Source organism: Dipodomys ordii, unplaced genomic scaffold (assembly GCF_000151885.1).
Source record: "Dipodomys ordii isolate 6190 unplaced genomic scaffold, Dord_2.0 Scaffold17, whole genome shotgun sequence".
Lineage (NCBI taxonomy): Eukaryota > Metazoa > Chordata > Mammalia > Rodentia > Heteromyidae > Dipodomys > Dipodomys ordii.
Window position 1 is genome coordinate 1,467,361 of NW_012267233.1, and position 72,089 is coordinate 1,539,449.

At 33.4% G+C, this 72,089-nt stretch overlaps 1 pseudogene; it reads left to right on the forward strand.

The window, feature by feature from the left end:
- Positions 1–35,019: 35,019 nt before the first annotated feature.
- On the forward strand, positions 35,020–39,446 carry LOC105982699 (annotated as a pseudogene).
- Positions 39,447–72,089: the final 32,643 nt, after the last annotated feature.

A 72,089-nucleotide genomic window follows, 5' to 3' on the forward strand; every position in this document is an offset into this window, starting at 1 on the left:
ACTTGTAATTGTTCTATCACTCTTTTACTTATCATTACTAAATGAAACCCAAATCCTCTTCCCTGTGGTACTGGGACATGACTTCATACAGTGATGGCCTATTTCAAGTGTTAAAGTATTTGCATTTCCTTTCTTGTATCTCTATTGTGTTGATTTTATAGACTAAATACAAAAGCTCCAAAGGATTATTTTCTTTAATTCAATTTTGAAGTTTTAATTTTTGGCTTTTATAGCTTGAAATAGGTGAGATCATCTTTACTAAAACCAATACTCAATTTCTATTTTTTGAAATAGATGTCAAAAGTCTCTTTTTATTTAAGTTATTACTAAATGCAGTGGTGAACAAATTGGTTTTTATCTAGGAAACTCTTATTTCATCACCCAAAATATAAACAGAACTGCAGACAAACAGGCACAAACAGTGTAATCCTGAAGCCAATGGTCCCACTGTGAAGCACTCTTGCTTTTTTGGACATGTATGATTAAACTGGTTGGGTTTATTGCTGTCTGCTTTATTCTCCATCAAATGCTCCTTACTACTCAGTACAGGATGTAATGCAAACCTAAAAGTGCTAATTCTACAGTGGAGTGGAGTGAATTAGAAAAGGTAGGGGTTTCCCAAAGAAAAAAGAAATTAAACACAAGTTGGCAGAAAATTACAATGAGCTTCATTTGTGAGAGTCTGTCAGGAAGCTCGTCAAAGGTGGAGAACTTCTAGAAGGAATGAGCAGCCAGTAAATGGCTTCTCTAAAAATGGGAAGAGGACAACAAATGTTAAAGAATGGAGGAATCTGAGAGAAACAAATATTTGTATATTTTCATTCAACAGCATTATGAGAAGATTGTGTCTAAGAGATCCAAAGTGTATCATTAATTATATGGCAATCTTTTTATGATACTGAAAACTTACCTTATCTCTACATAGACTATAAACCGTGAAATACATTTCCAGTAATGGAAGACTCTATCAAAGATAAAATATTTCCCAGGAACCAAGGAGAGGTCAATAATTGTCATCTATTGCGGTCATATATCTTCTTTAGGTAAGAGAAGATTAAAGGATTTAGACAGTTGGTTGTCTAGTGTTTATTATCTAAAATACAATTTAATAGTTGTGTTCCATTACTTGAACATCAAACAAGAGACTGGGTATATCCTAAATGGAAATTAATGCAAGCTCAATAGCCATTATGACTGGATGTTTTTGAAATTCTTATACAAAATGTAGTCAGCATACTCATAACACATATGATTATATGTACAAAAGACAATAGTAAGACTGAGATTTTTGTAGATTAATACATTATTAATAATAAATCTAGCCTAAAAATAGAGAGGAGATCTCAGAAAATAAATAAAGACATGTAGTTTAACACATGCATATTTCTATATTAATACATACATAAGCTAACTCATACAAGATTTAAGATGATTCCTATAGCCTTCAGCTTGATGGATCTGGCTCAGATGCTCATACAGAGATATGAAATAGACACACATATACACTCATACTCACACACACACACACACACACACACACACACACAACAGTATAGGAGGGTGTAAATTCAATTGAAAATTAAAGTATACTTCCTTTTAGTTTCATTTCCTGAAAATAAATCTGTAGATTTTAGCTCATGTAAGGGAAGATTAGAATAATAAAGGAACAATACATCAATTTCATGCATTTGTGTAAAAATTTAGCCATGTTGTGATGCAAATTTGGACTATGTTGTGAGGAAGTATTTAGGAGTATAGAAAAATAAATAACCTTCTAATTTTAACTAAGGTGTTTTTAATCTAAAAATTGACAAAACCCAGAAAGGAATTCGTTGTCTTTGTCACCGAATGATAGTAAATAACGTGAAGCACAAAAGTTTCAGGGTCTTAGAGCTTTTGTTGAGCTTCAGAATTCCATGTAACTAATTTTCGTATAGATGAGAAATAAGGACACAAGTGGTCTTTTCTTTCTCGCTATTGTTTCTAGTGTATTTATAAGGTGATTTTTTTGTTGCTTTGTATGTCCCTCCCCCATGGTATAACCCCTGTTTTCACTGTATTTGATGGTGGTATAATTTGTGGAGGGAAAGGGAAAAAACAAATTGTTTAAATAGGGATACAGGTGGACCCATTGCAACAATGAGTTGTACAAAACACTATGTCGAAAAATGAACTTTACAATTTAGGCTGGGAGGAATGTAGTTGTGGAGGTGGGAGGGCAGGGATGGTAGGGGAAAAACAAAGGAGGAGGCAACAATGCTTGATAAGAAATGTACTCATTACCTTGCTCATGTAATTGTAACCCCTCTGTATGGTATTTTCACAATAAAAAATTATTAAAAATAAAAGATTCAAAGCTCTCCCATCATGACCCCAGATAATTGAGTGTCTGGATCACTGGAAGTTGATGTCCTTCAAGGTAAAAATGAAACAAAATTAAGCAATTACATATGCACTGTTAAAGTCACAATTGTCCATCAAAGTAAGCTTTCAGTTGATCATGAAACTAGACAATGCTGAGAAGCTTCCCAAAATCCTCTGCAGTGTTATGTATAGTAGATACTGTTTATTTGTCATCATTACAGAAGGTTTTACTAAACATTGTTAATTTAAAAAATCCTAAGGCTTATTAGTCAATTTGTCCTTCCTTGAGTGACTGTCTTCTTTTAAACAAGTGTTATTAATTCTATTCCCACCTTATTAATTCCTGAACTCATTGTGTATTTTAAGGGATCCATCTTATTTTATGTAAGTGATGAATACAAGAACACAGTTAAGTGGTAAACGGAAATCTTAATCCCTCTCAACCATCTGGCTTCAGCATCTCTATTTCTTTTTTTATATGTTTTTTATTGAGAAAATACTGTACAGAGGGGTTCCAGTTACATGAATAAGGTCATGAGTACATTTCCTATGTAGCATTGTTACCTCCTCTTTTGTGTTTCCCTTACCATTCCTTCCCTCCCACCTCCCCAACTTCTCCCCCCCACCCCATCCCTGGAAATTGTAAGGTTTGTTTTCAACATAGTGTCTTGTACATGTCATTGTTACAATGGGTCAACCTGTATCCTTGTTTCAGCATTTTGTTATTTCCCTTCCCCTCCCCAAATTAGAAAAAATGTATATACAAGATGCAGAGCATGGAAATCAAATACAGTGAAAACAGGGGTTATACCATGGGGGGAGAACATACAAACGAAACAACACAATCACAAAGTACATTACAAATATGTTAAAACAATAGCAATAAAGAAAAAACACTTGTGTCCCTATCTCGGATTCATTTTGCTTAGCATCATCTTATATGGTCATAGGTACTTAGCTTTTGAGTGACTTATTTCTGGCAAAATCATTGCAATATTTCAAATGAGTTCCTCTAATTATTAAATTATCATTCCTGAGAACACAAGAGATGATTTTATGAAATGTTACCTATATTTCTCTAAGAACACATTCTCTCCTAAAATTTGCTAATAAATTTATTAAGACTTGCCAGAGAAGCCTCAATAAAGCTCTCAGAGTTTTATAAAAAGTAATAACTTAATGCATGCATAAGCTGACTATATAATTTCCAGCTAGAGAGTCTTTTATGTGAGAACTCCTTATCTCTTTTGGCACGTGTACCTACCTTTCAAATATCCATTTGTCATTAAAAGTTAGAGAACCTAAAGTTTTCTTACATTATTAACCATGTTTAGTTGGAGATATTTACTGAAGACCATTTCATTACCTCTACAACACACCAAAAATATGAAATACCCGGACACATAACTTCTATCTCTACATATATCTTCTTCTCTACACATAACTGACAAGGTCAGGTGTATTTGAGGGTTTCAGTCAGTTATTTAGATTTTGTAACATTTTTAGAGTTAAGTCAAGTATCAAAATCATTCTGATGTATTTCTATTTTGATGATAAGGTATGAGCCACCATCCAAAAAGGAGTCTAGCTTTTCAAAGGAAATTTAACAAATGTATCTGATATGGGTAATTTGTGAAGAGAAGTGAATGAATTACTGCTTGTGCTTCTTCAATTAATGAAAAAAGACTACCGGGAATCAAAGTATTACAACAATGAATTAAACTGCATCAAGAAGAAAAGTAATGGGATTTGTTAGGTAATACATCTAACTTCAACAAAAGGTGCATATTACAATTAAGATATTGTACCTATTTCTCAGTTAAGGTGGATTTGATGAACCTTATGCTATTACCTCAAGAGAAAACTATAGCATACTAGTAGCATAACTCCATGCAATGAAAAATTTAAGGGCTTTTCTTGAACTCTCACGCTTCTTCATGTGTTGAAAAGATTTATGCCAAAGTGGTAGGTATGGATAAGCTAATTTTATGCCATGAAGAACTGTGATAACCATTAGGCTTCCTGAGAATAGATTAGGACATTAATCATAGAGCATTAAAGTAGTTTCAGAACAGATGAGAACCTATTGCTGTAGTAGCCCAGGAAAACTTGAGATTCTCTAACTACTTACTGATTACATTCCTGGAAAGTTTTGACATCAGTTTGTGGTATGTCTTGACTAAGGGGTCTAACTTCTCTGGTTATATCCAGAAGAACCATCCTGTATTGTGATAGAAATCATTATCTTTTATTGGCAAAGTTAGACTCTTGGCTAGTGATGTAGGAGGAAGAGGGATCAATATTAAATTCTGTGCTTCTATAAAATATTACAAAAGGTCATCCAGATATTAGGTAAGAATATAATTTCAGGAAAAATTAAGGTCCTTCAGAACTTACTAAAGATTTGTGAATAATAAAAAATTGCTTTTATAAGCTTCAGGGGTAATTATAGCTCAAGTATAATGCTGATTTTCCTAGGTAAAGGCAAACAAGCAATTATTTTGATTTAAAGGGATACAGAAGAAAGGAGAAGACAGATTTACAAAAGACAGATTTCACAAAAGTGAAAAATTTTATTGTCTAGCTCTTTAGGAAAAATAACGTTTCCTGATCTCTGACCAAGGATAATTGGAAGAAGATTTTGCTAAGTTACATTTATTAATGGCTTTTTAAAGTACAGTAAAGTTTTATATGGCTATTGTACTCACACAATTTCAAATAGAAAGGAGAGAGATAAATGTAATTCTAGTCTTTATAATTACTAGGAAGTTTTCAGCAAAACTCAAGGATGGTTCTGAAGACAGACAATCTTCTATAAAGGTTTGAATTTAAGAATTCACAGAGACATCAGGACAAGGGATGAACTAATGCAACAATGATAGCTATCAGCAGGAGAAAATAAGGGAGGAGGTAACAGTTTTTAATAAGAAATGTACTCATTACCTTGCTTATGTAACTATAAGCCCCTGTTAATCACCTTTACAATATAAAATGGGACAAGTTTAGAAACCTAAACTGAGTTTATCTTCCTGTAGAAAGACAAAATAGACAAATAATAGGGTTATTTTTATGACAATTCTTCTATCTCTAGGTACATAGATTTATTGACTTAGGGAACTTTAAAATACATTTGGAAAGCATTTAATAAATCTGTGAATGCACTGAGATTACTCTCTTAAACACTCATCATGAAGTGACTACTGCTAGTATAGTTTTCTTCTTTGTTGATTTATGGTATTACTTAAAATACATATATTTTTAATGGAGGATTTATTAGACTCTGGTAGTCAAACAGATAACAACCATCATATACTCATAATTTCAATAGTTCCACGTTAAGGTAGACTCAGTTTGCTTCATTATAATAAATCACAAATAGCCAATTAATAAAAACTAAAGAGTATTGAAAGCTCTTTATATTCCTGTCACTACAATAAATCTCTATATACATATCAAATATAATTATCAAGCATCTGATCCCTGTAACTAACGAATAAACTGAGGGCAAAAAAAGATAAAATATTTCCCAAATAAAGTAATAGGGTCTAGCCCCACTTCCATGGGTCTCAGAGTGATCAACCCAAGGAACTCATCTCCACAATCTGCACTGAGTTAGCATTGCTTCTATTGTTTCACAGACAATCTAAGGTTCACAAATCTTATTCAGGCAGAGACACATGGGAAAGTTCAAAATAAATCTAAAAGTGCCAGTGAACAAATGTCAATAAATAAAGGCAGGGTTTGTTTGATAAGTAATACGGGCAAGAAAGCAAATGACAAGGAAACCAATTCCCTTGATGGCAGTCATTGTGAATGGATGAGATTCCAATATCGTTACAACATAAAGTAACAAATTTGGACAAGAATGTCAGGGAAGCAAGGTAATTATACTGTTGGTGGGAATGTAGACTATTGCAACCACCATGGCAATCAGTGTGGAGCTTTTCAAGAAACTGAGAATATAACTGAAGTAAGGAGGCCAGGTCTGGCCGGTGCCATATTGGCCACATGGTGGATGGTAGGATCTGGCATCTTGTCTTCATGATGGGGGAATGAACGCCCCCCCCCCCCCATCACCTGCCTTCCAGGTAATGAGCATGCCCAGAAGCAGGCAGAAGCAGGACGCAGAAGCAGGCACTTGGCTGATAGGTTGCTGAATCTGTCAGTCTAGAGCTTGGGAGTGGGAATTTTCCTGAGGATCTGTCCCTGGTGCAGACCTATTTAGGTCCTGACCAGCTTAGCCCCCGAGACTCCATGCCACGTGTGTCTCTGTGATCATGTCCTGTGTCCTGTGTCCTTTGTCCTGGCTTGTCTCCAGTCATCATGGCGTCCCAATCCAGCTTTCCATTGGAGCTGAATTGACTTGTTGGTGTTATTCTTGTTATTTCTTTCCTCTTTAGCATGTTCTCTGGCTGTGTTATGTGCATTTGTGTGCTGCAGGCCTTTGTAACAACAGGCGGCCTACAGCCTGTTAACTGTATAATAAAGACTCCAATATTGTATATTTTAAAGTGTGGCTTTTGGGTTGATTTACCTTGTAACATAACTACTTAGGATACAGCTAGATACAGCTATGTAACACTTGGGTTGTGTATCCATTAAAAAATAAACTAAGTGTATATCGAGATATATGCACACGCAGGTTTACTGTGAGACACAGTCACTATAGTCAAGTGTTGGAATCTGCCTGGGTACCCATCGGTAAATGAGCGGGTAAATGAATTCTGGCAAAAGAAATGAAGTAAGGAATAAAACATTATTTACTCATCAAGAAGAATGAACTAGTGTGTTTCCCATGATAATGGATTAAAATGGAAATTATTATTTTAGGAGAACTCAGCCAGACTCAGAAAGTCGTGAAAGTGTATGAGGTACCACCAGAATTATTAATGGGTGCAACAGGGGAGAGCAAGGTGGTAAGGTGATATAATAGGGGAGTAAATAGAACAAAATATTTGATGAAAATGTCATCATAAAGGCCACTTTTTTTTTTTTACAAAAAGCATGTGCTAATAAGAAATTAATTACATTATGTATTTGTAACAGTGAGTTTTCTCTTGAATCAATTTTACTATGTTGAGGGGGAAGGGAGTTTGACTCCATGCTCTATCCTTGCTAGGCAAGTGCTGTGTCACTTGAGTCACAGCTCCAGTCAAGTGCTCCCACTTTTTTTTAAGCACTCCAGCAGGAAACAATCTTATTATCCTTCATATTGTAGCTAGATTGACATGCCCCATTATTGGTTCAGAGCTCTTGCAAGAACTTCTTGCCTGGGATGGCTCAAACTGAAATCCTCTCCATTTCTGCCTCTTAAGTAGCTAGCAACCCCTGGATGGCATCTTGCTGTTTGTCTTAGAAATTATTAACTGAAACATAACACTGATTAGAAAGTCGTACCGAATACACAATTGTATCTGAGTGACAGGGATGTGGACTAGATTTGAGAGTAATCTCATTAATTCACGTGTTTCATTAACTTCACCTCTAAGCTATATGTGGGACACGGAATAGCTACAGCAGTGTTTCCGTTTTCACTGAGCACCTTAGAAATAGTTGTCTGGACATTTTCACTTGATTATGTTCTGAGATATTAGATGGAAGATGTAAATCAGATTCTGATAATGTTAAATGCTTTGGATTCAAGGATGCATTTAGGATTGAATTATTTATTATACCAAAGTTATCATTACTCCTTTTTGATACCCAATAATACTGTATTTATATGGGTAGTTCATATTCTGTGTTTAATTTTATCCAACAAGAAATGTATGACCTAGATTTGGGATATTTTCTTGTGCCTAGAAAGCTTATAATTAGAGGATTAGTGTTGTGTGCCCAGGCATGAGAGATGAAAATAAGAAACTAGAAGTCAGTCCTGATGGAAGATGGTGATAGATGTGGTCTAGAGAGAATAGAATTGCTTATAAAAGTTTGTAAAAGGAAAGAAGTTACAAACCTATCTATGATGCGTTTAAAACACATGGTAAGACAAACTTAAACTGAAATATGCCTTCTCAGTAAAAGCATTTATATAATTCCAACTTGTCTGATTGCTTATATTGAAATACTGGATTTAGAAATTAGACATTTAGGTGCTGGGAAGGTGGCTCAGTGGTAGAGCGCTTGCCTTGCATGCCTGAGGCCCTGGGTTCCATTCCTCAGCACCACATAAGCAAAAAGAAAAAAGCCAGAAGTGGTGCTGTGGCTCAAGTGGTAGAACGCTAGACTTGAGCTGAAGAGCTTAGGGACAGTGCCCAGGCCCAGAGTTCAGGCCCCACGACCAGATCCCCTCCCCCAAAAAAGAAATTAGACATTTATAATTCTATCCAAATTTTAGTTAATCACTTGGGTAAGCTAAAATAGTACTGTGCCTAATAATTCAGAAAAAATAGGTTTATAAAGAAGACCAGACAATAATTCTAATAGTAGGTCCAGAAGCAATAAAGGATAGACATTAAGGAGACTAATTTTATAGTACCATTTGTCAATATTTAAACAATAACTGATATACATTCTCTACAATCTTGAGGAACAGTCACAGTCCATAAAGCCATAGTTTTTCTTGCATCAATTCATAAAAATACTTGCAGGATTTGTGAGGATTCATAAAGACAACAAATCAAAATTATAAGAAAGGAAAATAAATGCAGTAGATGGTATCATTTTCAGTTAGCCATATTTATACGTATACTATTAGTTTTTCTTTTGTTAATTTAGTAGTAGCCATGAAAACTAGCTGTATATCCTATCTGATAAATAATTCCATACTCCCATTATTTCATTCAACATACAAAACAACAATGGTCTCCTAACAAGCATATTTGAACAAACTGGAATACTTGGCCTGAATATATTCTACATTCTCATTCTATTCTTCTATTCATTCACTTATTTATATGCCTAAAGCCCACTATTTGTATTTAAAAATAAATACATAGGTACTCCACACACCATATCATGGTTGCTTTTAAACAAAGGTGATTTGGAAGAGTTAATGTGATTGGCTTCAGTTTTATTTTGCTCAAATCCTCAATAAAGATTTCTAAATGTAGTGAACATTTATTCCCCTTTAAAAACTGTTCTGAGTCTTCTGTCCCAAATTTGTAATTACAAATAAGAAAGCCGTGAAATCAAATGAAAAATGGAGTGAAACATTACACAAAGGGAAGAAAATATGGAACATGTATAATTACTAGATATGGAGATTATAAATCACGGTAGTAGAATTTACACATGAATGGACTTTAAATTGAGACTTGAAACAATCCATATCAGAAGCATCCTAGGTTACTGTTAAATAGCAGATATTTAGGGTCATCTTTAGCTTTTCAAATGATAATACATTGTGTATGAATAAAAGTTTATATTTAAAAAATCATATGGTTCCTAGACATGAATTCTAAAATACTAATTTTAACACAAGAAAAAAGATCTGACTTTGTTTTCATTTTATAAGTGTGAAAAAATGAACTTAGAAACATTATTTCAATGATATTTATTTGATTATTTTGATTTTCAGTTTTAAATTTCCATCTACTATATTTTATGTGTCTTTGCAGACTGTCCACATATTTCATGGCATTGATTATTGGAACATTTGGTCACTTACCATACTATTTTCTATGAATTGTCATGCAAGTTGAGATCTATATGTTTATGTGTTTGCCATGTTGACCTGACACTTTGGAAATTTTTAACATTACTTCCTGAGACTTAAGAGTGCCAGCATAGATACCAACAATGATATTGATTTTTTTTAATTTATCATGCAATTAACCTAGCTATATTCAGGTGTTATGTTACAACAGCCTTCCATGGTCTCCATTTCTGCTCTTATTTCCATTTTCAAATTTTGTGAAACTCTTGGGGAAACTATTATTTGAAAGTAGCTATTAAAACTATGAAAAACAGCAATTACTAACTTGTATTACATGTGAACATATTAGAAGACTGTAGCAATCAAGATACATACAAATTTTAGTGGTCTAGAAACAGGAATAGAGTTAGCCAAAAATTGTTCAAGAAATTATGGCTTTTCTTTTGTTGGTCATGGGGCTTGAACTCTGGGCCTGGGTGCTGTCCTTCAGCTCAAGGCAAATGGTCTACCACTTGAGCCACAGTGTCACTGCCAATGTTTTTTGGTATTTAATTGGAGATAAGAATCTCATGGACTTTCTTTCCCTGTCTGGCTTTTGAACTGTCCCCTCAGATCTCAGCTTCCTGACTAACTAGGATTATATGTGTGAGCTACTGGAGTCCGGCTGAAATTATTATTTTTTTATGGAGTTTATATCCCATGATAAAAGTAAATTAAGTGCAAAAAATACAACCTGGCTTGAAATGATGCAAAAAAATTGATAATCTACAATATGATCAAAGAACTCATAGGCAATTCACTATTAAAAGATATTATTAAATATTTCTAAATGTTGGTAAAACTTACAATTTTATTAAATGTCAAATTACTAAATATTAATTTTTAATACAATAAACAAAAGGCAAATAGATGCTGTAGTTTTTTTTCCAAATGCCAAGACAGATTGTGATGATAAAAAAGGAAAAAAAATTAAGATTACATAGAATATTTTGTTCTCTCCTTAGGAAAATCAACAAATGTGTAGTGATAATAATTGGAATTAAGTGCACATTCCATCCAATGCATGAGGACTTATCAATTTCCAATTTTAATAGTTTTTACTTTCTTAGTTTAAAAACTTGATGTACACAAATAATTTCTCAATACAAATCTACACAATTTCTAAGCAAACACTGTGCTTCAAATGTTTTTTTCTTTCCTGCTATTGTTTCTAACATATTTATAAGATGGGGTGTGGGGAGTGGGAGATCGAAGGGATGGGAAGGGGAAACAAAAGAGGAGGAGGCAACAATGCTTGATAAGAAATGTACTCATTACCTTGTCCATGTAATTGTAACCTCTCTGTACGGTATTTTCACAATAAAAAAATTTAAAATCCAGATGAATTAATATAGAACAAAGTTTAAGAAAATTAATATTAAATATTGCTAAAATGAAAATCATGTAAACTCTCATTATCAGGATGTAACAGAGGTTGTTTTAAAAATTGGTTTGATGATTACCAATTATTTTTGACAAATAAGTATATATTATTGTGAACTATATGAGTTATATGATAATTCTTAACTCATCCAAAGAGACACTAAAATTATTTTGAAGTCACAATGAATAAGTTGTCTAAAAACTACCAAAGAAAGACAAGCATATAAAACTCAATAGATTTTAAAATAGAAACATGTACAGCATAAAAAACTAAAATAAGATAAACATACATGAAGTTCTCTTAGTTCTAACATCATTGGAAAAGGATAAATTAAGACAATACCTCACAGGATAACTTAGCTCAAGGAAGGAGCTGGAGAAAAATTAGGAGAAAGACAATTTTGAGTTAAGGGAATTAGTTCAATATTTCCAAATGGAAGTGAACCTGATCTGTATAAAGAACAGAAAACACATTTCAGTCCATGAGGATTTAAATGAATGAGATTAGGAGTAGTATGGAAGGAAATGAGGCCATGGAGGTAATAAAGAACCAATTCATAAAGGTCTTAGTATAACAGAAAGAAGCTTGGGTTTTGTACTAAGTGTAATAAAAAGCCATCAGAAGATATTAAGCAATGAAGTGCGTGGGAGAGATGACAAATTGTTTTCTGATATCTATACTTTTATTCTTTCTTGTAAATGGATTCATCAAGTTCTATTAAGTAAAGTAGCTGACAGAAATATAAAATTAGCATCTTTTGTGGCTAGGGATAAGCAATGGCCTAGTTCTAGCCAGAGGAAAGAATCTGGAGTGTATCTTAGATCATAAAATACAACCTATGTACTGAATATGACAAAAAACACATTTGACTGATCTCAGGGTTTTCTTAATCCTGGAGTAGCTTCTGATTTGTCTGGAGTATTGAAGATAGATATATTATTTTATTTTAACTAACTAGTGTTGATTTTTTTTATTTTTTATGTTTTTTTCTTGTAAAAATAGTGTACAGAGGGGTTACAGTTACATGAGTAAGGTAATGAGTACATTTCCTATCAAGCATTGTTACCTCCTCCTTTGATTTTCCCCTACCATCCCTTCCCTCACCTCTTCCCCAATTCCCCCTTCTACATAGTGTCTTGTCCATCTCATCATGGGCTTTCCTGCCCGGGCTAGCTTAGAATCATGATCTTTGTATCTCAGCCTCCTAAGGACCTAGGATTACAGGCCCACAGGGAATTTTATTTTTATTTTATTTATGTATTTAGTTTTTGTCTGTTGTGGCGTTTGAACTCAAAGCCTGGGTGCTCTCCCTGAGCTTTTCACTCAAGGCTAGTGCTCTACCACTTTGAGCCACAGCACCACTTCTGTTTTCCTGGTGGTTAATTAGAGATAAAAGACCCATTGTAAAAATGAGTGTTGATATTTTAATATATTATCATTGGATTTAATCTTAAATGGTATTCTGTGTCATAGTTTGTTTTAATGACTATTCTTTGAATGATAGTGAAATTAAATAGGGAGAGATGATGGTGATTTGGATTTAGCAGAGGAGAAGGTGATTTGAGTTTAAGTTTTTCTGATAAACCAGACTTTGAGTGTGAAAATAACAAAATGACTTAGTGGTGAAGCTAATAGTTTAGACTTAAGAAATTACTGGGTGCCGGTGACTCAGGCCTATAAGGAAGAAATTACGTGGACTATAGTATATTTAATTTACAAAGATGTGCAAGGATTTGAGGTAACAGGTATGAAAGGCCAGAAAAGAGCATGGGAATAAAAACCTATAGTTTTACTTTGGCCTTGTTATATTTGAGACGCCTCTAAGGTATTCGTATTAGGTGACATGTTAATTACAAGATATTGGGTAGGTTGCTGGATATTCATGTTAAGATATAGGTGTGGATGTCTGGGTTAGAAAATTAATGAAACTGAAAAGGATCAATCAGTTGTACTGGGGGAACAACACATTTCACAGAGAAATCTTACTTAATCTCATTAGACAAAAAAACTGATTTAACTCATGAACTCTTCACAATAAAATGTCAACAGTGAAACAGCCATGGATAAGATGATTAGTTATTCAATAAATGGTAGCATAAATAAGAGCTAATTCTGAAAATGCATGCTATATCCTTATTTATCACTTTGCACCAAATAAATCCTACACCAATTATATGTCTAAAAATAATGCACAACTTACATTATCTGGAGGTAATAATATTTTAATTTAAAAAATCAGGCAAGAGCTTTCTACCATTAGTTTGTCTTGATAGCTGTTGAGAGTTATTACAAACAGTATAATTTTAGATGTAGATGAATAAATAATGTATGGCAATAAAACAAATAACCGATGATATTCTGAATGAGTATGAGAATGAAGAGTGGAATGTCAATGGGAGTAGTGAAATACTATAGGCAAGATGCACACTAGAGGAATTGAAGGGGACCATATATATATATATATATATATGTTATATATATAAATCTATGAATTTAAATAACTGAAAATGAAACACTAGTTTGTCTGAAGTAGAAAACTTAGAAACATTTGGGTGTTTCTAAAAAGTACAAAGATGCTGCTGCTGATGATGATGATTACTATATGTTAACTGTTGGGAGAAATCATCTCCTTTGAAAGAGTCTCTGAATAACTGGGTAGGCCAAAAACCATCAGACAGCTTTTCTTGCTGATAACTGCACATCTCACCAGACAGATGGAATGGGAACTGGTTTGGATGACTTTGCCAAGGAGAAAGAGAAGACAGTGATTCTGAACCTCAAAGAGTGGACCTGTCTCTCTGCTCATAGCTAGATCCCTCTCTGGATTTCTCACTTGACAGCAGGAGAGACTGACTTCAAATTCCACTGTGGCTGCTGGCAGTGAGTTCTCCAGATGAGTCTTCCTCCCTTTGAGAAAGGACTTTATTTTCTTCCCAGTGATTCCAGCTAGGTTTAAAGTTTTTTTGCCTTCAAATCCTGAGAACAGTTGAAGAGTGATGACACTGTAACAAAGATATTTAAGACCTATGTGGAAAGCATGTGGAAAAGCAGAGTAAAAATTTGATGATCAATATTAAGAAAATTTTGATGATTAATATTGTGAAATTTTAAATTTTGAAAATTGATGCTTACTATTGGCAATCCATAAAGGGTTTTAAAAATATCTATTTCCAATGAACAAATAGAAAATACTTTAGCCTTTTCTGAAATAGCATATATTACAGTGACTTGTATTAAGAATAACATAAACAACATAGTATCTTGTATGTTTCATTTTTAAAATCAGTCAACCTGTATCCATTTTCCCTTCCCCTCCCCAAATTAGAGAAGTGTATATTCAAGATGTCAGGGCACTGACATCAAATTCAGTGAAAACAGGGGTTATACCTTGGAGGAGGAATATACAAAGAAACAAAAAATTCACATGGTACATTATAAATACGTTAGAATCAATAGCAAGAAAGAAAAAAAAAACACTTGTGTCCCTATCTTGGGGCTCATTTCGTTTAACATCATCTTATCTGGTCATATATACATAGCTTTTGACCTTCGAAAAACATACTTTACAATTTAGGTGGTGGGGGTAGAGTGTAGTTATGGAGGTGGAAGGGAACGTAGGGGAAAAACAAAGGAGGAGGCCAAAATGCTTGAGAGATAATGTACTCATTACCTTGCCCATGTAACTGTAACCCCTCCATACACTATTTTTATAATAAAAACATATTTTTAAAAAATAACATAGCCAAACATTGACACAATTCAAGTTGTCATAATAACCATTTCTGTTATAAAAATGAGGATTGATATAAAAAGATTACTGCTGCACAACTTTGTGTCACAACTCTACTTCCTGATTTCTGGGAGTTAATTGGAGATAAGAGTCCCACTGACTTTCCTGAAGGGACAGGCTTTGAACTGTGATCCTCAGATCTCAGCCTCTTGAAGTGCTAGAATTGTAGGCATGAGCCATTAACTCACAGCTTCCTAAATATTCTAATTTCTCTGTATAACAGGGAAGGAAATTTAAGCAAGACTTAGAGAGGAAGAAATGTGACCAACTTCAAATATAGATATATTTATATGGACACTTAACATTTCAATTTAATTTTTTGTATCTTTATATTTCTTGTATTCTTTTGTATCTTTGTTCCTTTGGTTTCCTTATATTATAACAACCAAACAATTATCATCTCTTAAGCCACCAAAATCCCATAGGGAAGTAAAGTATTTTGATTTAACAAACACTATTTTTTCCAAACTTTGATTAGAGGAAGTGTTAAAATAGATGTTGGTGCCCGGTGAAGGTATTCCTAGCTAGTCAGGAGGCTATGATCTGAGGATTGCTGTTCAAAGACAGCCCTGGCAGGAACGTCAGTGATACTATATCCAATTAACACCTAGAAAACTGGAAGTGGTGCATTGGTAGAACACTGGCCTTGGGCTGAAAAATCAGTGATAGCACGCAGGCCCAGAGTTCAAGCACTACTACTGACAAAAAAAAAAAACCTAAAAAAAAGAAAGAAAAAAGAAAATAAATTATTGCTTTCAACAAATGTAAGTGTCAGAGTTGCTGGAAGAAGGCTTGAGGATCAAGTGTAATGTCTGCTACAGAGGTAGACTTATTCTCCAGCCTGCTGAAGAAAATGTTTCTCTGCCCTCATGTCAATGTGGGATGACACAGAGAAACTTGAAGTTAGTGAAGATTTTTAAGATCTTTCTAGATCTTAATTCAGCCCGGAAGGGTAAATCTTAATTACATTAAGTTGACCAGCCAGTATTATTTCAGCTTAGCAAAGTGGAAATACTGTAGAGATATGGGGAATGTCTGGCTTGTTGGCCATATAAGGCCTACAAAATCATCTAGTATGTAATCATACCGACAGGTATGCTCTTCACTGGTCACCAGTGGTCACTTGCCTATTTTGATAGTTTGGATGAGCCTCAAATGGTGTTATAAATATATCTTTTGGATGGGGGGTCTGGTCATGGGGCCTGAACTCTGGGCCTGGGCACTGTCCCTCAGCTCTTCAGCTCAAGGCTAGCGCTCTACCACTTGAGCCACTGTGCCACTTCCAGCTTTTTCTTTTTGCTTATGTGGTTCTGAGGAATCGAACCCAGGGCCTCTTGCATGCAAGGCAAACGCTTTACCACTGAGCCACCTTCCCAGCCCATAAATATATCTTAAATAGTTCTTGACAGTAAAAATATTCCCAATCCCTGGAGATAACCTACTCAGAGGCTTCTATATATTTTATGTTCAATATTTGTAATTAAATCCAAATTACTAGGTAGGCAAAGGATTGTTCTTCCTGCACCTAAAGGAAAAAAGAAAGGTACTCGTCTAAACAGAGAGAGAATATGAAAGTGGAACTGTAGCTCAAGTGGTAGAGCGCGAGCCTTGAGCTGAAGAGCAGAGAGACAGCACTCAGGCCCAGAGTTCAAGCCCCACAACCGACCAAAAAAAAAAAAAAAAGATCTTCAACGAGAGATATAGTGACAAGTGTTTTAAGTGACTGTGATATATATGTTTAGCATAGAGAAAAAATATTCAAGATAGCTGAAATATGCATTTTTATAGTGAATTAATTTTGCACAAAGAATTCATAGATAAATTAAGCCTGGATGTTAAAATATCATCTAGTTACCAACTGATCACATACAGAATTAAAGTTGAGACACTGGGAATCATGACTAAAGGAAACTGGCAATAAAGTAGAGAAACAGAAAATTACCAATGCAGTTAAATATGTGTCAAGGAACACAGGATTCAGTGAAGCAGCTAACACTTTAATTGGTTATTAAAGGTTTGACATACATACAACTAGTATCTAGTAAGGAAAGTATCTGAATGAACAGATATCTTATCCTGATAAGAGACCCAGACTTCCAAGATGGGCTCTTGAAAGGTAATCAGGATTAACACAGGAAAACTAAAAAGATATGATTATAAAACAAAATATCCACAAAAAATTAAAATGTGTTTAGAAGAAAACTAAAAGTGTTATGGTTCTTGAAATAGCAACACAAGATACTGAGCTGCTTTCTGAACACTACCAACAACAACAACAACAACAAAAAGAAGCAGAAAACAAAAAAGTAACTACAAAGTTGAGAATATCAACTCTGAATTTTATATACAGGAAGAAGTACTTTTCAAAAGACAACTTACCCTACAAGTGATTTCAGATAAACATTGGGAATTTTTTATTACTGCCCAAACTGTGGTGCTATAAATACTTAAAGAACTATTAGGTACAGAGCGAATAACTCTAGAGGAGGGAATTTTAGCACAGGATCTTAGCAAAGAGTGAATTATAAATGAATATTGACTGGATAGTAACTGCAAAACAATAATAACAATGTCTTTGGGGGTTTGAATATATACATATATATTTATATATGAAAGTTATGGAAACAAAAAGTCAGATAGAAAGGAGTAGAAAATTGAATTTATTATGAATTACCTAGCAGTGATATAGCTTGTATTAAACTGCAGTAAGTCTGACATGAATGATTAATTTCTACCTAAATGCTGGATACATAGTAAAATACATAAAATCAAGAAAATAGAAGTGTAAAAATGAACTAGTACACATACTCAATACTAAGTAGGAAAAAGAGAGTAAAAGAATCACTAAACATGTGGGTCAAACATTAAACAAATTATAATATTTTATATGTAATACCTAATAATGTATTAAATATATTAAAGATTAAAGGGTTCAGAAGCCCATATTAGATTGATAGGCATGTTATGTTGTAAAGATGATTGAATAATACTTATTAATAAAATACAACATCTTGGAGCCTCAAAGGCTTATATCATTCCTACTAGAATAATGAAAAAATTACAGGACAAAAAGTTTTATGATAATTCTTATATATTTATAACCTTTTCGTTCAGAAAACACCAGATAGGCATGACTGCATTGACTCAAACCTGTGATCTCTGCCAATCATGAGGGAAGATATGCATGAGTATAGTTTAGTCTCAGCCTGGAGAAAAAGTTGACAAAATCTTATTTTGAAAACATTAACCTGATGTGATGATATATGTGTGTCCCCAACTACAAGAGAGGCATGGGTAGTAGAGACATCCTGAATCTAACCTTGGAGAAAAACAAAAAACAAAAAGTAGAAAACACAAGACCTTATCGAAAAGAAACGGTAACAGTTTACTGCAATAGACATGATGACTTACACTTACTTAAGCACTAAACAATATTTGCATGAACTGAAACCTTCATATGTACAATTATTACAGATGAATGCAAAATAAAATATATTAACAGTATACCAATGTCTATACGAAAGCATAACAGACATCCTACAGAAAATCAATTACAATATATTACATTATTACTCAAAAGCTAAAATTTCCAGAAATAAAATTAACTGCTAACTTATGAACTGAATATTACAAAATGGTGGTAAGAGAAATTTTAGAAGAGTATTAGATATTCCTCTGGAAAAATGGAAATGTGTTAAACTGGAGAAGGTCATAGTTTGACTTACTGAATGCACTGTCACTGAATGTTTATTATTATTATTATTATTGCCAGTCCTGGGCTTGAACTCAGGTCCTGGGTGCTGTTCCTACATTTTGTGCTCAAGGCTAGCATTCTACTATTAAGCCACAGCACCACATTTGGCTTTTTTGAGTAGTTTATTGGAGGTAAGAGTTACATGGGGACTTTTCTGCCTAGGCTGGTTTCGAACTTTGATCCTCAGCTCTCAGCCTCCTGAGTAGCTAGGATTACAGTCATCAACCATTAGTGCAAGGCTAAATGTTAACTTGTAAATAGCTTTTTGTTTATTTGCATGTTATGTGTCCTAATTGTACATTTTAAACATGGTTCGATACATTTCCAGACATGGATATAGCCTGGACTTACCAAATTCAGTTTCTTCTTTTCTTGTTCTTTTCCTCTTCTCTCACTTAAAGTCTAGACATCAATAGTTGGTATTTAGTCAGATTTTAAATTTTCATATGTAAATAAGAGCAGGCTGAATCTGTTCATATATATATATATATACACATATATATATATATGAATTATTTTACTTACAATAATGCCCTACAAGTACATTCAACTTGCTAAAAATGACAAGATTTTATTCTTCTTCATGGTGAAATCATAATATTCAATTTTATATTTTAACCATGTGGGTTGGAGGTATGGATCTGGTGGTGAGGTACCTGCCAATGAGCATAAAACATATGATACCAAATTTAAGTTCAGTCTCCTACAAAGGAAACAAACAAAAAGACATCTATCTATCTATCTATCTATCTATCTATCTATCTATCTATCTATCTATCTATCTATCTATCTATCTATCTATCCTTTACTTAAACCATGTTTTTATAATCCATTTATCTGTCATCTACATTGATTTCAAAATCTTAGCTACTTTGAACAGTCATCAAGTAGGTTTTATAATCAAGGAATGTTAAATAAAGTGTTATTGGCATGCAGATTTCATTAAACAAATGAAAATATGATCTAGACATACCACCCTGTGTAAATATTTAGAGGAGTCTAAGTCATAAAATTATAGGCATATTTTATACCATTCATTATTGTGATACTCGGAGAAATTACATTATTATATCATGTAGGTATCCAGCAACAGAGGAATGATTAAGGAAAATGCGACATACACATACAAAATATATATATATATATATATATGCATAACAAAGTTAAATTTAGCCCAAAGAACAAAACAAATATTGCTGTGTGGTGGATCATATCTATACTTCTAGCTATTTTAACCATAATTTATAAATTAAACTTTGTCATAAGTATCAAAATAGTATATCTAAGGTTGAGTAATGTGCTTTTAGGAGATTATCAGGTGTCCTGGAGCATATTTTGTTTGGATAACAGGAAATGACTAATTTATGTCAGTAAATAATGACAAAATCTGCCCCCAAATTCCCCCTCAGAGACAAACATAGATTTGGTCTACAGACTGAATCTTGAAACACATGTTCATTTGGCTGACTTCCTCAAGCACCTGACATCTTAGTAAAGATTTATAGCTGGGTGCCAGTGGCTCATGACAAATTCTAGCTACTGAGGAGACTAATATCTAAGGATGGCTGTTTGAAACTAGCCTGGACAAGAAAGACCCTGATATTCTTATCTCCAAAAAAACTACTCAGAAAAGCCAGAAGTAGCGCTGTGGCTCTACTGAGTGCAAAGAAACTCAGGGTCAGTGAGTAGGTCCTGAGTTCAAGCCCAAGACTGGCAAAAATAGACAGACAGACAGACAGACAGACAGATAGATAGACAGACAGACAGATAGATAGATAGATAGATAGATAGATAGATAGATAGATAGATAGATAGATAGATAGATAAATGCTCAATAAAGAATGTACTCATTACTCATGTACACCATTTTCACAATAAAAAACATAAAAAGATTTATGCCTTAATTGAAGATTGTATCTTATAAAAGCGACAATCATTTGACTTCCTGCAAACAAAGAATACCTTAATTCATTTGTCTGCATTCAAAATTATTCTTCAGATGTAAAAATATCATCTGCAATTACAAAATATAATTTTCTATCATCAAAAGCAACTCTTCTGAAAGCTAGTTATTTCTTTCTTGCAATTTTGCTCTTCCTTGCAATGAGCAACACTTCACTTTGAAATTTTCCACATTGAAAGTCATTTCCTCACAGACGATAAATCCATAGTTCATGAGAGTAATTCAATTTTCTTACTTATGCAACATCACGCTCCATGCTGAGTCCTGGCTACTCTTTTGGTTCCGTAGTGCTGCACATTGAATCCTAAGCTTAGTTTTCCTGAAAGTTAGACATTTCATGTCAGATTTAGTAATTGACGCAAGTGCTATAAAAGGAATGATTTTAAGCATTTGCATATTAGTTAAATTGAGACCGCCACACACCTCCAGTCTGTTGACCTTCATACCTCCTCACTGAGAAACTCTCCTTCAGCTTTAAGAGAAGTAGGGAGAAATACAAAAGTCATTATTTTTACTCCAGCTATTTAACCTTGGGTTTTAATTCTTTTAAGCCTATCATTCAAAAGTTTCCCAAATATCAAAAAATTGAACTCAAGAATTGAAGTTCTATTATCATATAATCCTTGAAAATCTACACACAAACACACACATATACATGCATACACACATAATCAACTGCTTTAGATTGCAACTCTCAGGACGTTGTGAAAAGAAAAGTTCATTTGAAAAATTGCAGAATTGCAAATAAGCAGTATATTTTATAACATACTTCTACACTTCGTGCATCATCAATTTTCTTTAATTCTGTTGTTTTGCAGGTCTTCACAGAGCATTACCTCAGTATAATTCTCAGCCTCTAAGAAGTTCTAGTACTGCTTCCTCTTACAGAAGTGCTGCTTAGATATTTAAGCATATTTTTCATATTCATTATTACATTATTCTTGTCTAAAATAGGATGCTGAATTTGTCAAATATTTCAGCTTGTTAAGTAGTAATTGAATATCAACAATGTGGATTTATAATAGCAAACTACTGAGTCTCTTGAAGAAAAATGTGCAAGTTGAATTTTCAGATATTAGACAATAGCATCAAACTCCTGGTATAAAAATAAATAATAATAATAATTTTTTTCTGAGAGCAAAGTGAAGTGAGATACCTGTACATGAAAAATATTCCTTGAAAGTACAGGTATAATTGTTTAAAAATATTTATAGGGTACATAAAGAGCCAAATTTTAGGTTGATAAATGGCATATTTTTGAAAAGATTTTTGAAAAACATCTATGTGCATGAAAAATAATTTTAAATATAATTAATATAATTTTAAATATAATTAAAATATTTGCATTCAGAACAAGCTTAGATAAATCTCATTCAATATCATTCAATATGTAATGCATTTTCAAGGTTCCTCCTCTCTTTTAAAACTGAGTATAACAGTGATTTGCTAAACATCATTTTATTTTGGTAAAACCTTTTTAAACATTAATATCAGTATATTACATCTTCCTTTCTGGAAAATTCAAAATCATTCAGTGTTATTCAATTTCAGAGATAAAATTTGGGACCTGTAACTACACCATTGTTAAATGTTTGAAATGACTTAATTTGTACATTTTGATAAATACATCTGACAATGCTAATTTCATTGTTTTAACATGTAAACAAATAGAATTATCTTTCATTAAAAGTGAAACATCTTTACTCCATAAAATATTTTAAGTTCATGTTAAGTGAAAAACTGACATTCTATAATACTCGATAAACAATTAAAATGTTATGAATAGATGAATATTAAAATTAGCACAAAATCAATTAAAAGAAGACATTGAATAGAGTCTAGATTATACCTATCCAAATATAATATTTTATATAAAATACAAGAAAATTATCAATGGGGAATTTTGTACATTTGTAAATAATTTGTTGTTGACTATTTTGGGTTTATTTATAGGATCAATGGTGCCTGGCCCCATGGCTCACACCTGTATTCCTAGCTATTCAGGACGCTGAAATTTGAGGATAGTGGTTCAAAGCCAGTCTGGACAAGAAAGTCCATGACTCTTATCTCCAATTAACCACCTGAAAACTAGAAGTGATGTTGTGGCTCAAGGTGGTAGAGTGCTCACTATGAGCGATTGAAAAGCTGAGGGACAGTGCCTAGGCAGAGAATTCAAGCCCCACAAGGATCAGTGATTAAAATAACTACTCAAATGAATCAGCAAATAAAGGTTATATTTTTAAGAATGTTGATAAATATTTAGTGTCTTTCATTTGGTCTATTTACTATATATTGCTTAATACTTTTTTATAGATACAATATGTATATATTTTTTTCAATTTATAACCTTGGATCTAAATTGAAAAAAATGTCTTTACATAATGCAGATATACAGGAGGAGACATTTGCAAATACAAAACAACACTGAAAATGATAAATAAGTCACTGGTAATAATACTTGTAGTTTCTTTTTATTAATTTTAGGATATCGTCACCATAAACTTTGTAATCAAAATGTTCCGAGTTGACTAGGGAGTGTTTGAATACTGTTGTCTTCAAAATTCTTAGTGGTGAATCCAACCTCCATGCAGGAGTGTTAAGAGGAGATACCTTCAAGAACTGATTAAATCATGAAAGTTCCCCTTTCATGAATGACGTTCCTGCCTAGTACAGTATCTTTACAATAAAATGTATATATTAAAAAAGCTGCCTTATATTTCATCCTCCCTCACTTTTTGTCATATGAGGTTGAATGAAAACAATTTCATTTTCACAGCAGAAATGGCCACTTTCACTAGTCACCAGATATGCTCTTGATCTTGATCTTGAACTCCCTACCCTTCAGAACTGTGAAAAAAATTTTTTTGTAATTAAGAAATCACTCAGTCTACCATATTTTCCAACAATTGTCTGAGTGGACTAACATGTTGACTTAGTAAAATGTTGCTATAGGTTTGTCATTATATGTGTTCATATACTTTGGCCCAATGGAAGCAAATTATGGCTGCACTATAGAACATATACATATATGTACATGTGTCTGATATGGTATATGTAAATGAATATATTTATATTATACACATATCTTTGCAAAGTATATCCTAAATGCTTTATAATTTAAAGAGAAACCATCTTTGGCTCAAATGGCAACCATGGAACTCTCCTTTATCCAAAGATGTATAATTTCTGGTTCCCAGCAATAGCAGGCACTCTGTTTGCCACTGAATTCTTTCTGACTTAGGCAGGGATTCCCACACAATGTACTAGTCCTACAAAGTCACAAATAATAAAGTAAAATAAAAAATTATTTTTAAGACTTCTCTCCAAAACTTAATTATGGAGGATTAAATAATTAAATTGCAATGCAGAGAAGTGTTAAATAATACTTTATGTGTGTTTCCTCTGTGGCAGTTCTGCCACACAAACTCCATACTGCACTCACAAACTCACAATGGGATCACACCCTCAGCTCTTTTGGGTTCTCATCTTGAAGTATCTATTGAGTATTCAACACAGAATACAATGGCTTATAGTATAATTCTGAGTATAGGAAAAGTGGTATGTGCATAGAGCTATCACTTCTTGCAAGCTAATATGCCATCACAGAATGCTCCAATGTTTTGATTCAGCTCAGGATCCTCTCATTCCTAATCCATCTCCTCATTATTTATTGTTTCCCATCAGTCCTGCACCACCCCAGTGCCGATTTTTTCACTTTTCTGGTTTCTATTTTTAAAATGTGAATTTAATTGCCAAGGTATGCACAGAGAGATTACAGTTACATACGTAAGGTAATGATTACATTTCTTGTTTAACTTGTTACCCACTTCCTCATTTGTCTCTGCCTTTCCCTTCCTCCCAATCCCCCACCAAGTTGTATAGATCATTTCCAACATGTTGTCTTGTGACTATCACTGTTGCATAGGTTCCCCCTTTATCCATTATCTCACCATTTTATGGTTCCCCTTCCTTTCCCTATTTCAGATAAACATATATACAACACCCAAGGTACCAGAATCAAATACAGTAACAACAAGGGATAAACCATAGTAGGTAAAGAACATAAAAGAAAAAAAATCATGTAGTACATTCAAAACAACAAAGCAAAACCTCTTGTGTCCATATCTCAGAGTTCATTTTGCTTAGCATCATCTTATATGGTCATATGTATATATCTATGGAGCTATTCTGCTCATCAGCTAAGAATTGTTACAAATAAGGGAAACCATGGGACTTTTCTGATTTCTTTAACCAACTTTGACATTCCCCTTGATTCTATATCCAAAGAATACAAGCTACCAGTATATTTCTTTCTGATTTATATTTCCTCTAAACCCTTTTGTGGCTATACTATAGAAAAAGTTTAGTAATGATTATAGATCATTTTACTTACTGTGGTTGAATAAGCATTACTTTAATTACCCCAGTAGGAATATCAATTTCTTACAGTCAGGGTCACTGGCTTAATGCTTACATAAAGCTTCTAATAAACCTACCTAATATATATCCTAAAAATCTCAAAAGAAATAATGACTTGTTTAAGAACATTAATTGATTAATAATTAGCTAACCATTTGAGGAAATAAATTTTACTGTAATTACATTTTCACTTCACAAACTATAATTTCCATATTAAATGTTGAATATTTTATATGGTAAGTTTTATTTCAATAACTATGCAAAATTCTTAAGTAGTTTCTCTTATATAATCAATTCTATATTATTCAGGGTATTTTAGCTGTCGCTTGATGCACATATTTAATGTTGCTTAAGAAAAGGGCAAAGCATCAATTAGCAGAGGGCTGCACAGCTTGTAAAATATTTTTAAAAAGCTGCTGGGAGCTCCAATCTCCATAAAGAAAACCAATTCAGTGTTAATGAAGCCGTTCCTAAGAAAGGCCTAGGGAATGTAACAGAGAGAGAAAAAAAGCATAGGAGGAAAAAAAAAGGCATATGACTTGCCAAATTAGAAACTTAATCACTCGGGAAGGTAACTAATCTCTCATTGGGCCAGAAATACTATGGAGAGGAACAAAGCTTCTGCAGAAATAACGCCTTGCAATCTCTTCTCCTTCCCCTTAGAAGAAAAGACAACCAAAGTGAAAGGCCTAATAAGAATTCAGCTCAGACACTTTATCTTTGGATATGCCACATTTAATAGAAAATACTGCTTTTAAAAAGCTCTAGGCTCTATCATTAAGGTATATGTCTAAGTCAGACCTCAATGCTCAAAGGAAATGGACAATGCAAATTCCAAGACCTTCAAGCAAACAGTCAGATAATTCACAACTACACTGTTGGATCTGAGTCTAAAGAGAGTAAGGTTTGTTACCTGAAAATCCAGACATGGTTCTGACAGCTTTGTTTGAATCATATATGATGTTTTGAGTGTAGTAGAGTGCATGAGTCTTCAAAACATGGAGTAGAGAGATATTTTCAAATGTATAACATTGACAGTAATTTGTGTCATAGCAATGAAATTAAGCCATGAATATAGACCTGTTCTCAGCATTCTCTCTTAACCTCTCATTACTTGCCAAACATACTTCAAAACAAATAGTTTTGCTTATCACACTTAAGTACTTAGCATATATATAGAATTTAGAAACTTAGCAACATTTGAAATTTAGTTGGTATCTATAATTATTATTAATCAAAGATTTACTAAACTATCTGTTGTGTCACTGGTTCATTATTTCCTTGGCATTATTTCTTTAAATCTTACTTATTAATTTAATCTTAATTAGAATTTAAATATTGATATTTTCTATCAAATCAAGTCCCTGATATATAGAAAGATTAAATAGCTTACAGAAGGTCATGAGACAAGTAAATATTGCAGATTGCTATTTATATTATTTCTTTTTATCTCTGTTTCTGTGCTTTATTCTTATTTGTTTATTTTATTGTAAAGGTGATATACAGAGGGATTTGGGTTACATAAGTTAGGTGATGAATACATTTCATTTTGCATAGTGTTATCTGTTCTCTTGTTTTCTCCCAGTTTTTTCCCTTCCAACCTACTTCCCACAACAAGTTGTAAATTGTAGTTTATAATGTTTAGTATCATTGTTGAATTAGTTCACCCTTTGTCCCACCATTTCTATACTTCCCTTTATCTTCCCCAAATTAGATAAACTTCAGACAAAAGTAAGGAAATTAAAAAAAAATGACAAGAAGGGAAAAGTCCTCCCAAAATAACAAAAAAGTAAAAAAACAAATAAACAAAAACACCTCTTGTTCCATTTCTTCACCTTCATTTAAATAAATGTCATTTTATATGGTCATGTCTACATAGCAATTGAGCCTTTGTGATCCTTTCCTAACAGTATCCTCCTTTGGTCTTGATGTTTGAATGTTTAGAGTCCTGTTTAATTTCTCATGTCCAAGTAAATTTTTTTTTGTCTTTAGCATCCATTGTCTTTACTTGTAGATTTATAGGCACATTCGAATTACTTCAAAGAGGGAAACCATGCAACCTATCTTTCTTTGGGTCTGGCTTACTTCACTTACTATGGGATTCTATGCTTCTATAAGAAAGAATGATACTGTACCATTCATAATTAGTTCCTGCACACATACAAGTGTTAAGCCAGTTACCTGAATCAATAAGAACTGCCATAATAAAGTAATATAAGTTGAGCAACTTCAACACTATAGTCTGAAGAGTGAGAAATCTAAGACCAAGGCCTAGAATATCTAGGGCTTAGTGAGCAGCACTTATACCTTTAGATATCCATTGTTTCATTGGAAAAAAGGATATCCCTTGTCTTAGTGGGAAACAAAGCTCTCTTTTCTGTTATTGTAAGCAACACTAATCCCATTTATGTGAGCCCCACCTTCACTATCTAAGAAAATCACATAAGGATTATGTTTTAAAATAAAAATTTGAAGAGGGTGTACACACATGGGCAGTCTATACTACTAGCTTGGGTTTGTGTTACCGATCTTTTGTTTTAACCTGCACTTCCATGGTGACATGCTTTGTTTAATGTTACTCTGTGCCACAGCATGAAGTCTTTACTAACTTTGGTGTCTCCAATATCTCCCCCTTATCTCTTATTCCATTCTCCACTGATTGAGCACTTGCTGGCATTTTACAATTTAGCCATATTATTAATTATAATGAACGAATCCCCCTTTTTGGTAACTAGCCCTGAAATAGGACAGTTACCAATAAGATAATGCTAATATTCATAGCATCTATCTACATAATTTTCTACTTAGGTTTGGTATTTGGAATTAGTGAGTATTCATTTAATGTTTTCTTTATAAATTATTAGTATACACAGAAAATTTCTTTTGTTTCTGTTTTTTTTTATTTTAACCACATTCCCAGGTGTTCTTCTACCTCCTGGAAATATATTAGCAGCTTGTCCCCACATAAATGAATATGTAGCTCTAATAACAAAACAAAACATGATATATTAAGTTAGAGTATTCTAAACATCTCTAGTTCTGATAATTTATGTTTGATGTTTACCTACGCAGGCTAAACATGGAAAGATGGATAAGCAGAGGAATTGACATAAAACAGATTATTAATAACTTCCAAATGATTGATCTAATATTTTATTTGTTGTCTCTGAAGTATTGAACACTACTGATACTGATGCTACTGAAAACTTCCTGCTTGGGATCTCATGTTTCTGAGATGCTTTAGAAATTGTCCTTCCAAATTAACTTACCATTACTTCCCATGTTCCTTTATTCCTTATGTCCTTCTATCTGCTCACAATTGATGTTGTTCTTTTATTTTCCTTGCTAAAAAAAATTGTCCTTCCAAGACACCTTTCTCATTCTCAAACCTTACCCACTGTCTTTACTTAGAATCTTTGGGTTTATGACTTCCGTTGCTCTTTCTGTTAAAACTCTCTCTTCATCCTCCACTCCTATTTTAATTTGTGGAATTTGCTGGAATCAAGTTGTAGCTTAGGTATTCCTAGTAGTTGTCTTCAACAGTGTCAATATGCTTCATAATTTAACCCCACAGAAACACCTCTCCCGATGAGTCCAAAACTCTCAGGTTAAGAAACTTAAGTCAGTGGATATAGTCCTAAACTGAAAACATTCACAAGCTGAATTCCTATGTAGTACTGTGATTAGAAAAGGCCCGTATGTAATACAATTTGAAGTCCTCTTGTTATCTCTACCACTCTCTGCCCTCTATCTACACAGCATCGTTTAAAAGTCATATTCTGAGAGAAAAATTTTTGAATACTAAATTAATTTAACCACTAAACTCCTTCCCTGACCAATCACTTTATCAGATTACTTTATATAAACATAGAATTCCAGTTATTTTGGGTTTTTTTTTCCTGTACTGGTTTTGATACTTATAAATTTCAACTCATTAGACTCAGAACCTCAACACAACTTTATCCCAAAGATACAGAGTACTGATGGACATTCAATAAACATCTCTTGACCAAATATACAATTTTTAAAATTAATGTTGAGGTACAAAATCCTTTCCTGAATTGTAACACATGCTATTTTTCAGTGTCTGGAGAAGGATCTTATATGTGCTCTTCATCAACCCCATCACAAGTTCTATCTTCTAACATCAATGACTATCAGAAAGAAGTCATTATATATTCTCTCTATGAGACTCTTATCCCTCAGGAAAAGCCAGAAGTGGCCCTGTGGCTCAAGAGGTAGAATGATAGTCTTGAAAACAAAGAGGCTCAGGGACAGTGCCCAGGCCCCAGGGTTCAATCCACAGGACAAGCAAAATCAATCAATCAATCAATCAATCACAATTGAGATGTCTTTGTAGAAAATAAATCCTTTTGTATCAAAACATCCTAGAATAAGTTGTTAAGAAGAGATATTCTACATATTAATGCTTATGTTAAATTTGAGACAAGGCTCTGTGAAGCCAAATTTTAACAAATCAAGATCTGATTTAAGGAATGGCCAATGGTAATGTCATTAAGTCAGATGAAGATGAAACGTAAAAGGAATATTTGCTATATAGCCCTGGCTGGATATTGTTACATGAAATTTATGGCTTCTAAGAGGGGAGCAATCTAAAATAATCAATGACAATTATAAATTTAAAAAATGAAAATGGGATTATGAACTCATCTTCTTTATTAATTATGATTGTCAGAGTATTTCTTTTTTAAATTTTTTTATTTTTTTACTTTTTTGTTTAAATTTAATTTTATTGTCACAGTGAAGCACATAGAGGTTACAGCTACATAAGTGAGTTAGTGAGTACATTTCTTGTCAAACTTGTTATCCTCCTCATTTTTTCTCCCACTTTCCATCCTCCAATTTTCCCCTCCCAAGGGTGAGGCAAAATACCAAGGGGGAACCAATGCAATAGTGATACTCACAAGGCAATATGTTGGAAATGATGTATTTCTTTGAACAGAATTAAATTTCACTTTATTCCTTTGGTAAGAATAAAATTAATGAATCTGTTGATGTGACTATAGATAATGTAATCAAAAGGAAAATGTATTCAAAATCCTCTTAACTGATTGATTTACCACACTGTAGGTCATACCTAAGAATGGATTCCATAATCTTTTGAAGCCTAAACCAATATGTACAATATAATATGATTCCTTCTTAGGCCAACATATGTGGCATAATAATAAATGTATATTCCTTAAAACTCAAAATTTTAATTTATAGATAAAATATTTAGGTATAGAATAGCATTATATTTAAAATTATCACAACCGTTTACTAATTTGGAGGGGAAATGAACAAATACATTTTTCTAGAAATATGCTAGCCACCTCTATATCTGTTTTACATTTCCTTAGGTACAAAAGAGAAAGTAATTACTGTTTCCTTACTAAAATATCCTCTGACTCCTGAGCTCCTCTAATTACAGCCCACTAAATAAAACATTAGAGATGCAAGAGGATAACGTTGATTTAAAATTACTGGAACAATTGTGAAAGGGGAAAACAAATATAGGTGGCCAATGTATACAAGAAGTATAGCCAAAGCTGGGCACCTGTGGCTTGTGCATGTAATTCTAGTTACACAGAAGGCTGAAATCTGAGGATCACAGTTTGAAGCTAGCCATGGCAAGAAAGTCCTTTTTACTTTTATCTCCAATTCACCACCAAAAAGTCAGAAATAGAAGTGTGGTTTTCAGGTGTTAATATCAAAGACTTGAGTAAAAATAAATAAATAAAAGTAAGAAAGTAGAGTTAAATAAATAAATAAACCAGCTTCACAAATTTTATAATCAGAAGATTCTTGTTCTAAAAACCATACATAATGAAATATAATAAATCCAATACATAGAAAGAACATTTCTTCAAATGAGTATTGTCAATTTAACATTAATAACATTTTCCAAAGTACTTTTGATACCTCTTTAAAAGTTTTCACTGGAAACTCTTTCATGAATTCTTCTGATACAAAAGCAGACATTATTATATAAATATTTATAAATTAAAAGCTCTACCTATAGAATGTTTTAGCAGAAATTGTAAAATACTGGAAACCATCAGTTTCTAAGGAACAGGAGTTCACTCAATTTATTTCTTGGAAAGATTTGTGGATTGCATGGTTTAATCAGATATAAAGTTTTCTTTTTTTTAAGCTCAGAACTCTTCTAGAGGTAGCATTTTTCTACAAAAACATCTAGGGAAATACAGTCCTTTTACAAAATCATCAGGAAGATATCAAGAGGAAGGGAGAGCTATAGAAAACATGGTTTTAGTAATATGAAAATAAATAATTAAAATGGATGATTCAGAATCATCTGTATTTCTGTGAATTACAGAAATGCAAATACTCCCCAAAGATTTTGGTGAAAACTTCTTAAGAAGGGAGCATACTAAGCTATGGGAAGGGGACAGAGAATGATAAGCCATGGGAAGGGAGCTTATTTGCTAACAGTACTGTTTGAAATTCTTTCCTTTCTTTCTTCCTTCCCACCTCCCCTTATTTCATCCCTTTTCCCTCCCTCCCCCTTCTCGTCCCTCCCTCTCCACCTCCTCTCTCTTTTTCTCCTTTTTTTCCCTTTGGTTTATCCCCTATAGTCACTGTGTTTGATTCTGGTACCCTGTGCCTTTTGTGTACATTTACCTGATTTTTGTAAATGAAGGGGAATAACTAAATAGAGAAAAAAAAAAGGAAAGAGGGTGAGCCAATACAACAGCGATACCCACAGGATGCTAGGTTGGAAATGAACTCTATAATTCATCAGGGGGGGAGTTGGAGGGGAAGGGAAAGTGGGAGAAAAATGAAGGAGTGGTAACAATGTTCCACAAGAAATGTACTCATTACCTTACTTATGTAACTGGAACCCCTCTGTACATCACCTTTATAACAAAATAAATTAAAAAGAGGGGGAGAATATTGAAAAGAAATTCTAAACACACAAAATATAAGACATATTCTTGAAAGCATAGAGTTTGTGGTGTATATCTGTGTGTGTGTGTGTGTGTGTGTGTGTGTGTGTGTGTGTGTGCACCAACATGAATTTAAATCTCACACATTTAATATCCTACAGTTCTTTTCTTAGGACACTGAGCTTATGCTGCTCTTGTTACTGAGGAAAAGGAAAGGGGAAAGAAAAAAGCATAGGTCATTGTGGCTTCATTCTAAGAAGTAGAGTATACCAAAAAAGATCACCCTTTTCTTGAATGAAGCCAGATAGTGAGCTTCAGGAGGAAAGTAGTTGAAATAAGAGAGTATTAGAAAAATCAAAGTCTAAATAAATTGACAAACAAATTTATAAATAATAATAAAGGCAATTGAAAACACCAATGAAAATGACAGCTGAGAAAAAAATTATACCAGTACATTTTTAGCTATTCAACACTAAAATTTAGATATTTATTATAATAAAATTATTACTGCTTATGGGAAAAAGCAAACAACTGCTCTACCACTTGAGCCTGAACTCTGGGCCTGGGCGCTGTCCCTTAGCTCTCCAGCTTAAGGCTAGTGCTCTACCACTTGAGCCATGGCACCACTTCTGGCTTTTTTCTGCTTATGTGGTACTGAGGAAACGAACCCAGGCCCTTGTGCATGAAAGGCAAGAACCACTGAGCCACCTTCCCAGCCCTTAAAGTTTTATAATCTGAAAACCAGGGTAATCATCATTGAAATTGCCCTTGGTAAAATATAGATGACAGATGATGGAAGATAAAATAAGCAGGTAGAGGAGGGAAAAAGGTAAAGTTTAATTGTTACAATTATATTCAAAATTCAGGGCATAATTGTTATAATTCATGAAATGTGACTAGACGTTAAGCTAGTTTAAACTTCAGAAAGACCCAGTAGAGAATAAATTCAAAAGAGAAGTGAGAGCAAAAGGAAAGGTGGTATAGGTTTACCTAATGTATTATTATTAACAGGTAGAAAATGTAAACTGTGCTGGTTTTGTATTGTTCCATTTGGCTAAGCTGAATTGAATTATTTAGCATTTTCATTCCTGTATGTTCTATTTCATGTAGGGCACAGGGAGATTGTGGCAGAATCAGAGAAATACAGTATTAGACTAGCCACTTCTCACTTCATACACGTTCTGGTAGATATGTTGTTAAACATCTTTGGCCTATGCCTGTTGTACTTGCTTTGGGGTCATGATTTACCCTCTGCAACTCCTGGAAAGTTATATGGTCAGCTCCCTACAGGACTAGCTGAAATTGATATTTGTTATGTTCTCACTGACTGTGACCCATATTTGTAGGAGTCAGCTTGTTCTTGATCTCTCTATTTTTCTGTATAGATATAACTAAATAGTCCATAACTGGTACTGAAATTTTATGAGGACAGTGGTCATAGAAGTTAATGCATATATGTTTGTACATATTTCCAACTAATTCATTTTGTGATTCTATATAAAGCCTGATCAATACCTAAATTAAGTATTGAAATATATATGTATATATAATACCAATTATTATTATATTCGTGATTTACTTTTAAAATATGATGGGATAGTATATATATCCTGGTTTACTTGGGTATATTCTAGGTCCATTTTATGCCCTCAATTTATAATCCATATTAATAATTAATGTGTGCTAGAGATGATTCAGTGTCTTTCTTCAAGAAATTTACAAAGGCATTTATAATAGAAATTATCTGTAATATAGTTGAATGCTTGCTAGTTACAAAGCAAGTACTAGAAACGTGCTCTCATTGATAAAACCAGTTATTTTGAGGCTATAGTCATGGTTAAAATCCTTAAAGAAATATTCTCTTTTCTTCCTAAAAAGAATACAAAACATATGTTTTACCTTCCCCTTTGAGAATATGCCTACAGTATGATAAGATCACTTTTAGATCATGTTTAGATCATTTTCTAGAAACTTTTTCTGATGTTAATAATAAGGTCAATTATACTAGTGGTTTATAACCTTGGATGATTTTCCTCTCAGGGGACATTTGATAAAATTAGGCATCTTAAATGTAGGTGTTAGGGGAGACAGAAAATTATACCATTAAAATACTGAGTGGAGAATAAGGCTAGTGAACTGGGACTTAACTTCCAGTCACCAATGCTGGATTATATATATATATATATTATATATATATATTATATATATATTCTTCCTAATAACTTTCCAATACATATCTTTATGAGCTTTTCATTTGTGTACATTGTGTAACATTAAAAGTATATGTATAAAATGATGATTAACTTGTGTAAATGTCACGTAAATGTAAAGAACTGTATCATGATATTGCATAGCACATAGATAGCTTCTACTTAAACACATTACCTTCTATTACTGAAAATAGTGGGGCACTGGAATTTATATTCTGCCTTGACTTATATAAACATACACTTCAAATAATTCATAAGCACTTCAGAGAGTAGTTAATAATTCAGTGCCATAAACAACACATACCTCAATTTTTGAAAAATAGAAAAATATGAGATATTCTAGAAAATGTACCACAATGAAAAAGAACAAAGTTTTGGTATGTGTACATAAACAGATGAATTATGTGAATGCTAATTTTTAACAGGAAAACTAACAAGAAAAGATGGCATTGTATTGCTTGATAGTTCTTTTTATACGTATGTAGGCATGAATGTATGTTTGTATGTATGTAGGTATGTTTCTATGTGTAAAATAGGTAAAAATCAATCTACAGAATTGAACCAGACTGAATGTCACTTTGAGAGGTAATGGCTGACAAAGACGAAGAAAAGGAGATGCTGATTGCTGGTACTACCCAATATCTTCATCTAGGAGGTAGTTATGAAAGTGTACTAGTAGCAAGGGAGGTATTTGATTTGTAGAAAATCTGCACTGTAAACTAATAAATATTTTTATACCTCCTGAACTTTAGACTCTTTCCTTTGGGCAATAAATATTAATAATTAAGAGAAGATATATTCTGACATTTCAAAGAGTTGCAACATTAGAGAAACAGTTGTTTCATTGATCGTAATGTACAATTCATGTGTAGGAATGTCTCAGTCAAGGCATGCTGATCTAGAACTTGCTTGGATTTTATCTCATTGTCTCTGAAGCCTGAAGTATTATGGAAGGGATCACCATGTCATAAAAAACTACAAATACAAAAGATCCTGTATCTCAATCAAGGCTAAAACTTCTATAAATTCTCTGGGCACAAATTGGTCACTGGAGAAAAAAATGCTTAGTTTGGGTAATCAAGATTAGGTAGATAAATCAAAGACTTGAGAAAGTAGGAAGATGAGATACAATGGAACACAGACAATAACAGTGAAGTTCCAAGGAAGTTTGGGGAGGTTGAGGACCAGAACTCACTCCTGCAGGAAATGGTAAATGTTGGAAGATGCAACAAGTAGTCAAAGGTAGACCTGGGATAGCAGTACCTGGAACATCAGTACCTAAAAAGAAACACATCTAAATATCACGTATTCTTTCTCACTCCAAAATAGAACTTTGACTCTTTTATTAATATTATTTCACTGGTAGTGGGCTCAGGGAAAAAGATCAAATTCTTAGGATGATGGATGTTTCCTCAGGAAAATTCTTATCTCCTCATTCATCTAGTTTCTCATCATTTTCCCTCCTGTGTTACTTTCCAATATTTTGTATCTTGTATGGTCACTATTTTTCCATTCATACCATTGTCTCTGGATAAAATCATTCTGTTTCTTTTAATCTGGCCAATTTGAAACAATATATGAAAATGTGTTTATTCTTTGTGGATTCCTCTCAAACATATCAACCATATTAGGTTTATGTTAGTCTCATAGGTATAGTCTTTACTTTATCATATTGCTTATCATGACATACTGATCTTGTTTTCCTTCTCTATTAGACTAGGAATTCCATATGAAAACCATTAAAACTAGATAATCAAGCTGGGCTCTGGTGGCTCATGCCTATAATCCTAGCTACTCAGGAGGCTGAGATCTAAGGATTGCAGTTCAAAGCCAGCCAGAGCAAGAAAGTCTGTGAAACTATTATCTCAAACTAATCACCAGAAAACCAGAAGTGGCTCTGTGGATCAAGTGGTAGAGCTGAAGAGCTCAGGTATAGAGCCCAGGCTAAGTTCAAGCCCCACGACCACACAAACAAACAAATAAACAAACAAAAACTGGCACAGTCATACTAGTTCTGATACAAAGCACATTAACTTGACTTGAATTAGTAAACAGGTTAGGCATATGAATACATGGACTGACTATTTACTGTGTATGAGTGTGGTTAGATCAGTATGACGCTAGGAGTTAAAATAGTTGTTCTTTGAAATTATTCTGATTTGATATACAGATAAGGTACCAAGTCAAATAATACTTTTATTAGGAAGATGAAACATATACAAATGTTTTTTGTTTCTTCTATTTTAGGTAAGCTTGTATAGAGTTGGGAAATTTCTTTTTATTATTGTGAAAATATCGTACAGAGGGGTATAATTACATGGGAAAGGTAATGAGTACATTTCTTATCAAGCATTGTTGCCTCCTTCTTTGTTTCCCCTTCCCATCCCTTCCCATCTCCCCCTCTACCTGCCTCCCTCTCCCCTACCCCCTGACAAAGTTGTAAAGTTCATTTTTAGACATAACGACTTGTACATCTCATTATTGCAATGGGTCCACCTGTATCCCTATTTAAACGATTTGTTTTTTCCCTTCCCCTCCACAAATTATACCAACATCAAATACAATGAAAACAAGGGTGGTACTGTGGGGGAGGGACATACAAAACAACAAAGAAATCATCTTATATAAATATGTTAGAAACAATCACAAGAAAGAAAAAAAATTTGAATACTTATCTTGGGCTTCATTTCACCTAACATCAACTTATTTGACTTTTTCTATGTGTCTCAGACAGATACTACTTATATGATGAATATATAGCTCAATGTGAGCAGAACAGCACACAATGATGCCTATCTTTGTCTCATCAACTTTTAATAGAAACAAAGTGATTGTGCCCAAGTATAATTATTTGTCTTTTACTATAGCTATTATGTTGAAAATGAACTATACAATTTGGATGAAAGAGTGATCAGGAGGGGTAAAACTGGGGGAAAGTTAGGGAGAAATGACATTATTCAAAACAAATGTACTGATTATCTGAATTATATAATTGTAACCCTTTGTACAATAACATTTCAAAAAAATAAAAAGGTTGGGCATCAGTGGCTTACACTTGTAATTCTAGCTGAGGATTGTGGTTCAAAGCCAGCCCAGAAAAGAAACTCCTTAAGACTCTTATCTCCAGTAAACCACTCAGAAAACCAGAAGTGACTCTGTGGCTCAAGTGGTAGAGTGCTTGCTTTGAGCTGAAGAGCTGAGGGATAGCACCAGGTCTAGAGTTCAAGTCCCACAACCATCCATACAAATAAAAATTTTAAAAAGTGATCATATGAATAAATAATTGACATCATAATTCAAATTTTACAGTGTGAATATGTAGTCCCTGTATAAACTGTTTGTCTGTATTTTTAATATGTTATTTTTAAAAACAAGAAAATAAAAAAATTATATCAACATATGTACTTCAATATTGAAAAAAAGAACATATGTAACTCATAAACATAGTTAAAAATTAAAGACAGAATCAGAAAGGACTTACTGCCCACAAAAATGAGAAGGATTGAAATGACTGATGGCTGAGCAGGTAGTTATAAGAAGAGAAGTTCATCACACTGCATTTCTTGGACACAGAAGTGAACATTTAGTGATTGGATCTGCACAACTAGACCATTGTTAAAAGCACACTTTTGATTCTCATCACTGGCTCAATTTAGATAAAAGTGTACACAATCCCTCTGTGACATGTGAAGCTGAGCCAGAAGCTCCTGGCCCCTATCTCTACGTGAATAACTGAAGTCATTGTGTGCAAATGCAACTGATAAAATCCTTTTAGGGAAGCTGAGGAGGGAAATGAGACAAAGTATCAAAGAATGAAAATGAAAGATATAGAAATAATTATTTTATGAGAAGTATTATAGTTTTTTTTTAATATACAATATAATGGATGTCAGACCATGTGTCTCCATGTTGGCATCCTGTGCCGTCTCCGGGCTTATCTCGGGTCACGAAGGCTTCCCAATTCAGCTCTCCATTGGAGCTGAATTGATTTGTAGCTGTCTCAGCGGAAGGGACCTCAGAAGTCCAAGAATGACCTGAACAGGGAAAGAGCAACCAACAGCTTCAGCAATCTTGGCTGAAGGAGGTGGCCTGTCCCATCTGCCTGGAGCTCATGACAGAACCCATGAGCACAGACTGTGGACACAGCTCTGCCACGCCTGTATCACATCAAGCTATACATCCACCATAGATCCAGTACGGGAGAGCAACTGTCCTGTGTGTCAAGTTTGAGGGCCCCGGGCTTAATCGACACATGCCTAACCTAGTGCAGAGTCTCAGGGGGGTCAAGCTGACTCACTAGAGCAGAATGTGCATCGCTGTGCACACCATGGTGAGAAACTCCAGCTCTTCTGTCGGCCCTATGGGAAGGTGATTTGGTGGCTGTGTGAGCCATCTCAGCAGCTCCGTGGTCACAACGCATGCCTCTTGGCGGAGGTTGCCCAGGAGTGCCGGAACAAGCTCCAGGGAATTCTGAAGAAGCTGAGGAAGAAGAAGGAAGTATTGAGAAGTGGAAAAGCTGAACTCCAAGAAGGGAACACTTCCCGGAAGACTCAAATACAGGGCAAGATACAAAATGAGCAGGCAGATGTGACACCCTTGAGAGGCATCTTGGACTCTGAGGAGGAGAAAGTACTGCAAAGGCTGAAGAAAAGGGAAGGAAGTGTTAGAAAATGAGCTGACTTGCAAAAGCAAGTGGGCACCAAGCTCATCTCAGATGTGGAACTTCAGTTTTAAAAGGTTCCATACTGAAGAAGCTACAGGATGTGATTACCCTCCTAAGAGGTGAGCTCTTCACAATTATGTAGCCAGTAACTTTCCCCAAGAAAGAACAGACGGTCTTCCCATTAACTGGTCTGAGAGGAGTGCTGCAAATATTTCAAGAGCTGAATGTTGCCTGCCAATACTGGGTTCACATGACAATGACTTCAAATAACAATGCCAGAATTGACATTTCTCAGGACAAGGGACAGATAAGATACCAAATTACTCTGTCTATTCCAAAGCACCCATCTTGAGGCTTTCACATAATTGTTTTCCTACAAAGACTTTTCCTGACCCAATTTTCAGTGTTCAACCAAGTTCTTCTCAATTTTCAGAAAATAATTTCCCTCTTCTAGGGATGCACCTCTTATAGGTGTCCCCATAATCACATCCAGGAAACACTACGGAGAGGTGGATGTGTCCAAGAAAACACCTGGCACCTGGGATTAAGTGATGAAAGACTTCAGAACCACACCAAGTCCTGATTTTAGTGTTTATGAAGTTCCTCAACCTAAACTCAGTTACTGGATTATAGGGATGGAGAATAAATATAAATAAAGCTTTGGGGAGGATCCTACCACTCAATTCCCTTTGTCTTTTGCTTCTGCCTGTTGCTCTTGATCATATTGGGGTTTTGTAGACCACAAGCTGGCTCCATCTTATATTACAGGACTATGTACAATGCATTTCTCATCTATAGGTTCACTAACTTCCTTTTCTCCTGAGGCCTATCCATATTTCAATCCTTTACTATGTTTAGAACCCATAACATTACGTTGATCAAGCTCTGAAGCCTTTTCACTCCCTTCTACACTTCTGTGCACGGCCCCTGGCCCTGGTATGTGTTTCATACATCTGAGCACCTCTGTGCCTCTTGAAACATCCTTTCCTCTTGATTTGAGTCTTTCTGATTCAATGTCTTTTGCTCATAACTAGGATGTACACCTTCCCTTAGGCCATATTCTTCCAGATACTGTGTTTTTTGGGGGAGACAGTCTTATGTCATCACTCCTAATATCACAACCATTTTCTCTCTGCAGAATTCTTTCAACAAAGTTTCTATGATATTGAAAGACTATAGATAGAAATCATTCTCTGAAGGAATGAGCCCATAGCAGTATCTTCACCTTACTTTCAAGGTGTTAAGGAGAAAAGTGTCTCAAATTATCTAGACCAAGAGGCAGATTCTGTGCACATTGATTAAAATACTGAAATGCCAAAAACTATGCCATATAGTTCACAGATTAAAATACTTTAAATTGTTGAGCAATATTCAGGGGAAAAAGAAAATACCATTAGAGATTATTATGCTACATTAGTCAATCTAAGAGTTAAATAACTTAATTTTATAGGGAATATTTTATTTATCTGCACACAGAAGCAATTTCAAAGTCTCTTACTTGCATTTAGTTGTTCAACTCTAAAGTAACATGGAGAGATGGTATAAAAACAAAGGGAAATTATTAACTAATTAAAAAGTAATCAATTAAGGTAAATTAACTACTTAAGGCATTTTTCATGAATAAGTAATTTCCACAAAGTTAACAGTTAAAAGTTTAGAGAGAGAAAATATAATCATTATGTAGATAAACTATTCTTCTAATATTTCAAAATGTATGAAATGCAGAATATTCTTATGCTTAGTGTTACTGCAATTTTATGAGTCAACAGGGATCAAAGAAATTCCCCTGCATGGGCAAAAAATTAGCCTCAGGGATACTCACAATTAGTCATAAAATATTACCGATAGCTTATGTAAACAATTCATACAAATGTCAAGTTACAAAAAATGGACAGTGAAAATACATAGCATACACGTGAAAAGAAATGAAATATGCATATGCATGCAACTAGATTCCTTGATGTCATATTATGAGAGGCTGCAGAAAGGTAGTATGCCCATAATTTTTTCCACTTTTATGTATTAATTTATGAACCTATCTCTTAAAAATCTATATTTTAGTCCATAGGACATTTTAATCACACAATAGCCAATTGAAAAAAATTGACAGAGGGAAGTGCATGTTGCTTTAGTTAAAACAATGAAATTTACATCTAGGTACTACAATTGAATTCAATGTTATATGAGACATATTCATATGTTCCTTATGAATATTAAATTATTTATTATAGAGAGTTTAGTATTTAGTATTTATAAAAATCTCAGCATTTAGTGTTTACATTTGTATTTGTTATTAATATTAATGAAATGGAAAATCTAGACTATTTTCATCTTCTTCTGTGAGTAAGGATATATTTATATATACATCTATCTATCTATCTATCTATCTATCTATCTATATATATTACATGGATTAGGGAACTGTCAGAGCTATAGTCTTTTCTACATATCATTTAAAAATGCATGCAGGAATAGTTATTGAATAAGTGGTATATTGTCACCAAAGTAACATATAACAATAAATAAATTCATTTGGAAGTCTATTTTTTCATACAACTCAAAGAATTCTCTTAAGAAATAAGTAAAACATTATGTATTAAGCCTCATGGTTAAGAGTTCTATTGACAGATTAATTACTTAACTTTTATTTAAAATGGCACTTTTGGTTCATTATTTTCACAACCGTTGTTGGCAGTGACTAAAGTGGTTGTCATTGTGAATCATTAAATTTCAATTGTAATGTAAAACAAAGGTATACATTCTAGTAAGAAGTTATTCAATATGTCAAAAAATTATACGTTAAACTTTGTGATATGCGTGATTTAACCATGTATTTCAAATTCCTTGACAGATTGAAGATGGAAATAAATCCTAGTCTCAAACTAAAAGCTGTTAGCATACCAGCCATTGTCAGCGGTTTGAAAATCAGTATTATCCTATGAATGCAAAACCATAGTTGAGTATTAATCAAATTATTGAGGCTTTATTATCTAGCTACACACCATAATCACATGATGTGAATAGATTGACTTGAGTGTTTTGCTTTTACCTATAAAAGAACACAGACTTTTCAAAATACTTGGGAGGCCAATTCACTATAATGCAATGGATCCATCTTCCAGTTTTCCATATCTAGAGGTCTGAATGCATTTGATAAGCCTGATGACTTATGAAAATCAAAGCCATCTTAGTTATTTATATCTATGTGGCCTTCAGAAAACTAATGACATTTTCCTATCAAGAAACATATTTCCCAAATAAATGATTCCAAATTGATTCCACCACACTACTTATTTTAGAGTATAAGCTCCCAAAAGCTAAACACATTTTATTAAAATTTGTTATAACCCCATAACTATGCAAGTCTACTCTGAAATACAATTTCCACCTGCAGATTTTTAGCCATATTCTCTTCAGTGGCAATCCAAATCCAAAAGGGCAAAAAATGACCCTGATGTCATGGTCAATGTATAAACTTCTGTTCAAATTATTTATCACTACTTTCTTAACACATTAATGCAACTGTATTGTTGGTGAGAGTGTAAACTCATTCAACCACTTTGGAAAGCATTATGGAGGTTCCTCAAAAGACTCCACATAGAGCTCCGCTATGACCCAGCAATCCCACTTTGGGGCATTTTCCACAAACAATCCACACTAAAGCTACCAGCACAACTATGTTTATCGCAGCATTATTTATCATAGCTAAGATATGGAACCAACCCAGCTGCCCCTCAGTAGATGAATGGATCAAAATGTGACACACACACACACACCACACACACACACACACACATACACAGACACATACACGCACGCACACACACACACACACACACACACACACACGGAATTCTATGCTTCCATCAGAAAGAATAACATTGCCTCATCTCTCAGGAAATGGAAAGACTTGGAAAAAATATATTAAGTGAAGTAAGCCAGGCCCAAAGAAACATCCCATGGCTTCCCTTATTTGCAATGTGTAGGACAATGTGTAGGACATGTGAAGGACAAGCAGAAAAGGCCAAAAGCTATGCACATATGACCAGATAAGATGACATTAAGCAAAATGAACCCCAAGATAGCAACACAAATATCTTTTTTATTTCTTGCTACTGTTTCTAACATATTTATAAAGCATTTAAAATTATTATTGCATCCTCCTCTTAGTTTTCCTCTGGTGTGCACATGTAGGAGGAGGACACAGAACTAGAGGGAAGCAGGGAAAAACATACAACAGTGGCACCTAACAGTTGCACTGGACATTGATTAAAACAAACTAAGCAACTCAATGGCAGCAATGAGAGGGAGGGAGCGGGTGGGAAAGAGCGAACAGCTGACACTATGCAAAAGGAAAGGAATGTACATATCACCCAATGTAGAAGAAATAACTGTATTGTCAAAGCTCATAGAACTCATAAATTTAATAGACCACAATAGACAATTTGCCCCATGAAAGTTAGAATATGTTTGTGACTTATCTAAGCATCACTATCCCACAATACTGTGAAATTTGTGAAATTATGTAATCACCTAATCACAGTAAAGAATTTGCAAAAAAATTATTGTATTTTTCTGTTTAAAAATTCTGCCTATTTTCTGGAAAATGACTCAAAATATTAAAGGGGTATGAAGAGAAATTTGAATTCTTGTCACATATATTTTATTTTTATTTTTTTGTCAGTCATGGTGCTTGAATTCTGGGCCTGAATGCTGTCTCTTAGCTCTTCAGCTCAAGGGAAGCATTCTACCATTTGAGCCACTGTGCCACTTCTGGTTTTCTGAGTGGTTTATTGGAGATAAGAGTCTCAAGGACTTTCCAGCACGTGCTGGCTTTCAACCGGGATCCTCAGATCTCAGCCTCCTGAGTAGCTAGGATTACAGGCATGAGCCACCAGTGTCCGGCTTTTGTTATATATATTTTGACTTAACAGGTGCCATTGAAAAAATTTAGTGGTAACACTATTTTATAAAGTTTATAAGTTAATAGAAGTTTTTATGTAAGTTTATAAAATATCACTTTAAACTTTAAAGGAAATGAATGTGACTGCAAATAGGCATTTTTTTGGTGTACTAGTAAATGTTATTCACATAATAACAAATTGCTTACTAAATTAAGGCAAATATATATATATATGTATATATATATATATATATATATATATATATATACAGAGAGAGAGAGAGAGACAGAGAGACAGAGAGAGAGACAGAGAAAGAGGTTTTAAAGAGTAGGATTGTCCAAATGGCATGGCATTGATTAAATAATCAGAAATGTCAAAAGCTCTATTGACCATTTTTATGTATGGTCAACTTACATGTATTAAAATATTATTAGCATAAACTTTTACATAACATTGCAAGTTCAGATACAAAGAATATTTAGCTGTCAGATAAGTCTACATTTAAAATCATAAATATATGCATATACAATTATAATTATACTAAAATAATACAAAGTAATTGTGGCTGCCTATTTACTTAAAATTAAAAGCATTCACTTAACATAAGCAGATATTTAATTGAATCAACTTTGGTTAAAACTTAGTTTCTAACTAGCAAATGTCTGACATAATTAGTGGAAAATCCATGCAATTATTTTGATAAAAAACAGAATCTTTGCCCTGTCATCCAATTGTTTGCAAAATTTACTCAAAGCTTACTTCGTTATAGACAGACTAAGTAAATGTATTTTATTGGTAAAAACCATTCCTTCCACACTGCTGCAACTATCCTTCTATTCAAATATGAACTCATCTTGATAGAATTATACCATTGGGATATCCACAATTACTAATTTCTTTAACGATCATGAGGATTGTAATTTTTGGAACACTCTGAAGATAACTTCTGAATAGATTGCCCTCCATTCATGTAAGGTCTGTGCAGCTAATTCCTTACATCCTTACCACTGACACTCATCATTATTCCAGATTTTGACTCAGTTTTGAAATAAAGGGAGACAAGCCAAAGATGAATACAAATTCCAGAATGCCCCTGCCTTAATCATGTCAGGAACTAGTGTCATACAAGGGATAGTTCCTCTACCTCAAATCCCACTGTGAATATTCCAAGTCCCCAGCGTTCAATCAGCTTTCTGGCCTTTCAATTTCCTTTTAGTGGAAACTACTATAAAGCATTTGTTCAGCTATTTCCTTATGTCCTTTCCATCCCTGGAAGTCCCCTGATATGGCTGACTATGGGATGGTAGGATGGGAGCTTATCACCAACTATATCCTTCAGGAGTAGCAGTCTCCAGATGTTTACTTTTTAAAAGAAAATTACTTAGCAACTGACTCCCTAGAGTAGGACATAGATATCAGGGATTGGCATGAGAATTACATGGATTAAAAAAAATGACTTGGAATCCACATATAAACATAGGAGAGTGTGAAGAAAACAAAGATCAAGTTCTTTGGGGACAAATGTGATATTTCTTTTCAAGGAAGATTTGAAATAAAATAATTTGAAAGCAGGATTTGGTGCACTCTTTAAAAAATAATGCAAAAACCATGGCATTAATACTAAGACAATATTGAATTGCATGAGAAAGTTGAGCAAGTTGTTAAATACAATGTGCTTGATAAATAAATATGTAAATTATATTTTGACCAAAATAAAATTGATATTAAAGTACACATCAATAATTTGTATACAATATTGTGAAGCAGGATTATACCAGTAGTTCAGTTTTGTGATATGGAAGGATTATAAAGCAATGTTTATCTTTGTTAATTAACTGATTTGATCTCTGAATATATATCAAGTGCTTGTTTCTTCTAAATCTGTGGTCTATAAAGGAAGAATCCATAATCAATTCATTATAATCCTTATCTGTAAGCTCCCAAAATCTAGTAATAGAAACAATAATAAGAAAATAAATTCATAGACTACATGATATGACTATAGTAACAGAGAAGTAGGAATTTTTGTCTCTTTAACATTAAAATCATATCTAAACTCAAATATATTTGAAAGAATATGTGTATTTAAAGCAATGTAAAACTCAAAACTCCTTGTTTTGCTTTGAAAAAATCTAATGTGTGAAAGCAATTTATCTAAATATATTTTAAAATTAACTAATAATACCCTTATATATTGAATTTAATTTGTTTTTATTAATTATCTGATTATTATATTAAATTAATTCTTTGTTGTAGAAATGAGATTTATTCTCTTTCTTTTTTTAGTTTTGGTTTTTGACAATTCTTTCTCCTTTACCCTGTATATGTGTATTCAAACGTACAACTTCAGAAGGGTTGGAAAGGGTACAGAACTCTAAGGAAAAAGGGCGAAAACTTGGAGCAGTGGAGCTCACTGGACACTATACAATTATTTTTCACTTTCATTCATGTTCCTAAGCACTAACCTGTGCAATTACTGTGAGATATTTATAAATTACTTTTAGTAGAACTTTTACATTACAATTAAAACTTACTTGTCATGTTTGGATCACCAGATAAAAGATAACCCCATTATCTATTAACACATCAAAACTACAGAATGGGGAATCATATGTTGATATTTAAAAATTGATATTGTATTTCAGGATCCAATGACTCAGGCCTACTCAGAAGTCTAGCATTGGAAGACAATGCTTTAAGGACACTTTGGGTAGAGAAAGTTACTAGATTCTATCTTTAAAAAAAAGAGATCTGAGCTAGAAAGAGAGGATCATTGGTAGAGAACCAGCCAAGGAAGAAAGATGAGCAAACAACAAGACCCTCTTTTCCTTAGAGAAAAAAATAATGTTTCAACATTTATAGGCAAGGTTTTAAATATAAGTAATCCAGAGCTGATTGATATGCACAAAAATGCTAACGTCAGAGATTTAATTCAGGAATAGCAAATTATGTCAGATTAGCTTCATTTCAAAAATGAGATACAATTTTATTTGAAAAGTAAGATACTGATATTCAAATCAATATCAGATATATTATTTGAATATTGATAAGTAACTTTGGAACAAGAACTACTACATTTGAAAAACTACAATATAATATAAACAAAGGGAATGTGACAAATCACAATTTGTTTTTGCAGGAATTCTTTGGATTTTTGTATATTTTCTTTTAGTTTTTGGCTCAAAACACAGAATGGTAACTTGGTATATGGAAGAAAGGAGGCTGTGGCGCTGGGTTTCAATCAACCAAAAATAATATAAGCAAAGAAAGAAAAAATATATTTTATAAGAATATGAGGACTATGTTGTGGATCTCAGAATAGAATATTATCTACAAATAATAAGAAGCAATATAAAAGACTATGGCATATCACCTCTCATTTGAGAACTCCTGCTAGTGCACAATTCAATTTTAAGTGAAAACAGCATTGGTCTCTATTAGAACAAGTATTCAAATCTATGGCAATTATAATGCAGAAGTATAAACTAGAAAGTCACCTACTCAGTTATCTCTTTGAACATTTATTTTGCTGCACTTTTGTTGACACAGTATTAGAACAAAGTAAAATCAACTTTAGACCAGATTATATTTTCTCTTCTTTTCAATGCTTGAGATTGGCTTATATGAGAAATCTACAAGGAACATGATGGTTGATTGAAATTGGATTGATTGGGTTAATATTGGATCATGACTCTAAATCTCTGTAACCATATTGGAAGAATTTCTACATTGATTGTAGAAATAAATGTTGCTAATGAAATTATTATATAGGTTCTTACCAAGGTCTTTCCTTATTTGTGATTGAATTTGGGGAATTAAATATTTTATCACTTCCAATTTTCATGTAGGCCAAACCCAAACTATATCTATCATTTCATGAATCTTTAAAGAACAAATCTGAATATATGCATTGCTTTAATCACAATCTGGATTTCTTTAGATTTCTTCCTACAATTTACCCAGAATTCAAATGAGACTATCTTCACTGAGGTAAATTTTTGAACCTAACCAAGTAAAACACTTTAATGTTTTTATACCCATTTCCTTCAGTGTACATTACACAAAACCTAGGAAAAGTATCATGTCAATAAATCATGTGTCTCTAATATATAACTATAGTTAGCTTTCATGGAAACATTCACAATTTTAACTTAAAATACTTGCTGGTAGGGGAGAACTCAGACAATTCAGTCAATTAATTTAAATATCATCAAATAATATAGAATCTTTTGACACAGTAAGACTAGACTTGACATCTCAGAATTCACCACATTTATTTAAGGACAGGAATGATAGTGGTATTAAATCAAAGTGATAGATGTAGAGCCAATCCACCCCCTGCAAAAACATAATCAGTCTGAATGAAGAGATTACCCCACATAAAGTGTTTATATGTGCCAATAATGTGAATCACATTCATTCGAAATAAAAATTTCTCTATGAATTTTATATGCTCTTAAACTAGAAGTCAAGGAAAAATTTTTCTCTTACCTAGAAAGGAATTCCTGAAGTTTGCTAGGCAATATAAATTTTGACCACCTCTCTTTTAAAAGAACTATAGAAATACTAGTCTGGAAACTATAATTTTCTGGTAAAGAGAAAACAGTTGAACAGTCTACCTGCTGGTCAACACAAAATTGCATATAAGATGTCCAGCTGGCAATATTGTCAGTTAAATGCTGAATGTTCTTTTATGAGTGGAGAGGAAACAATTGTGTACCTCACCAATCAATGTGCCCTTTGAATAAGTGGAAGTGGCGCTGTAGCTCAAGTGGTAGAGCGCTCGCCTTGAGCTGAAGAGCTGAGGAACAGCGCCCAGGCCCAGAGTTCAAGCCCCACGACCGACAAAAAAAAAAAAAAAATTATAAAAAGTAGCCGGGCACCAGTGGCTATGCCTGTAATCCTAGCTACTCAGGAGGCTGATATTTGAGGATTGTGGTTCAAAGCCAGCTTGGGCAGGTAAATTCATGAGACTTTTATCTCCAATTAAGCACCGGAAAATCAGAAGTTGTGCTGTGGCTCAAGTGATAGAGTGTTTGCCTTGAGATGAAGAGTTCAGGGCTGGGACAGCACCCAGGCCCAAAGCTCAAGATGCACAACCAACCCGCCAAAAAAATATAAATAGTAATCAATTTATTACCAATTTTAATGACTACAAATTATGATAGTTAAAAGGCTCTGGGTCACAGTTAGACCTGTGTTTAAATCTACCACCCTGATAGAGCATCACAGTTTTCAAACTGTGTTTCAGTGTTTCAAAACACTGGTTGTGACTATCAGTTTTCAAACTGTATTTCATTATCCATAAAAAAAATGATCAATGAAATTTGTTGGGAAGACATAGTGAAGTAGTGCAATAAAATATTTTTCACAGCTCCTGGTATTTGATGTCATTAGATATATAATTATTAAATACAAAATATTATGCATGAGGGGCTGGGAAGGTGGCTCAGTGGTAGAGCGCTTGCCTTGCATGCATGAGGCCCTGGGTTCGATTCCTCAGCACCACATAAGCAAAAAGAAAAAGCCGGAAGAGGTGCTGTGACTCAAGTGGTAGAGTGCTAGCCTTGAGCTGAAGAGCTGAGGGACAGCGCCCAGGCCCAGAGTTCAGGCCCCACGACCGAACCCCCCAAAAATATATTATGCATGAATAACAAGGCAAAGAACTTGATAAAAACGAATTGTATTTGAATTGATACTGAACTAAAGCAAATCAACTTTTTTAAATGATGCTTCTTTTCATTAACTTTAAAATGCACAAAGGATTAAAACTTGAAATTGAAGGCACATTAACACATACTTAAGTTCACATGAAGGTGAAATATAAATACAGATATATTATTTCTTGGGATGCTAAAGGAAAATTTCATTTACTTAGATAGCTGTATAATACATAAAATTATTACAAATATGGAACAATGAGTGAATATAATGGTAGCAATTGCTATGCATCCTTCATGTAAGAGATGGGCTATAATTGGGTTGTGGTTTATGTTGCTTCAATGTCTCTATTGTCAGACTTTTCTTAATAGTTCTTCATTAAGGGAAAGGGATTTTATGCAAGTTAGAATAGAAGATCCTTATGGCACTCCAATAACTTAATGGCTTTCCATTTTAGAGGATGGATGAGTTAAACTCATGGGTTTCCAAAAAATATGATAATAGGAAAAATGTAAGTTTCCTTTACATTCACAAGATCTTTAGTAATAGAATATAGAGAGTGAATTTGAGACTATAAACTTTTATAATTTTAAGTTCCATGTGAGTTTTTGAACATATTTTTAGAAAAATCCATTCTTAGCTACATACATATGACCATATAAAATAATATTAATTGACATGAACTCCAAGTTATGGAAACAAGAGAATTGTTTTACATTTCTGTGTCGGTCGTGGGGCTTGAACTCTGGGTCTGGGTGCTGTCCCTCAGCTCTTCAGCTCAAGGCTAGCGCTCTACCACTTGAGCCACAGCGCCACTTCCATTTTCTGGTTGTTTATTAGAGATAAGAGTCTCATGGACTTTCCTGCCCAGGATGGCTTTGAAACGCGATCCTCAGATCTCAGCCTCCTGAGTAACTAGGATTACAGGAATGAGCCACCGGCGCCTAGCTTTGTTTTTATTTTCTTTTGAATGTGCTGTGTGAAGTTATTTCTTTTCCCCTTAGTTTTTCCCCCCTTCAGTTAATCCCATTGTTAATGTGTTTGATTTTGTACCCTGTGTCTCGTATATATGTGTATCTGATTAGAGGAAGGGAAGGGAAACAACAAATGGTGAGAAAAAGTACAAGGGGTGAACCAATGCAACAGCGATATTCACAAGACACATGTTGGAAATGAACTTTACAACTTAGGGAAGAGAGGAGTGGGGGAAATGGGAAATGGGAATAAATGAGGGAGGAGGTAACAATGTTCAACAAGAAATGTACTCATAACCTTACTTATGTAACTGCATATCACTCTTACAATAAAAAGAAAAGGTAAATCTATTCTCTACTACAAATTGAACTATAGGAACAGAATGAAGGAGAGCCTATCCTGGTCAGAATGCCCTTAAAATGACAATCATCTTAACTGAACTTGCCAAATGTTAGAAATTCAGAGTTGTGTCCTAACATATCATTTCATTAGTGTTGATAGCTTAGTGGAACTGATTTCATTAAAGCAATAATAACACATGCCAACTCAGGGGAAGAGATAATAATGAAAGTTTAACAATATAATCAGTCTTCAGAAGCTACCTATACTACAGTAGAACACCCTGCACATAAATGAACACTATTTTTGCTTGCATATATTTGACATTCATGTCATTATAGCAACTTGGGTAATTATGTTATATAAAAGTAGCTTGTATTCTTAACCCTTTTTTCTTCAGTATTTAGAGATCAGGAACTTCACGTCCCAGGGTAAACATTTTTTTCATGGTAATTATTTCATTATATATATTTATTCTATCGCTATTTCCTTAGAAAGAAGATGGTGTAAATATTCATATTCAACATAAACTTGAGGATACAAAAGCACAAGATAGCAGGATGTATCATTTTCTAGAGTTTCAAGTTAACTTTAAAAACTTTATGTGGCTTAATTTTATTTCAAATACCATCAAAGGGTAGGTGATTGCATTTTAAATGTCTAAAGTGACTGTTCTATGAGCTTTAAATTATTAGCTATTGCTAACCCATGGAGATCAGCACGTACATAGAGTCCACTCAGCGGGTCGACTAATAAGGATGTCCCCAGGGTTTGCATTACCAACAGCTCCTATCAAGTTCAGCTCTGTGGGGTTCTCAGAGTAATGTGCTGTTTGAATGGATTTGTCTCTATGTGTGTTTTCTAGGTTCTTTCTTGAAATAAATTCATTTAAGTTCCTAAGTTGAAATGACAACTACAGTCTTCTCAATTAGATAATTGAAATGAGAACAAAACTCATGGATAATAGATTATATACGTAATAATATTGCTCTAGTACTAGGTGTAAAAATGTCTGGAGGAGCTGGGAAGGTGGCTCAGTGGTAGAGTGCTTGCCTTGCATGCCTGAGACCCTGGGTTCAATTCCTCAGCACCACATAAGCAAAAAGAAAAAAGCCAGAACTGGCGCTCTGTCTCAAGATGTAGAGCGTTAGCCTTGAGCTGAAGAGCTGAGGGACAGCGCCCAGGCCCAGAGTTCAGGCCCCAGGACCAGACTTAAAAAAAAAAAAAAAGTCTGGAATTTTAGAAATGAATTAATTTAGTGAGAATGAGGAAAAAACTATATATCAAAGGTGTAGAATTTAATGAAATGAGGATTCATTAAAATTGCTAGTTATATAATTGATGAATCCTGAATTAACAATATTTCCCCTTTTCTTACCAATGCTTAATATTTACATGTTAATTATACAGCACTATTTTTACCAATCACTATGTACCTTCAATAGGTCAAATTAATAGCAATATCATCCTAGCATCATTGGTAAATTTCACCATGAACACTATGAGCCCTATGTTTTATTAGGCATTGATATCAATTCAATAACAACTTGTCAGGCACACAATCAGAATGTGCTTAAAACAAATCAAATTAAGAAAACCAATATAATGTCCATTAATTCTTTACATCATTGTTTAATAACACAACATCAAAAGCTTAATTTATTCATGGATTTAAACAGTGACAATGTTGATCTTTGATACTAGGGAAATATTTATTGTGCATAATGATAATTGCTATTGATTTTTCAGTAATACTCTTTTAAAAAGTTGTATATTTGTGGAAGTGGAAGAGAAGGTATGATAGGGGGAAAACAAAGGAGGAGCAACAATTCGTGATAAGAAATGTATTCCTATACCTTGTTCATGTACCTGTAATCCTTCTGTACAGTGTTTTCACAATAAGAAACTTAAAAAAAAGTTATGTTGTCATAGTGTAGATAAATTTTAAATACCCTCACAGAAACAATTTAAAGCAACCCATTTTAAAAATGAGCCTAGCCTAGGAAAAAAGAAATATATGAGCATTTTAAATGTTTTCTTTTCTCATAATTTTAGAATCTAGAACTAAAAAACAAGCCTACTGAATTATTAAAAATAAAACTTTAATTTCACATCTCTTTTGCAAATGGTAGGAAATTTAAATTCATGTTATTTTAAAGAGAGGAAGAAGCAAAAATAACTGGAGCCTTTAAAATGAATTTTATATTGTATAATGTTGCACAATAAACTGTAGGTTTAATGCATTTCCTAATCAATTGTTCTTTGGGTAAAAAGTCACCAAAAGCTTTTGAAGAATGTAGAATAATTGAAGGATTATTGAGTTTGAAAACAGAAAAGTTGGATTCCACTCTAAATTTTGGCATGAAAGGTAATTAAAACTATTCAGAACTTAAATGATTTAAAATAAAATATTGGAGGGCAAAGACAAATAGAGGTCTTGGAAAGTTTTTTTTTTTAAGTAACTGTAGGTTGGTAAATATTTATAACTGTCTACAGAGATTTCATATAAACTTCCTACTGTGTCTGCTATTGCCATTTGACATCACAATAGAGCCATCAGAAGAACCACATAATCAACATTTTATGATACATTAACTGTAGGTCTTATTAAAATTTAAACAAATTTCTACTAAGTGACTTTTTTTTAACTTCAAGATCCTCTCCAGGCTTCTATTTTGCATTTAGTTGCCTGTAGTTTGCGAATAATTCTTTAGGGTTTACCTCTCTTCCCTGACCTTCATACTTTCAGAGAACATTAATTGAGAATTATACCTAATCTCACTCAATTTGGATAAGTAGACTTTTTCCTCTCGGTGGTAATCAGGCTGTGCAAACTGTGACAAAACCGTAATATATCAGGTATCCAGGCTGCCTTTGTGTGTTATTTATAAAGATAATAATCTGCTCAGCTTCTCACCAGTAATGAGGGTCTCTTTCTCCTGATAGTGTACAAACACACACGTACTATACATATATTTACATACATAAACACAGACACATAGAAAGACACACACAGATGTATCACATATGCACATGAACACAGGCCAACCATAGACATAGACTAAATCCAGGGAGGTTTCATTTTCTTTTAGCACCCTGTGTCTTATATATACATACACATACACACATATATATATATATATGCCTATATACAAATATAGGTGTGCATATGTGTTATATATGTATACAACATATATATGTGTTGTATATATTACATGTGTATATGTGCGGGTGTATTGGCTTAGTTCTGAAGAAAGAGTAAATCAGACACTAAAGAGCTTAATTTTACTATCTCATGAATAGAAAATTAATACAGATGAATAGTTAATCTATAATGAGACGCAGTTTCAAAGGAAATTACATGGTCTCACAGCATATTTGACATGGTTCAGTCTTTTGGGACCATAGGAATGTTCCTATGTTTTTATCTACTTCAGAGAACAGTTACAATTAACTAAGAAAAAGGAAATACAAAAATGGAAGTGTGGCTCCAACAAATCTAAACGTATTTATACACATTAACTGGGGAGAAGAAAATAACTATTCCAATTCAAAACTGAAAACCTTGTAACTTAGAAAAATGTCATCATTTGTTTTGTTTTGCGGATTTTGTTTCTGTTTTGTTTTAAGGCAGGGTTTTGCCATGTCAAATAGGCTAGCTTCAATTCCTAATCCTCCTATTTTATCTCCCCAGTGATCACAGTTGTTTACCACTGTTACTGACTTGAGAATAGCATCAAGCCTGGATATTGGAAGGGACAAAATATCATCTAATTCCATTATATGAATGTATGTTAGTGTCACAATAAAAGTCCTTCGTATATACAATTTACTATATGGCAATAAAATAGATAAAATATCTTGAGAGACTTACATTTTGGGGAGTAATCAGATACTGAGAGAAAGCAAATACAGGGGGAAAAAACACTGAGAGAAAGCAAATACAGGGGAAAAAAGCAGAGAATTATAGGATGGAATATATAGGTTATGAGGAAACAAAGGAGGAGGCAACAATGTTTGATAAGAAATGTACTCACTATCTTTCCCATGTAATTGTAACCCCTCTGTATGGTATTTTCACAATAATAAAAAAGAATATATAGGATTACAAATATAATTTGATTCTGCAGCAAAACAACACAAAATCTGTGTTCTTTAAATAGAGATTTGATGGTAAATATTGTGATAGGCAGGCACTTTCAGAGAAATGTGGCATTTGAAGGGAATCATGAAAGACAGACTGTGAAAAGGCCAAGTGTTCAACCTTAGAAAATCTAGTATCTCAGGACCATTGTAGTATAAAATTGAATGTTTCAATATATCTGGACTTCAAATCAATTATTTCACTATCATCATAAAAAGGCTACTAACAAATTTTAAAAGTCAGTGCAGGGTGCCATTGGCCCACACCTGCAATCCTAGCTATTCATTAGAATGAGATCTGAGGAATGTGGTTTGAGGTCAGCCAGGATAGGAAAGTCCATGAGACTTATCTCCAATTAATCACAGAAAAAGCCAGATGTGGAGCTGTGGCTCAAGTGGTAGTGTGCTAGCCTTGAGCAAAAGAGCTCAGGGACAGGGCCTAGATACCAAAGGTCAGACTCCAGGACCACAAAAAACAAATAATAATAAATGAAATTTGAAAAGAAATAATATCAGAGTTTTCATTTACTCCCAGAGCGGATCTAAACTTGGTCAAATAGGAACAATTAGTTCTGTCCTAAAGATTTGTCTTGCTACTGAGATAAGTAGTCAAACTGGGAATTATTTTGTCATGATTGAATAGATATATGACAGCAACCCTCAGGGTATGTCCAATCTGCCGACAACCTATTATTCAAAGCAAGTCACACAGCCAAGCACACGACATATAGATAGGACTCTGATAAATTGTAGAGTGAACCCAAAAATAGTGTTGTTTGATTGTTTCTGAAATCAAATATTTACCATGAATCCTGCTCATATTTCTACAATTTTGTCTTGTTTTGCAAATATGTTTCTGAAATAACAATGAACACTTTACATTTTTAGAACAGTCATCAAAATTCTCCACTCTCAGCTTTCAATGCTTTTAGTTTCTGATAATGTTTTTGGTTTTCATAATAATTTTAGTTTTGTAATAATTTAGTTGGTAATAATTCAATTGCATATGATTTGCAATAATGCAATTTCTTGACAAGATATATGATTTCAAAATAGATGTTTGATTACTGACAGAAACTCTTCATATTCCATTTATAGTAATATTTCAACTTTCCTACTTAATGACTGTAATTTTATTTATACTATTTTTGTACTTCACACAGGCAATATAAATCTGTTTAATGTGGTATGATGAAATATCTTATACTGATTTGTAAACCCATGTTTCTGATAAGTTCTTATACATTGTTGAGCACAGTTAAATAATAATACTTATTATTTTATTAATCTTTTGTATTAGCATTCAGTAATTGTAAAAAAATGATTTCATTGTGATACATATACTATACACAGATCAAATGTGCTTCATCTATAGCTCTCCCTTTATAGTTCATTCTTCTTGCTTAAAACAATTTCAACAGGTTTCATAACTCTATTTTTACACATGTGTATAAATTCTTGACCATATTCACACTCATTCATTCTCTTTTTGTCCCTCTTTACAATAGATCCTGTTTAACTTTGCTGTCATTGACTTTTTGTGTCTATATGAAATAGTTTTGAAAAAGCTTTCCATATACTCAATACTGAAGAATAACTGGGTGAAGTAATGTAAGTGGTAAAATTGATTTCAAGTTTTCCTTAAAATTTGAAAATAATATGCCACACATATAGTGTCCATCAGTCTATCTAATGGCCTTGATACGAAAGGAAGAACAATATGAAAATGAGAATAACTTCATTAATTCAGAGAAACAGATTGTTAACTGAACTCTTAGAAAATTTATCTAAAAACTATTAATTTTTCTCTGTCCAGAATGTAACTTTCTCTATATTCCACAACATGAGAAATGTTTTAAGTTGATTTGGTTAGTACATCACTTTGGCTTGTTAAAGGTGTTACAAATAGAGTAAAGTGATTATTGCATTAAAATACATCTAGTTGATCACAAATGCATTATTCTGAAAAAAACTGGCTATTCAGGAGACTGAGATTGGAAGCATCACAAGTCGAAGCCAACCTGGGTAGAAAAGTCTGTGAGACTTCACGTATAAAATAACCATCAACAAGTCATTTGGAAATGAGGCTGAATTGCTAGAGAATCAACCTAGCAAAGCAAGCAAGCCACATGACTATAAAGCCATGAGTTCAAACCCCTGTTCTGCCAAAAAGTACTACTAAAAGATATGTCTTTGTTATAATGATAATCAAAGATGTAGTTTAAAGTCAACTGACCCTATAACATGCCAAATGTTCAATTGTGAAATTTCTTTCAAAATTAGTGATAACCTGTTTCATTTAAACTGAATGTCCTTACTGATAAACTTTATGTTCAATCTTAACTTCCCTATTTAAAACCTGTGATTTCCCTGTAATACTTTGTAGCTCCTACAGATAATACAAAACAGTTAAACTATAATATGATAAAATATACTGATATGCAATCAATATTTGTGTTGTTATCATAGTTCATTGAAAAGAGACCAGAATCTTGTTTTCTTACTGGTGCCTGTATTTATATTAATATTGATGTATTGATATAAAAGTAAATATTTATTTATTTATTGTTATTGTAAAGGTGATATACAAAAGAGTTACACTTAAATAAGTCAGGTAGAATACAGTTTTTTAAACAGTGTCTCCAGGGGCTGGGAAGGTGGCTCAGTGGTAGAGCTCTTGCCTTGCATGCATGAGGCCCTGGATTCGATTCCTCAGCACCACATAAGAAAAAAAGAAGAAAAAAGCCAGAAGTGCCACTGTGGCTCAAGTGGTAGAGTGCTAACCTTGAGCTGAAGAGCTGAGGGACAGCACCCAGGCCCAGAGTTCAAGCCCCACGACTGGACCAAAAAAAAAAAAAAAATAAACAGTGTCTCCACTTCCCACACTTTCTCCCAAGTTTAATTCCTGCCTCCCCACAAGTTGTATAGTTCATTTTTATCCTAGTGTTGTTAGTATCACCACTATATTTTTCACCCTTTGTCTCAAAGTCTCAAATAAACAACAACTAAGTTAATAAATGGGCTAAAGACTTACAGAGAACCTTCTCAGAAGAAGCAGTAAGAATGCCCAATAGACACATCAGGAAATGTTCAACATCTCTGAAATGCAAATCAAAATAACATTGAGGTTCCACTCCACACCAATTAGAATAGCTATTATCATTTAAATTAACAATAACATATGCTGATGAGGATGTGGCCAAAAGGAAACTCTATTACATTAATAGTTGGAATATAAAGTTGTTCAGTCACTCTGGAAAGCAGTATAGACTAAAAGATAGAACTTCTTTATGCTGCAGCAATTCTACTCCTAGGCATTTATCCGATAGACCACAAACATGTCCACACTAACGTTACCAGCACAACCATGTTCATTTCAGCATTTGTTTTTTTTTTTTGGTCAGTCATGGGGCTTGAACTCTCAGCTTGGGCACTGTCCCTGTACTCTTCAACTCAAGGTGAGCGCTCTACTGCTTGACACACAATGCCACTTCCAGTTTTCTAGTGGTTTATTGGAGATAATAGTCTCATGGACTTTCCTGCCCAGGCTGGCTTTGAACTGCCATCCTCAGATCTCAGCCTCCTGAGTAGCTAGGGTTACAGGTGTGAGCCACCGGTGTCCGGCTTGCATCATTGTTTACCATAGCCAAGATATAACATTTATCCATATGCCCCTTCATGGAAAAATGAATCAAGAAAATGTGGTATACATACCCAATGGAATTCTACTCTTCCAACAGAAAGAATATTTTATCATTAGTAAGGAAATTAAAAGACTTGGAAAAATTGTATTAAGTGAAGTAGGCTAGTCTCAAAGACCACATAGGTTGTGTGTTATTACTTATTTGTTGAAAGTAGAATGTACCTATAAATGTACAAATAAACACACTGTATGTCAAAAGACATAAAAGTACACTTGAACAGGATAAATGATATATGTCTGTAGACATTCACACAACAAGACCATAGGAAGAAGATATTTTTAGGAGAGGATCACAAAGACTCAATAGATATGTGCATATGATAACATAAAATAAAATTTATCTAATGAGTCCAAGAAATGGAAACAAGAAGGTTTTTTGTTGTTGTTGTTTTTGTTCTCTGTATCTTTTGCCTTCTTTGTAAGTTTATCTTTTGGGCTGCTTAGTGGGAGCACATATTTATTTTTATAATTATTAGTTGAAAGAACACAAAACTTTTTGGCTTCTTTTTAAAAATTGTTATTTTATTATAAAGATGCTGTATAGAGCACCTTACATGAGTAAGGCAATGAATACATTTCTTGTCAAACATTGTCACCCACTCCTTTGTTTTTCTCCCACTAACTCTTCCCTACCCCACCCCCCAAAGTTGTAAAGTTCACTTCCAACATATTATTCTGCAAATATCATTGTTGCATTGTTACACAAATCATAGAAAAGAATTATTAGGCATCTGGCTTGCTAAGTTTGCTTATGATAAAAACACTCAACCTTTCCACAGATCTATTAAGTTTTCCAAACAGTAAATATGTGTGTATGAAAAAACTGTTGAGCAATCTGAAAGTTTGGATATTTGCAGATAATTTTATATTTTTATGTATGGTAATTTTATAAAAAATAATAATCCAGGTAATTATAGGTTATGAATGTGTACTGTGAAATTGGATATTAATTTCTTATTTACATTTCAGTGCTATTGGACATTTTTTTAAATTCAGTTTAAGGTTTTATTTGTTTTAGAACTACAATTTTGTGATTTTATGTTGTAAAATTTAAAGATAAATTGTTTTAAAATTTGACTGTCCTTTGAGTATACTATACCACATTGAGTCAGAATGAATATAACCAGTTGAAAATGCACAATTTGCCTATTAATTCTTGATTACATGTAAATCTCATCAACGTTTCTGTGATAATCATATCTGCTTTCATAAAGTTAGTAGTTCAGAATGCGATATCTGTGACAGTATGCTGTTTATTTGTATGTACTAACAGATTCTGATTTAAAATATTTAATGACTAGTGGATACTTTGACCACACTTAGAGTAAAAGAGGTTAAATTATAGTGCACAACACACTGATTACTTGCTTGTTTTACCAAATGAAATAATATTATTTCTTGTCTATGAATATTAACAAATGTAGAAAGATAGAGTATCAGGTAAAATGTTACATTTTGTACTACCAAATTATTTTTTTGTGTGACTATAGCTCTTATGGGTTCTTCTGAGTGCGCACAGGCCATAAGAAAATTTTGTCTAATTTCCCTTGTTACCTGAACACAGTGATGTTTCTGCTACTAAAACCACATTTTTGCTATGAGCCCCATGCACTCATGTGAGCACTAATACTGAAGTCCTAATTACTTTTAGTCAGCAAACAGGGAAAGCTATATAAAAAATTCCATAGTATTAGTTTCAAGCAAGTTTGGTTAAAACCATCCAGAAATGTTCACTCTTATGAATACGGAATTTAACGTATTTTATAAAAAATATATAGTCCCTCTTATAATGTCTTTTAAAAAAAACTTCCAGTGGAACTGTAACTTCTAGAAGAACATTAGATTTTCCCTTCAGCCCTAAGCTCAAATCCCCTTTAAGGCTTTGAGGATGAATGAATGCTGTCATGGTTACTTAGATTCTGAATTGGTGATAGGAGGAGTAGAGCAGACCTAACTTCCTCTTCATGACAATAACTACTTTGCAAGCATCAATTGAATTCCCCATTGCAAGCCAGGGGAATAAAAGTGGAATATTTGTTCTCTATTTTCTTATACTGCAGTGTTGGAAATCTCAATTTAATGCCACTTTTGTTCACAAGTTCCTTTGCTGTGAATCAGTAGCTCCATGGTTAATGGCAATCACAGTCAGTGGGCCCTAGCTTCGCCTTTGTGTCCTTAGTAAATGTACTTTGAGGACAGAGCCTGAGTTCAATATATAACTTAGGCTTAATTCATGTCACCATTACAACTGGGACTTTGAGATTCCTATTTTGAAGGGGAGAAGCCATCCTTGTCTTTTGTGCATGAGGTTAAAATGAAAGCTTTCTCATCATTCATGTATTACCCTATGCCCCGAGCTGCCATTCCGTGGGTGTTCTTTATTTTTAAGGCAAAATGACAGTGTGAATCCCTTAAGCCATTTTAATCATGGAATAAACTAAAATTTGTTTTTCATTAAATAGACTAACTCCTGTCAAGATCAGACTTCCAGTAGTAGACATGAATATCTCTAGAATTACTTTAGTGAGCAAGATAAACTTGCTTCTTTCTCCCCAAGTGCTTATGACCAATGAAAAAAGACTAATTGATTTAAACATACAGTAAAACACTACTACTAATGCATAATTTAACATTGTAAAGGTAACAGCAGAGTGGACAAGAAAGGCGTGTCTGATTTAAAAAAAAAAGACAGGTGTATTAGCATTATGCAGAAATGAACATATTTATGAGTGTTTGCAAGCATTCATGAAGAGAAAATAACTCATATATTGGATGGACAATAAATCATTTTTCAAATTGAAGAAAGGTTCTGTTGCTGTAATAAACTAACAGTAGTACCTAAATAAATTGATTTATTTATTGAATCACAGAGCAATGGCAATAGGGTGGTTTTCATATTAATCCTGACTCATTGACATTTTATATTTACTTTTTTGTAAAGGGAACTTTTCAAGGGCTACAGGAACTGTTAATATTTCCAGAGCAAATACTGGAACTCACTTACTCTCAGCTGTATTGTATTGGTCACAACAGATTTACATAGCCACAATCCTAATTGTATAAGATTGCCTGCGAAATGGAATTGTTATGTCAGCTCAAAAACAAGGGCGGGGTGGTGGGAGGTCAGCATAGCACTGTGACTACTAAAAGATGAAATGTTATATTTTAAATATCTCGCATTTAAATGAGGAGCATCCTCTATCATTATGAAGTAAGTGGTGAGATGGTTACCTGTCTTAAGGAAGAAACACAAAATGAACAGTGCATACCTGGTCCAAAAATCATATAGGATCCTCACTCAAAGCAATCTGACCTACATTGAAACTACAACTTCAGTTTATCAAAACAAGTGTCTTCAAATGTTATCATTTATTTTACTTAAATCTATTTTTAATTCTCTAACTGTCAAAAGTTTTGTGTAAATAATTATGTAAATAGGTATTCAGGCTTCCTTGCCTTAAGATATCCTTCAAAGGGAACTGCTAAAGAAGAATCAGGGGGCTGGGAAGTTGGCTCAGTGTTGGAGAGCTTGCCTTGCATTCATGACGCCCTGGGTTTGATTCCTCAGCAACACATAAGCAGGAAAAAAAAAAAAAGCCGAAAGTGGCCCTGTGGCTCAAGTGGTAGAGTGCTAGCCTTGAGCTGAAGAGCTGAGGGACAGCGCCCAGGCCCAGAGTTCAGGTTCCATGACAGGACCCCCCCAAAAAAAAATAAAAGAAGAATCATTGAGACAAATTCTTTGTGGATCAAGGAACAAGCATAGACTGATATAAGAAATATGAAATAGAAAGTGGCGCTATAGCTCAAGTGGTAGAGCACTAGCCTTGAGCTGAAGAGCTGAGGGACAGCGCTCAGGCCCAGAGTTCAAGGCCCACGACTGACAAAAAAAAAAAAAAAAGAAATATGAAAGAAGAAAAAAACAAGAAGTAGCAGATTAGAAAGCTATGAAGATGAAGTTTCTAGCAATATATTTTCCATATATTACCTAATTTCTGGCTTTCCGAAAATGAGTAACAATCACCAGTAGAAAATCTCCTTCATGAGGGAAAGGACAAGTAGCTACTTTGAAGGTATTCACAGGGAAGCTATTTATCCCAACTTTCTCTGCTGAAACTAAACAATATCCATCAATATACATTCTATGTAAGAGCAATATTTTGGGAGGGGCATTCTTTAATAACTGTAGCTGCTCTAATTTTAATTTCACTTCTCCAAGCTGACAAAATTATGATCTTGTCTTGTGGCATTGGAAATATCTTTGAAACCCAAGCTCAAAATATTTTCAGATGCAGATTATCAGCCAGATTTAGTTGTGCACATGTATGATCCTAGCTGCATTAGCTGTGGAGGCAGGAGGCTCATCGGTTGGATGCAAGCCTGATCAAAATTCACAATACTCTATCTCAAAAACAAAAATTCTAGGGTATGACTTATGTGCAGAGACTCCCATCCTGAGTTCAATCTTCTGTACTAAAAGACAGGAAAGAAAACAAGAGAAAACAGCAGAGAAGAAAAGGAAAGTCAGATTATAGGAAGATGGATAGATAGATGAATATTATTTGGTAATAAACTATTTGTTCATTATTTATATGGGAGTCATGTGTTTTCATATTATATGGAAACCTGGACATTTGGGCTCATGTATTTTTCTGCTTATTCTGAAATAATTTAATTAGATACTTTCATAGTATTGAGTATAACAATACCACAAAAAATAAACATAATTAATAGTCATTTTTTCTGAGTGTTAATTGCTTTCCTTATTGAAAAAGTACTTTTCAAATAAGATTAGTTTGTTAAATGACCAATGAAAATCTGCTTCCATCATGTTTTCCTTTTTAATTTTGAGCGATATTTTATTTATTTATTTGCCAAGTTGATGTACAGAGAGGTTGCAGTTACATACTTAAGGTAGTGGGTACATTTCTTGACAAATATGTTACCCCTCCCTCATTTTCCTCCCACTTCCTTTTCCCCCTCCTCACTTCCTGTTCTATAGATTATTTCCAACAATTTTGTTTTGCCAGTCGTGGGGCCTGAACTCTGAGCCTGGGCGATGTCCCTCAGATCTTCAGCTCAAGGCTAGCGCTCTACCACTTGAGCCACAGTGCCGCTTCTGGCTTTTTCTGCTTATATGGTGCTGAGGAATCGAACCCAGGACCTCATGCATGCAAGGCAAGCACTCTACCACTGAGCTACCTTCCTAGACCAACATATTTTCTTTTGAGCATTGCTCTTGCATTTTGCTCTTTGTCCTTTGCCTCACCTTTTTTGTTGAATCCTTTCCCTTCCTTAATTCAGGTAAATATATATACAATATCCAGGGCACCAAAATTAAATACAGTGACAACAGGGGATAAACCATAGGACAAAATCACAAAGTACATTAAAAACAACAACAAAACAAAACCTCTTGTTTCCATGTCTTGAAGTTCATTTTGCTTAGCATCATATTATATGGTCTTAGTACATAGCTATTGAGCTATTCTGCTCATCTGCTTGGAGTATCCTAGACATATACTAATTATTACAAAAGAGGGAAACCATGGAATCTATATTTCTTTGGGGTTGATTTACTTCAGTTAATCTGATTTTTTTGAGTCTTTCCATCTCCTTATGAATGTGTCAATGTCATTCTTTCTAATGGAAGCATAGACTTACATTGTGTATATATACCACGTTTTCTTTTTTAATTTTTTAAAGTTTATTGTCAAGTTGATGTACAGAAGGGTTACAGCTATATAAGTAATGTAGTGAGTACATTTCTTGTCAAATTTGTTACCCCCTCCCTCATTTTTCTCTCTTTCCCTCTCCCCAGCCCCTTTCAGTTCATCCAGATCATCCCCAACATACTTTCTTACGAGTGTGGCTGTTGCATTGGTTCCTCCTTTGACCTTTGTCTCACCATTTTGTTGTTCCTCTTCCCTTCCCTAATTCTGCTAAATGTATATACAATTCCTAGGGTACCAAAATCAAATGCAGTGATAACAGAGGCTAAATCATAGGGGAAATGATACAAAAAAAAGACATCACATAGTACATTAAAAAAAGCCATGCATGTATGCCCATATAAGATGAATCACATTTTCTTGACCCTTTCTTCTACCAAGGGGCATCTGGGTTGGTTCCACATCATAGTTATGGTAAATAATGCTGCAATAAACCTAAAGTACACTTAAAATGCAGAATATTAAATCCCCCCAAAACAAATCCTCAAAGAAACAACTTCCCCAATAATAATTGAAGAGAGTCTCTGAAGAGAAAATAAGAATGGTCAATAGACATATGAAAAAATGCTCAGCATTTGGCCATAAAAGAAATGCAAATCAAAACAACATTGAGATTCCAGTGGGAGTGTAAACTTGTCCAACTATTCCAAAAAGCAGTGTGTAGGTTCCTCAAAAAGCTACACATAGAGCTTCCCTATGACCCAGCAATCCCACTCTTAGACATTTACCCAAATGACCACAAACAAGGCCACACTAAAGCTACCAGAATGACATATTAAATTGCATTTTTAAATTGTGTATCTACTCATTCTTGTCAATTTTTAAAGTGTGTTTTTCAAGACATTTCCAACATAAGCTATCAAATTACCATGCCCAGATTCTGCATAAATTTCATAGTATTTTATTCTTTGTTTAATGGTCATGCAGCAAGTCATAATAACCTTGCTTTCATTTATGACATTGATATTTTATGTTTTTGTTTTTTATTCTTAGATATGCTAGCCATAAATTTTTAACTAATTTATTGATCTCTTCAAAGAACTAGCTTTTGTTTTTTGTTGCTATTCTTTATTTCATATACATTTGAAAAATATTTACTTGCACAGCAATTTAACTAGTGCTCATACCTTTGCTGTCTAAAATAAGTAGTCTGTTTTGTGATGATGAAATATACATTGTCATTTTTTAAAAATTTAAATTTGGTTTATTTCTGCCATATAAAGGAAAGAATAAAATCCAGGGGATTTTTGTTGTTGTTGTTGTTTGTTTTTTATTGTGTCCATACTGAGGCTCAAACACAAGCCCTCACACTCTCAATTGGCTTTTTATTTCAAAGCTAGTGTTCTACCACTTGAGCCACAGTGCCATGTTTTCTCTGGTACTTTAAACTACTTTGCCAAAGAAAGAAGTTATTTGGAACAACAAATTGAGAGACTTGCCACCAAGTGACCAATTAGGGTACAGAGAAGATAAGAATATCACCGTATCCTTATACATCTCTTTTGAGCTTTGTTCAGGATTATTTTCCATCAAACTTGCTTTGAAAAAAAATATAAATATATGTGATAATCATATATTATGTATTTATATGACATATCTACATATAAATGGATTAATGATAAAATGATTATTTTTAAGTTTCTATTAGTATATTTCATATATTTAAAAGTCTCCACTAATTCCATCTGAATGACTTCATCTTAATATCTACAAGAAAAAAGAAATTAAGTAGATATTACTATTGATACTTAAACAAGAATTACAAATTAATATTTAGATTTCTGAGCATATTTTAAGTGAAGATTTATTTCAAATTTCTTCAGACAGAATAAAATACATGAAGATCCAGGGATAATAGATATTTTTTGCATGATTTTCAATAAGTTTAATGACTTAAAATTCCAACTTTTTGTTTGTGACAGAGTTCTTTTGTTGTCATGGAAGTTTCTCATACTAACCACCATGATTTCTTTTCTCCTTTCAAACATATATTTTTTACTGGACGCACATGAAATTTAACAATGTGCATTAATCAGTTTTTCCATGTGTTGTATTTTGAATTCAATATATTTGAAATCATTTCACTCAAAAATTATGAAATTTAACATTTCATGCGCTACCAACTGAAATTTGATACACTTCTACTGTAATATTTAGCTCCGTGACTCTCCAAGTTTTAGGGAAAAATGCTTATATAAATTCTCTATGTTCTGCTAAGTTTTCTTAGCGCTTTTATCATCTGGAACTGTGCGATACTGATACTACACCAACCATAGTTATGGCAACAAAGATGAAAGTTTGTTGAAAGAAGAGTGGGTTAAGATGTCTAATTTAGAGTTCATCAATTCATAAAGAAAAGATTCACTTGAAAATAACTGCCCTCAGTGCACACTGAGCCCAATTTTATTTTATAATGATTTCACAAACAAATTGTTAATGTTAATGCAATTACAATGCTAATAATACTTAGTTTCTGAAAAGCCTGTACTGGGTAAGTGAACAATAGGGGAAAATGTGTGTGTCCATCAATGGTCCTTTTAAAAGATAGAGAATTTTAGTAATTTTTTCACATGATTTAGAAGCTTTTGCTTGTTTTCTTTAAAACATGTTATTAGACTTTTTTTGTAAGTACCAAAATAAATGCAGTACACAGTACACAGTACACTTGAGTCCCTTACATTGCAACAACTATAATTGGTAGAAATAGGATCTTGCTTCTAGCCTCTGGACTGTCTGTCAACTACACACAAAAATTTTAGGTTATCTATTCACTCCTTCAGTCTGTAATGCCCCTTCAAAAGAAATTGGACTTGCGAGGTTGTATGCACCATCCCAAAAGCTTCCCTTTTCAAATTGGTTTCCACACACAAAGTGGCAGGAGATTTTTTTATTATTTTTGTGAAAATACTGTACAGAGGGGTTACAATTACATGGGCAAGATAATGAGTACATTTCTTATCAAACATTGTAGCCTCCTCCTTTGTTTCCCCTTAGCATCCCATCCTCACCCCCACCAACTTCTCCCCCCACCCCTACCAAAGTTGTAAATATCGTTTTCGACATAACCACTTGTACCTCTCATTGTTGCAAAGGGTCTACCTGTATCCCTATTTGAACGATTGTTTTTTCCCTTTTAAACAGCAGAACTGCTGCATAGATACCAGCACAATGAAAGAAAATATATTTAGCTCTCTTTCTGTGTTTTCTTATAGCATATTCTGTCCACAATAGCAAAGTCTTGCAAAATGAGATGTCCATTCTTGTGAACTTCAAATTGCACACTGCTAGGATTTCTTTATCCTAAAATACTATGTAATGTATCCTGGACAATGATTTATATTTTTCAAGTCCACTTTTCTTTTCAATCTAGTCTTTTACCAAGTAAGAGCCTAAAGCACAGCCAAAGCCTGAGTACCTGCTTGACTGACCAAGAGGTTGTAAGTTGGGATTTCCTTGCAGCCTCTAGTTATAAATCTGTGGCTTAAAATTCTGGCAAGTAAACAACACATTTGAAGCAGAGATTGTTACTGTGGGAAGGAATTAAGATAAGATTTGGGGAGAAAGATATTTTGATTCAATAAAGAAATTAAATCTGAATGAAGCCCAGATATCCTACATTTGAATATTTTATTAGGCACTCTAGAATAACAAATGAAGTGTGAAAAAATTAGCGTTCATTTCATCACTATAAATCTGCTGGTGAGAACAGAGAAAATAAAATAGACATGGGAATAAATCACTTTGACATTTGAAATAAAAAAAAAAAACCCAAGGGCTTGTACAATAGTTAACACAAAGATACTGGTTCTTGGTCTTGTATAGTTCTTTCTATTTGGGGAGGATTTTTAATTTTAATTTTTTTTACCAGTGACTTCCAGTTGCCTGGTATGATTATTGGAAAAATGATATAATTGCCATGAAGCAGGACAACTTGGCTGATTGAATAATTTTATAGGAAATTAATTTATAATTTTATCACTAATTAAGCATTTATACATAGCTGTATGTTTTACTAGGAAACAAAGGAAGATTGAATTAGCATACTTATATTCACACACATATATTCAATATATTTATGCTCTGAACTAATAAATTATTCTGGAAAAAGACAAAGAGGTTTCTAGTGAAAAGACCTGATCTGTAAGGATAGCATGGGGAAAATACTGTATTTAATTATTATTGTTTTGTTTCCCTTAGTAGACTATCTGAAAATATATAAAAAGAAAATCTGGAATTACATCCTGAATAAGTAGAGGCAACCATTATTAATTTCAAGGCCTATGTTTCTCCATAGAAAAAATGCTAAATATAATTCATTCTTACTTTGTAGTCATGTATTTATTATAATATAATATAATATAATATGCCAACCATATTTCATGTCAACTACAAAGTACTATGAACTATTTTCTGCAACCTGAATAAAATGCTCATTTATATTGAGTCATTCTTAATATTTAACTACTAAAAGTACTAAAAATAATATGAAACTTATTTATAGATTCTTCATTGTTTGAATTTATAGTATATTTCCAGAAACTGACTTCTTATCAAAGAAAATGTTTTAGTCAAATCTATAAATATTAAATATTGTAATATTCAATGTACTTGACTTAATCCCAGTATTAAAGTTTATATAAATATGGCAGGGTAATATTTTCAACTATTATAAAATGATTTATGGAAATGTTCTTGTTTCAATAGTAATTTTTTAAAATAAGTTTTTATTGTGAAAATACAGTACAGAGGGGTTACAATCACATGAACAAGTAATGAGTACATTTCTTATCAAGTATTGTTGCCTCCTCCTTTGTTTTTCCACTACCATCCCTTCCCTCCCATCTCCACAACTACATCCCCCACATCCACCTAAATTGTAAAGTTCATTTTTCAACATAGTGTCTTGTACATTTTCAATAATAATTATATGAATTAAACAAAGTCATTGAGCAATAAGGAAAATCTTGTTAAATATATAATTAACGATCTATATTCTAAAGTAAGATAATTAAAATTTCTCATCATTTACTTTGATTTCATGACTGTTAAATGGTTCACTGTAAAGAACATAGTATAAATCAAATATGAAGTCACATGTAATCTGAATGTATGTTATGCATAATCTTATAGATTTTGAAGATTTGGTTATGTAATTTCTATCTTAGTTTTCTACAGGAATCAACTCCTTTTTTTCCATTTCAGGCAATATTTTTATGTAATTTTGAGATTAACAACATAGGTATTTGGTACATTTAAAATATTAATGTAAAATTACCTGGAATGAAATAATTTATTTCTATTTGTTCTGTTACAGAGCAGAAATAACATAAGGTACATGCCTAAAATACCAGCAATTGGGATGTTGAGACATTAAGATCTCAAGTTTGAGGCTAACCTGACTTACAAGACCCTGTTGAAAGAAGAGGGAGGGAGAGATACAGGGGAGAGAGACAGAGACAGAGACAGAGCCAGACAGAGAGCCAGACAGAGAGATGAGACAGAGAGACAGAGGGAGAGACAGAGAGAGACAGAGAGACAGAGATGGAGACAGACAGAGACATAAGGAGAAAGATGTTTTTAAGTAATCAATAAAAATCTTTTGAAAGTTTTTAGCTAATGGAGCTGAACTAGTTCCCAAACATCATGAGAAATTCTGCAAACATGTAATAGCAGGAGCTATTAAAACTAACAAAAAATAGTCTTAGATATTATTCAGAGAGAGAGAGAGAGAGAGAAATAGAGAGAGGGGGAGAGAGAGAGAGAGAGAGAAATCTGGGGAGGAAAAACATCAATTACCATTGTATGCAACACAGATTTTTTGTTTTTGTTTTTGCCAGACCCAGGGCTTTGAAATCTGGGCTTGGGCACCATTTCTGAGCTGCTGAGAGTTCTACCACTTGAGCCATAGAGCTAGTTCTGGCTTTTTTGAATGATTAATTGAAAATAAGAGTGTCACAAGCTTCTTTCCCAGGCTGGCCTTGAACCATGATCTTCAGATCTCAACCTACTGCGCAGCTAGAATCACAGATGTGAGCCACGAGTACTTGGATGAAACACATGTTTTAAAGTAGTATTTCCAAACAATTACTGCTTCTTTTAAAATCTTAGTAGCCAGGAGTCATGAAGATAGCAAATTTTTATTATATATTAAGCATATTTTAAAACTGTAATGCCCATGAAAAGTTATTTTATATCCACACACTACATGTTAACATTACCACAGATATTCCATATGCTTCAACATACTCCATAAAAATATATATCACTTATATATACACAAAAATGTACACAATCAATATCAGAATCTTAGGAACAAATGTTATATTTGTAATTCACCAATAAGCATTATAATGAGGAGTTTCTGTTTTATGAAATTAAAAAGTGCTGACATACAAGGAATGTGCTGATATGACAACTCTACATTCATACTTTTATATATAAGAAGAATTATATAGAAGTAATTTCAGCTTTTCAAGACTATTTCTAGTTAGTATAAAGCATAATTGCATAAAGGGCAACAATATTATGAGGAAAATTATGTGAAAAAGTCACTATTTAACACTTACAATGAAAACAATAACTTTTCCACAGGTAAACTTTATTGCAAAACAATATATAGCAGTAAGTCTCAACATATGCTACATAGAAATTAATACATAAACATATCATACACACATTTTAAAAATCTAAAAATATATTACCATATTAAACATATTAAACTCTGGATATTAACAATGTTTTATATTAAGGTTTTCAAAATTAAAAAAATTTTAAGTGTCTTTTTGTCATAAAAAATGAATTTTCCCCTTTAGAAAATTGGCATTTTTTATTTTGTTCAGTTTTAATGTTATTATTTTAAGGTTTATTTTGATTACATACTCCCCAATAGTTCACAGATTACATTTTTTTCCTCTCAAATACATTGAAAATTTTCCTCTCAAATGTATTCTTATTTTTCCCCTACAATTACTGCTTCATAATTTCATTATTGTAGTCTGGGAAAGGTAAGAAGATATGTAAGCATACAGGAAAAATCAATTTCATTTATTAAAATGTTATCTGCATAAAATATATTTAGCTAAAATTTACACCGTAGCTTAGGTTCCTTTGAACATATTTCAAATGCAAATAAATTTATAACTGTATATACATAATATTAGAACATTTTGTATATAATAAAAGCTAATCCTTATTAGATATTAATTCATTTTTATAAAATAGTTCAACAATTTAAATCCAATCCAATCCTTTCACATGAAGATTTTTTATTTTAAAATATATAATAAAAAAGTCAGTTTTAGGTTTATGCATTTTAGTTAATACCAGCTTTTGTTAAACTTCTAGGGGTCAACCTTATGAGACCATATGAATTCTATGGAGAGATGGTTTGAAAATATCTTCTTCACATCTAATATTCTCTGTTTCAAATTTTGTCAAAGATAATTGCTGGTAAAAAAATCGAATTCCAGTACTGAACATTTTAACCTAAATGTAAGTTAAATTACCAGAATTTGAAGTTAGGTTTCTCTCTTCCCACTAAT